This window comes from Spinacia oleracea, chromosome 1 (genome assembly GCF_020520425.1).
Source record: "Spinacia oleracea cultivar Varoflay chromosome 1, BTI_SOV_V1, whole genome shotgun sequence".
NCBI classification, from domain to species: domain Eukaryota; kingdom Viridiplantae; phylum Streptophyta; class Magnoliopsida; order Caryophyllales; family Amaranthaceae; genus Spinacia; species Spinacia oleracea.
The window spans coordinates 59715151-59787239 of NC_079487.1; the positions used below are offsets into that span (position 1 = coordinate 59715151).

General features: G+C 39.9%; 1 protein-coding gene and 2 pseudogenes across 1 annotated transcript; 2 read left to right on the forward strand and 1 right to left on the reverse strand.

Moving 5' to 3' along the window:
- The first annotated feature begins 6270 nt into the window (after positions 1–6270).
- Positions 6271–20065, forward strand: LOC110804703 (asparagine--tRNA ligase, cytoplasmic 1). Its single transcript, XM_022010317.2, has 6 exons — positions 6271–6919; positions 14828–15418; positions 18204–18454; positions 18531–18660; positions 19390–19448; positions 19606–20065. Exons 1-6 carry the CDS (start codon positions 6419–6421, stop codon positions 19787–19789), a joined length of 1716 nt encoding a protein of 571 aa, XP_021866009.1. The 5' UTR covers positions 6271–6418; the 3' UTR covers positions 19790–20065.
- Positions 20066–34001: 13936 nt separating this feature from the next.
- Positions 34002–34101, reverse strand: LOC130466606 (uncharacterized; annotated as a pseudogene).
- Positions 34102–62637: 28536 nt separating this feature from the next.
- LOC130466564 (uncharacterized) lies at positions 62638–62738 on the forward strand (annotated as a pseudogene).
- The last annotated feature ends 9351 nt before the right edge of the window (positions 62739–72089 follow it).

Here is a 72089-nt window from a genome sequence, read left to right on the forward strand (position 1 = left end):
ATGTGAAATGTCTAATGCTCGCCACCATGAGTGCGGATCTGCAGAAAACGTTCATCAACTCAGATGCTTTCACAATCATCAGTGAGTTGAAGAACATGTTCCAAGATCTGGCTCGAGTCGAAAGATTCGAGACTCATAGGCAAATTCTTGAGACCAAGCTTAAGAAAGGCGAGCCCGTAAGTCCACATGTTCTCAAAATGATTGGACTCATTGAGAATATGAGTCGGCTGGATCAGCAATTTTCTCAGGAAATGGCTATAGACACCATCCTCCATTCTCTTCATAGCGGGTATGATCAATTCAAACTGAACTACAGTATGAATAGTCTGGACAAAACGCTCACTGAGCTTCACGATATGCTGAAGACCGCTGAAAAGACGCTCAAAAGTGATAAGCAGGATGTGCTTATGGTGCGTGGGGGCAAGTTCAAGAAATCTGGAAAGAAGAGGAATGCTAAGAAAGGTGGCAACAAGGCCAGCCCAACTAAGCAAACTGGCGCCAAATCTGTAAAGAGGAAGGTCAGTCAACCCACTTCTGAATCCGAATGCTTCTACTGCAAGAAGAAGGGGCATTGGAAGAGAGATTGCTTGAAGCTAAAGGAAGATCAGAAGAACGGAACAGTCGTTCCATCTTCAGGTATTTTCGTTATAGATTGTATACTTGCTAATTCAACTTCTTGGGTATTAGATACAGGTTGTAGCTCACACTTATGTTCCAATCCACAGGGACTAAGAAGAAGTAGAAAGTTAAGCAAGGGTGAAGTCGACCTACGAGTGGGAAATGGAGCACGGATTGCTGCATTAGCTGTAGGAACTTATTATTTGTCGTTGCCCTCCGGGCTAGTTTTGAAACTAGAAGAGTGTTTCCATGTTCCAAGTCTTACTAAAAACATCATTTCAGTTTCTTGCTTAGATGCTAAGGGATTTTCCTTTTTAATAAAAGACAATAGTTGTTCGTTTTATTTTAAAGAGATGTTTTATGGATCTGCTAGATTAGTCAATGGACTTTATTTATTAGATCACGACAAACAAGTATATAACATAAATACCAAAAAGGCCAAAAAGGATGATTCAGATCTCACCTATCTGTGGCATTGTCGATTAGGCCATATAAACTTGAAACGCTTAGAAAGACTTCAAAAGGAAGGAATTGTAGAACCATTTGACTTAGAGGATTATGGTAAATACGAATCATGTTTACTTGGAAAAATGACAAAGCAACCTTTCTCTAAAGTTGGAGAAAGAGCAAATGAACTATTGGGTTTAATCCATACAGATGTATGTGGACCAATGAGTACAAATGCTAGAGGTGGTTTCAGCTACTTTATCACTTTCACTGATGACTTCAGTAGATATGGTTTTGTCTACCTAATGAAGCATAAGTCTGAATCCTTTGACAAATTCAAGGAATTTCAGAGTGAAGTAGAGAATCAATTAGGCAAGAAGATTAAGGCACTGCGGTCTGATAGAGGCGGTGAATATCTGAGCTATGAATTTGATGACCATCTGAAAGAATGTGGAATTCTATCAGAATTGACTCCTCCTGGAACACCACAATGGAACGGTGTGTCGGAACGGAGGAACAGAACCTTGCTAGACATGGTCAGGTCAATGATGGGTCAGGCCAAACTTCCATTAGAATTTTGGGGACATGCACTAAATACAGCTGCACTCACTATAAATAGAGCTCCGTCTAAAGCTGTCGAAAAGACTCCATATGAGTTATGGTTTGGAAAGCCTCCAAATGTGTCTTTTCTTAAGATTTGGGGATGTGAAGTATACGTCAAACGATTAATTTCAGACAAACTTCATCCAAAATCTGACAAATGTATCCTTGTGGGCTATCCAAAGGAAACAAAGGGGTATTACTTCTACAATACATCTGAGAACAAGGTGTTTGTTGCTCGAGATGGTGTCTTTTTGGAGAAAGATCACATTTCCAAAATGACAAGTGGGAGAAAAGTAGACCTCGAAGAAATTCGAGTCGAACAACAAACTCTAGAGAATGCTCAAGATGACATTCAGGATGAAACTCAGAGATCTTTAGAAGAATCTGGTGAGAATCATGGTCAATCTAGAAATGTTACCCTGCGTAGATCGCAAAGATATAGATCTCAACCGGAAAGGTACTTAGGTATTTTGACGAACGAGAGCTATGACGTTCTATTACTTGAAAGTGATGAACCTGCGACTTACAAACAAGCTATGACGAGCCCTAGCTCCAAGCAATGGCAAGAAGCCATGCAATCTGAATTAGACTCCATGTCTGAAAACCAAGTATGGGATTTGGTCGATTTGCCAGATGGCTACCAAGCCATTGGAAGCAAATGGGTTTTCAAACGGAAAAAGGACAAGGATGGGAAACTTGATGTTTTCAAAGCTAGATTGGTTGCAAAAGGTTACAGGCAAGTCCACGGTGTGGATTACGATGAAACCTTTTCACCAGTTGCAATGCTAAAGTCTATTCGGATAATGTTAGCAATCGCTGCATATTACGATTACGAAATATGGCAGATGGATGTCAAAACTGCTTTCTTAAACGGCGTTTTAACAGAAACTGTGTTTATGACACAGCCTGAAAGGTTTGAGGATCCAAAGAATGCTAAAAAGGTATGCAAGCTAAAGAAGTCAATCTACGGATTGAAGCAGGCATCCAGGAGCTGGAATATATGTTTTGATGAAGCAGTCAGTGACTTTGGTTTCATCAAGAACGCAGACGAATCTTGTGTATACAAGAAGGTCAGTGGGAGCAAAATTGCTTTCCTAGTATTATATGTCGACGACATATTACTTATCGGAAATGACATTCCTATGTTGAACTCTGTCAAGATTTGGCTTGGGAAAAGTTTTTCGATGAAAGATCTAGGAGAAGCACGGTACATATTGGGCATCAAGATTTACAGAGATAGATCTAAAAAGATGATTGGACTTAGTCAAAGCACTTATATCAATAAGGTGCTTGATAGGTTCAAGTTGGCGGACTCCAAGCGAGGCTACCTACCCATGTCTCATGGAATGACTCTAAGGAAGAATCAGTGCCCAAAAACACTTGATGAGCGTAGACGAATGAATGGGATTCCATATGCATCATTGATTGGTTCAATAATGTATGCTATGATATGTACACGCCCGGATGTTGCGTACGCACTCAGTGCTACGAGCAGATACCAGTCAGACCCAGGAGAGGCGCATTGGACTGCTGCCAAGAATATTCTGAAGTACCTGAAAAGGCACAAAGATGACTTCCTGGTCTATGGTGGAGATGATGAATTAATTGTTAAAGGCTATACGGACGTAAGTTTCCAAACCGACAAAGATGATTTCAGATCACAATCTGGGTTTGTCTTCTGCCTCAACGGAGGAGCAGTAAGCTGGAAAAGTGCTAAGCAAAGCACCATTGCGGATTCTACAACTGAAGCGGAGTACATTGCTGCACATGAAGCAGCAAAGGAAGCTATATGGCTAAGGAAGTTCATAGGTGAACTTGGTGTAGTCCCCTCCATTAAAGGACCAATAGCCCTGTATTGTGATAATAACGGAGCTATTGCACAGGCAAAGGAGCCTAGACACCACCAGAGAGTCAAGCATGTACTTCGTAGATTTCACCTTCTACGAGAGTTCGTTGAAAGAAAAGAAGTCGAGATAAGCAAAATTGGAACTGATGACAACATATCAGATCCATTGACTAAACCTCAGCCGCAGGCGAAGCACAACTCGCACACTGCAGCTATGGGAATCAAGCATATTGGAGAATGTCTTTGATGACCCTGTTTAATGTTTTAAAGTTTTAGAGTTTAAATCTTTGTAAAACATTATTGGTTAATCATTCACAATAAATGAAAAGAATTCATTTTTCCATTTAATTTGTGGTTTATTAAATGATGAGTCCCTTCAATTTGACGATATATTCAAGATAGACTGTCAGGACCAGTCCTGTGACTAAGAAATGTCTATCAAGTGAACTTGAATGTCAAAGGTTGAAAATGGTCCCTAATCGGAGTTTTCTATAAAATTGGACGCATAGAAAACGTTAGACGATTAGAATGCAAGATGACTAGTAGTTCTGTTTCTTGAACTATGTGGACATGGCAATGTCATAATCATTTGCATAGATACTTACTTTGGGAAGACTAGTATCGGACAAGACCTATGAAACTTTACTGTAAGAGATGAAAATCTGTCATAAGTAAATTTCATTAAAATTATTAGACACTAAATCCTCAATACCTGAGTGATTTGAGATTACTTGTTTGAGAACTGGTTGCTTTCACGTTGACCAACCGTCGCACCGTAAAAGGAGGCTATAAAGGCAACGCTCAGGTAATCACCTATCAAACGAAGTCTAATCGCAAGATTAGGATTGTCCTCCCATAAATCGGGATGAGATGCTTAAAAGTTGTACAAGGCCACTCGGAGAGCTAGAAACTGTGAAATGCATGGCCGTGCTCGGATGAATCATAGGCTATGATTATCTGTTTATTTGATCAGTTGAACTCTGAAACCGAGGAACACCTCTGGACATAATAAGGATGACAACTCTTACCTTATGTTCAAGAGCAAGCATCGAGCGACAAAGGAATTAGGAAATGCACACTTGTCCCTAAGGACAAGTGGGAGACTGAAGGAAATAATGCCCTTGATCCAAGTATGCATTCAATGTTAAGTCTAATAAATGCGGTTCAGTATTAATTAACAAGTTAATAATTCAGTGAGATCAAGTGAGCTGAATGCCTAGCTAGAGGCCGCTTCAGTTCAAGTGGAATTAATGATATTAATCCACAGCTTACTCTTGACTGAACCCGTAGGGTCACACAAATAGTACGTAAACGGATCAAGTATTTAATGGCATTAAATACTCTAACTATGGATATTCGGAATCGACGGATCTTGGTTTCAGTGGGAGCTGAGATCGTCACAGGCAAGAAATGAATACTCCGGAAACGATGATATTGCCGGAAACGGAAATATGGATCGTATCGGAAATATAAATATTATCCAAGTCGTAGATGTTGCCGGAAACAGAAACATGGTACGTATCGGAAATATTGCCGGAAACGGAAATATTGTCAGAATCGGAAATATTATCGGAATCGGAAAATAATTCCGGAAACGGAAATATTAAATATTTGTTCGAAACGGAAATTAATTCCGGAATCGGAAATATTAAATATTGTTCGTATCGGAAATGAATTCTGGAATCGAGAATTTAATCGGAAGCGTATCGTACGAATTAGCATCGGACGAGGCCTGCCAGACGAAGGACCAGCACGAAGCCGGGCCATCGCCCAGCAAGCCAAGCGCAACGACCACACGCCAAGCATACGACCAGGCCCAGCGCAAAAGCCAGGCCCAGCCGAAGCTTGGGCGCGCGCGCGGGGCTGCGACGAGTGGGCTGGCGCTGTGCGTGGGCCGCAAGGCCTGCGTGCGGTGCTAGCGTATTACTCGAAGTGTGTTACTCGAATCCTAAGGCTACCGGGATTCGTCATATGATTAAATCTAATCCTAAAAGATTTAGTTTATTTAATTAGAGTCCTAGTAGGATTATAATTAAATAAATTAGTATCCTAATAGGATTCCAAATCCTTTTCCATAACTCTATAAATAGGTGCCTAGGGTCACATATTTACAACGAGTTTTTTTTAAGTATTAAAAAGTGAGTTTTTGAGAGAAAAATTCAGTCACACATTTGCCTAAAAGTGCCGAAAATAATAGTACCTTAAGGGCGATTCTAGTTGGTCAATCTTAAGGCGGATCCGGACGTGCTGTGGACTATCTACGGAGGGACGACACTTGGAGTCCTAAAGACTTGTTCTTGTTCGGTTCGGGCGCAGCTAGGGAAGGCACGCAACAAAGAGTATACATCTAAACTATGCTAAATGATTATGTGTAAATAATATGTTTTCCTGGCTTTATGGTTTTTCCGCATGATTTATGAATTGTCATATGTATCATAACCTAACAGTACGGTGGTGTTGGGTGGTGGTACGGTGGTTTGGTGGTGCTGGTGGTGGTTCAACGGATTTTTGGGGGTTTTGGTGAGGTGGTTGGGACCATGAATAGGTGGTGGTGTGGTGGTCAAGGATGGTCAAAGTGGTAGTTAAGTTGGTTGGGTGAAGAGGAGTTTGGGGGTAAGGGTGATTCCTTAGGGGAGGTGGGGAATCATGGTAGAGGGATATTGGGTAATCAAGTGGGTAAAGGGAATGATTGAATTGGTCCAAACAACAAGAAAGGGAATAAAGGTAGTTGATTACCTTTCCCTTTCCTGAATACCCCAACCAAACGTCCCCTTATTCTAGCTATAGGAAAACGTCATCTCAAACAAAAAAAAACAAAAAAAAAGAGGGGAGTAGGGGTTTACACTTTTAGCAGAGGGCACAGTGAGCCACTGAGGGCATTCCACACAAGAATCCACATTCTCCATGGCGGAACACTTGACACTACCGCCGCCAACAACAGAAATGTCCAACGCCACTCTTACCGACACACCACCATCCACCCTACCACTAGCCCGCTTCTCAAAGCGCGTCCCAATCGCCTCCATCCTCAACCGCCCCGACGGCGGCGCCTCCCTCGCTGGACAAACTGTCGTCATCGGAGGGTGGGTTCGTACCGGCAGAGAACAAGGAAAAGGTGCGTTCGCCTTCCTTGAACTCACCGATGGTTCGTGCGCCGCCAATCTCCAAGTCATGGTCGACGCTGCGGTTTACGATTTGAGCCAAATTATTCACACTGGTACATCTGTTTCTCTCTCCGGCACCCTTAAGACGCCGCCTGAAGGTACCAGGCAGAAGATTGAACTTAGGGTTGATAAAGTCTTGGAATTGGGTCCTGCTGATCCTTCTACTTATCCTTTGCCTAAAACTCGGCTTACACTTGAGTTTCTGCGCGATCGTTTGCATCTCCGACCTCGAACTAACCTGGTAATTCTATTGCTTTGATTGTTTTTTTTCTTTTCATTATTATGCTTTGTGGAATTTGTGTAGTTTATATGGGAATATTGTGCACATTTTTTCACCAGCATTTTGATGCGTTCTTCTTACTTACGTAATTCAATCTATGTTAAGGCTCTGTTTGGCAAAACTAGCAATAGCGGGTAGCTTTAGCATTTGCGGTTAGCGGTTAACGGTTAGCCGTAGAAGGAGATGTTCATGGTTCATAGTACGAGTGTTTGGCAAAACTGGCGTTGAACTTGTTATATATATACGATAAATGTTATTAGTTTAAATAAAAAAATAACCATTATTTTAAATAAAAAAATAACCATTTGACGAATTAATGATCATATTCAATGCGGCATTTTAATAATAAATAATAACTATTTATTACTCAAAAGGTATAAAAAACATTATACTTATACAAGCATAAAATATCACTCCTTGAAAAACAAAAATACGTACGTTGCTTCTTACTATAGATAATGTTAAATTAAAGTATCTTGTTAAAATGACTAAATGTGTTGTCTTTCATTCCTTGCGTTCCATAAAGCAACAATTGTACGGTCAAGAATAGCCTTCATTTCGTTACAACTCTCTTCCCCATTTCCACCATGTGAAGGAACACGAACTTCAGGTAGCTCAAATGAAGGTATGAAATTAGGATATTCCTCTAATACTCGAAAAAGGGGATCATCTGGAGAATTTATTCAAATATAGTTATGAAGTGCAAATGTAGCAACTATAATATGTAGTTGTTTCTCGATGCTATATTGTGGCATTTTGGTTAATATCTTCCACCTTTGATTCAAAACTCCAAAACATTTCTCTATGCAACTTCGAAAAGACGAGTGCCAATGGTTAAAAGTTTCACGATCATTTTTTTTTGAGGCAGGGAGGCACGTATTCAAATTGTGACTTATGATACCGTATCTTGGGATATGGTACTGAATAACCTTTTCGATTTGGAATACTTACCTAATAGAATATAAGATTAAACAATGTCAAATATATCATCATAAAATGCATATTTAGCACCTAAACTATTATTTTTATATACTTTTTTATAAAATAAAAACAATACACACGTACCTTCTGGCGGTTTAGGAAACTTATATGCTGGAGTTTGAATAACATTAAGAAACACACGGGTATCATGGGCAGAACCTTCTCACCCTGCTGACACAAACGTAAAACATTGAACATTGAATGTAGGAATTCCTTCCCTTCCTCTATAAGGCATATGAAGGCCTCTAGTATGCATGCTTCTACATATGTACCATCAATACATCCAATATATATATGTACCATCAATACATCCAATAGAATCCTGAAATAGAATATATCGTCTTTAAGTATAGATAATTTACATAACAACAACATTGATAATTAATTATTACATACCTCTAAATAAGGCATATATCTTGTATCCATAGCAAATTTAGCCGGCACGCATGTGAAATTTTGATCATATGGTCTTATAATATCACGTGCAAGACCCTTGATTGCTCGACAAGAAATTGAATTGAGGACATCATGAATTGCCCTACTAATAGTATCACCAAAACGTTGAAAACGCTCACCAAGAAGTCTAATTGAGATATAGTATCACCAGAACGTTGAAAACGCTCACCAAGAAGTCTATTTGAAACACCTTGTGATATAAAAATATGTAACTTTCTCGAGAATAGACATGTTACAACTTACAACTAGCTTTCAATCCATATTTCGTTGATAAATCATTGCATAATCTTAAAAATAATTTTGGCTCCATTCTAAATGCATTAACGCATCGAATAGGATTACCAATCAACACTTCTTTCACCCACATTTCTCGTGTTAGAATTGAAGTCATGCATGGTTCCTTGTAAATATACTTGTAAAAATATGCAGATATCAAATACATTGTAAATGCGGATATCAAATACATTGTAAATGCGGTTGCAATCCAAATTTTACGCTTTCTATCCTCATCTATTTATAACCAAACCTACTGGGTATAAAGTAAGATTATATAAATAAAGATATCATAATTTAAGTACTAACAAAAACCATCTCTAGAAAAAATAAATTAAGAATGTAACATAAATAATCTCGTAATTTCAAAACTACAAAACATGAACAATTACCACTACAACAAACAAAACAATAATTCCTAAACTAGTTGACCCATTCTACATATGTTCCTTATTAAATAAATATTCTAACCATTTAGCTCTGCTAACATTGTCCTCCATACTAAAAAAAAAACCTCCCTCTTAGTTGCACCTTCTATGACAGTAGTAGCATATAACCACAACTCATTATGTTTCTCCAAACACTCTTTATCCATCATACGACTAATAATCTGCATTGATAAAGAAACTTTGGATATGGATGAAGGTATACTATCATTTGATGTACTACTTTGACTCATGAGCTTAACACATTCTATCAAATCGACAATTCCCTTAGATAACATTGCAGATTCTCCAAATTTTCTTCTTGTACGTTTTATTTTGGCCACTATTAGATTTTGTTGGAGGCTGCTTTTGGATCTTACTGGAAGCACGAATGTCATTGTTTGCGGCTTCATGAGTCACTTGTGACCTACTTGCCGAACTACCTATATGTGTATCATTACGTGCTTGTTCCACAAAATTGTGCAAAAAGTTGGCATTGTTAAGTATATCATCATTAATTTGGTTACTTGAGAAATAGGGGTTGCCTCCGTCATTTTCTATATTCCCATCCTCCATACATTCATTTTGTATAATAAGGTCTTCAATGGAGTCCATTGAGGGCACATAGACATTTTCCCCTGTTGCATAAAAATTTTCCAAATAACTTTTACCAATTTTGATTTAGCTCCAAGATTACACCCCGTAGTCGAAACTTTTGGTATTCTGGATTCTCCTACAATATATCAAAGGTTAAAGTTATTATTTAAACTAATATCCTCTTATAATTGTTTGTTTTAAGACAACATTATGAAGTTATAAAATATACACACCTTGCTTTTTCTTTGCCACCATTTGGAGCCTCAATTTTTCCCGTGTATGGATTCCATCCTAAACCCGTTTCTGATGACTTTTAAGATTTCCAAGTACGCCAGTTTTTTCTCATTGTATCATACTTCCTCCATCTTTTAATACTCGCAACGTTTGGACTTTTGCCACTATTCATATAATCTACTTTGATTATTCTTAGTGCTTTTTATATAAGATAAAACATAGTCATGTAGGATCTTGTTAGATTTGTCTCAATGTGTATTTTCAAAATATCAACTTTTTATAATTTTGGCATAAAGAGAATTTAAGATATAAATGATCAAAGTTGTGCATTGGCATGCGTGAAACTAACAAACGTTGCGAGTATTAAAAGACGGAGGAAGTATTTGTTCTTGCAAGTATTTGGATTACTAAGTTTACATCCAACTTTTTTTTTTCGCGCTTGAATTTCTTTCCACCTAAAAAACTGTACCTTCCCATTGTCCTTAATGAATGCAAGACAAATTTCACATAACGCGACTGAATCCTCGATCACTACACTTAAAGACAGTTCCTTTTTTGTTGCTCGATGCAGCCATCTAACACAACCACCAAGCACAATAATTGCGGGTTAGGTCCTTACTACCTCAATACATATTTGTATGGAATAGTAGTGCACAATTAATTAAGACTAGCTAGTACAACTCCTGTGAATACATTAGTCCCAAATACAAAGTCAAGATAATTAAGGATGTAAAGTGCCAAAGAATAGGAACATCCATTTATACGGAGCACACTATATCATTACAATAGCATACTCATGTTTTTTTACTGACCTAAATCTTGCACTGCAGGTCAGATATGCATCTAAATCAACCGACTCCAATCTTAGATAAATCAACTTTCTTAGTTCAATTTGATTACTAGATATATCTATTGACAAATAATATTCAACTTACAACAAACTCCTAATAACATCAGTAGTAATATAACTCTAATAATAACCTATAACGGACTCCTAAATAGACCAACATTATAAGTCGAGTCTAGCTAGTCAAGATTATAATACGCAAAAATTAATTGTACCAATCAAGATTATCATGTTGTCTTCTTTCAAAAAAAGATTATCATATTGTCAGGTGTGTTTGCATGAAACATTAACGAGTATGCACAAATCATTGGCTAGTAAACATAAATATCAATTAGTTGATTTGCAAATTAATAATAATGACCCCCCAATTTTGTTCATATATCGGACCATCATGCAAACACAAATCATTCAAAAACCTAATTCATGAAATATCACATATGATTAAGATGAGAAATACAAAAAAAAAAAACATATAGGTAGATAACATACCTGAATAATGTTAGCCGACCTGCTTCTCGGAGAGTCGATGATCAGAAACCAATGATGGAGTATAGGAGAGGAAGGAGAAGCTTGGAAGTGGTAGAAGAGTTCTTTTTTTTACCAGTAAACGTGGGAGAAGAGGTGGGAATGGATAAATACCTACACCGCTACTTTTATGGATGAGACATTACTTTTTTTAACGTTTGTTAAAATGTACTCAACCACTACCTCACCCGCTACTCAAATCGCTAATTTGCCAAACACTACTAAATTACCCAACTAGCGTTTTAGAAAACGCTACACGCTACCTAGACCACTACCGCCGAAAAGGGCCTAATTTGAGTTTTTTAAATTCTTCAATTTAAGAGCTGGAAATGACGGCCCTTCGTTTGTGTTAATGGTAGTTGTAACTTGCTGTGGCAAAAAAACATGGATGGTGGTGATCACTAGTTATGCTAAATTGAAATTCCTAAGCAATATTGATATAAAAGTTGTATGTATCGATGGCAAACGTGTAAATAATTGCAAATTTTTTTATAAAAAAAGTTGAATTTTTCTTTTACACGTATGCCATTTGTAGGATTTAACATTTATCTCGACTATACAACATAAAAGGAATAACATTTGTGTTCAAAAGTACAACATGTGTTCCTCGTAAACTCTTTGCAAACTCTTTGTAAATTATTGCTAATTTTTTTATTAAAAAAGTTGAATTTTGCTTTTACACGTATGCCATTTGTAGTATTTAACATTTATCTTGACTATACACCATAAAAGGAATATTATTTGTGTTCAAAAGTACAACATGTGTTCCTCGTAAACTCTTTTAGCAACTTGAAAGCGAAGTTACTAAGGGGTCGTTTGGTTCACTAAGCTGGAATGGATAGGTATGGAATCTCATACCTGGATGGTATGAGTTCTATTTCCTACCAATCTGAAACTGTTTGGTATAATCGTGGAATGGATTCTCTAACCCATTCATGCTGTTTGGTTCATTTTTGGAATGGATTTTGTATCCAGTTTCTAGTTTTACTAATTACTAATCATCAAATTCAAAGACTACAATTCCAATTAAATAACATAAAAAATCATCAAAAATAAAAATAAAAACATGAAATAAAGCTTTACTGTATAATTTATTTTATACAATATGCATTTCGAATAATCAAAATTCTAAACATTAAGAATGGATTAGCCATAAAAGCGTAACGACAGTGTTGTGTTCATGCAGAAATCGATCTCATATCAATCGCAATTCCAAAATAAAATCTTCCCACTAACAACAATTGAGCCTCAAATCCAAAGTTAACCCAACAGGAAATTCATAACAAAGGCAAGATTATTTAAAAAAAAAAAAAATCAACAATTGGAATCTATTAACCTCGAGAAGCGGAAGGTTGTCGGAGATTGGTTGCCCAATTCGGAGATTGTAGGCACCATTAACCTCCATTATTGTTGCTTCCTAGTTCCCAATTACACTTTGACAATTTGAAATAAAACCATAGCTTCTGGCCTTCTTGATACGAGCATACTTATCTGAATTTCGTTAGAAAGCATATCACCTCATCAGAACTTGGGCGGTGTTGGAGGTGGTTACCGAGTTAAACAAGTGGACGTTGGAGAAAATGGATGGTCCTTGATGATTGCATGTCGAAGGTCACCGGTGAAGATTGCCGATGATGGTCACTAGTCAAAGATGGTGGGCGTCTTCAGCACCTCTCTCTCATATCTCCTCTCTCTTCACTATTGTATGAGTCAGGTGTAGCAACTTGGTGGAATGGATTGTGAATCTTGGGGTAAGAGGTGGGTGTGAGATTCCAGGGGTTTGGATTGGAGATAGAACCCCTTGGTATGAAGCTCCATTCCAAAACGGCCCAACCAAACAATAAAATGGATGGAATGGATTCTAACTCCATTCCCATCCATTCCAAAATGGCCAAACAAACGACCCCTAAAATACTCTTTTTGTGTGAGTCCTCCAAAATACCGCTCAATATACACCAACTTGTATATATCAAATAGAAGTATGTATTTTGTGAAGCTCAAGAAAAGATGTACTATTCCAATTTTGTTGGGGTCAAGGGATAATTAACAATTCTTAGAATTAATGGTCACGAGAGATTAAGATCATTAAAGAATTTTGTAGATGGGTTTTCTAATAAACATAAAACCAAAACCAAAAATAGTTTCCAGTTTTCACAAAACAGAAAATACGTAAGGTTTTTATATATATATATATATATATATATTATATATATATATATATATATATATATATATATATATATATATATATATATATATATATATATTTTGTTTTATAATCATTTTGCCTTCCAAATGTAGCTTGTAGGAAGTTTGAGGAAAACATTGATTCCATGGTAAATTTATTTAGTTTTCAACAAGTTGGTTATTGAACTTTGTGTTCCTAGAAATGGCTGGCTTTAGTCTCTTCTAGATGCAAATTTGTCGGTAAATATTATTTAATGTATTGATTAGGTAGGGAGGAAAGAGTAAAGATTGAGGGATTTGAAAGAAAAGGGAGGGGAGGGAGAGTGAGGGCTAGCCAGCTAGGGGCGCCACTTTATTGGATATGAAATGAAGATAGGGAAATGGAGGGAGTTGTAGGGATCAACTTTTATTCTCATTTATATAACACAGTGAGAAAGATTTGAAGGAAATGATAGCTCACTCCTCTTGCTCCTCACCTTCCTCTCTCTTTTTCTATTGGGTATGAAACGAAATGGAGATAGGGAAATAAAGAGAATTGTAAGGATCCACTTTCTTTCTCTTCAATGTAAACACTTACGGTAAAGACTTGCCAAGGTACTAGTTTGACGTTAATTATTTGCAATTATATATTAGTGAAAACTATTAAAAAAAATTGATTTTTGAAAATATACACTAAGATTATTCCAAAAACATATTAAATGTAACATTTGATTTATATATTAGTAAGAAAACGTGATCAATGTTAGTGTATGAATAGTGCAAAAGTCAAATCGTTGCAAGTATTTAGCAACGACAGAGGGAGTATACGAAGTAAAATTGTTTCTCCAATCTCCTTCCCGCTAGTAGTTCTAAGTTCTTCAATATTATGAGTCTATCATTATGTTGTTACCTACTCAATTCAAAGTGGACATAGTAAGGTAGCCTTGTAACATTTTCTCATCATCATTGTTGGCTTGTTGCCCAACGGGCCCTGACCCATTCATTCAGGGAAGCATCGTTATATCTTTTTGTTCTGTTCTTTTCTCCTATCTCCTTGCCTTCTTTATAGCAGATCCTCATCATCTCAGTCTCATAATGGTGATGCTGTATTAGGCAGATCTCGTCGTGTAGATTTCTTTTTATATAATTATTTCTTTTCAATTCTATAGTACTGATCTTGAGATGTTAACTGCATTTAACTCTATTAGATTAAAGCAAAGTAAAATTGAAGGAGCATTGCATTTTATAGTAGCGTTATTGTTTGAGATTTGCACAATGTAATTTTCTCATCAAATTTTTGTTTTAAGGTTTGATGCTAATTGGGTACCTAGTATGTCTAGTGACATGACTATTTCTTTGTAACAGATATCTGCTGTTAGCCGAATTCGGAATGAACTTGCATATGCAACTCATGTATTTTTCCAAGAGCATGGTTTTCTGTACTTGCATACACCCATCATCACCACTAGTGATTGTGAGGGTGCAGGTGAGATGTTTCAAGTCACAACGTTGATAAACGAGACAGAAAAGGTGGAGAAAGAGTTGAAGGAAAACCCAGCTCCATCAGAAGCTGACATTGAAGCAGCAAAGCTTGTTGTTCAGGAAAAAGGGGAAGCTGTTAAGAAACTTAAGGAAGATAAGGCAAGCAAAGAGGAAATTAAGGCTGCTGTTACACTATTAACTAAAGCTAAAGAGGATCTTGCCAAGTTGGAAGAGAGAGCTAAGCTTAAACCTGGGCTTCCCAAAAAGGATGGGAAAATAGATTATTCGCAAGACTTCTTTGCTCGTCAGGCATTCTTGACGGTTTCAGGACAACTGCAAGCTGAATCTTTTGCATGTGCCCTTGGTAGCGTTTACACATTTGGGCCGACATTTCGTGCTGAGAACTCCCATACTTCCAGGCATCTTGCTGAGTTTTGGATGCTGGAGCCAGAAATGGCATTTGCAGATCTTGAGGTTCTTTCTTTTCTAGTTTTTTGTATATCGAACTTTTTATTTACTCAACTTATCAAGTGCATGCCCATGAATCTTTTATGGTCATACAAAGACTTTTTTGCTCAATTAGACTTCCAGAACCTTAGGTTAATTGACATTTACATGGCGATATTTTGCAATAGACATGGCTGCCACAATTTTTTCTACCGGCCACATGAATTTCCTTGTGTCTAAGCTTGCATTTATGAAGTGCTGGTTTCTTGTAGTTGTTCTGGCTTTGTGAATGTGTATAGCATGATATAGAATACTGGGATAGTGGGATTAGTTTTCATTTTGAATTTGACTCCTCAAGTCATAGAGATGGCTACAATGTTTTTTGAACTTTTTATTTATTATAGGGAATTTTGTCAAAAGCCACCTTTTAAAAGAGAGATTTTTCGAGAAACCACCTTTTAAAAATAATCTTGTGAAAAGAAACCCGATTTACAAAATATTTTCCGAGAGACCACCTTTAACCGGATTTTGATGGTTGACTCGATATTCCGGCGTTGACAACCCTACGTGGGACTCTCGTGAGCCACTTCCCTCCCTTTTCTTTCTAATTTCCCCTTGTTTTCCTTCCATTCAATAATTTTCCCTTTGTAACCCATCTTCTCCTCTTCATTAGCTTCTACAATGACTAACATTTACTTGTCACTGACACTAAACCCTCCCATCTCCCGTAACTAATCCCCTATTCCCTTGCTTCAGTAATATAATCCCTTTTCCATGAAACTATTAACTTATCTTCTCCTTCTTTAACTACTGCCAACATCCCAAATTAAAATTTCTTCACTAGTCGAGCTCTATTGTATACCAAACCAGCATCAAAACACAAAATTCGTTAACCATTAATTACCAAAATTTCATAAAACAAAAAATATATGAATCAATTATATTCTTCTATTTTCATCTTATTTCCAAAAACAATGATGCTTCCATTGACAATAATAAGTTAGGTGGATAGATCACAAATTACTATTAGATGCAAACAATCTATAATTAGTTAATAATTGCAAATTTCATTTTTCACAATTACAAATCCTAGTTTAATAATAAAAACAATTACAAATCAACAATTACCTTACAAAAAAAGGAAATCAAAGAAATTATCCCATGGAATGTGTGTATATTGCAGCTTAGTGAAATAATTTTGAGTTTTATTGAAGAAAATAAGTGCAGCACGTGTAATCGTGGAAGAGACGAGGAACAGTAAGGAGAAAAAGAAAAAAAATAATAATAATGTGAGAGTGGGTTCCACGTGGGTGGTCAACGCTGGAAAACCAAGTCAATAATCAGAATCCGGTTAAGGTTGTCTCTAGCAAAATATTTTGTAAATCGGGTTTCTTCTCGCAAGATTTTTTTTAAAAGTTGGTTTCTCGCAAAATCTCTATTTTAAGTTTCTGATAAAATTCCCTTTATTATATTGAGTTACATTAATTTGTAGTATTAAACCTATTCTGCAACTGCTTTATTGTTCTTTTTCTATTTAAATTACACTACTTTTGAGGAAGTAAGAAACTAAGAAGGGTATGTGCATTGTTTCTCTTAGTTCTTATGGTCTGTAAATTGTATAAATCATGAAAGGCTAAATGACAAGGAGATCTAGCAGACAATTATATAGATATTCTTTCAGATAATAAGTGTAAGACGGACAATATGGGGTGGTTATGTCATCTGAACTTGCCAAGTCTTAGCAGAGGAGCTTATCGCCATTTGGCCCCATACACATAGATTTGTTTCAGAATCTGAGGTCCATTTCTTACAAACTATTGTGTGTTTGTGTTTACGTGGTGTTATATGACTGACCAAATTATTGGACGGTTTCTGTGTCGTTGATGGAACACGCGAGGATTGGTAGCGTGGTAGTGGTACTCTTCCCTTGTCACAATATCCTTTGGTAAGGCACATACACCTTGTAGAGCTGACACGGTAACAATGAAACCAATTCCTAGTACATGAACAAAAAGGTGGAGTGTATGGGGTGAAGTTAAAGGAGCTGGTAGATTTGGAGTTGATTGCCTATCATCATAATGTTTGGTGTGAATGGACTAACTACTAAGGAATACAATTGTACACTCAGATGAGTTGCATGCTATTGTTTCGCCTTCAGAATTGGATTAACTGATTCAGACTTGTAGATACTGTGAATACTGAGTACTTGAGTAGTGTCCTCATCCCCAACAGAATTTCCTAAAGATGTGATTGGGACATGAAGATGCGAACTTCAGTTCAGCCGGCATGTTATTTTTAGATAATGAACAGCCTGAATAATACAGTGCTTGACCTGTTTTGGGTTCGTCAGAAGTTGGTTTGTGGGTTTTGATCATGAAATAAATGTTTATTTAGAATTTAAACACAAGTAGGCTTTCTTTCAGTTTCGATCACAATCTCTGAATGTCTTTACCAGCCTTACAACTTCTTGCATCAAAAGTAAACAAGTAAAATATAGTCTTGATAAAAGATTCCACGGGCTGCCTGATATCCTGCAACTATATCCAGAGTTCCAGACTGGATCAGATCTTTTTGCCAACCCAAATCCGTAGTTTTCTTATCGAAGTGGGAACTATATGGTATTTCTTTGAGCACATGAATTTCTCTTAAAGCGTTTGTTTGGCTTTAGGTAGATCGACATACCTGAAGGGGCTAGGTGCGCAGCTTTCTCGTTTAGTTTTTATCAAGAATTCTGTGCATGCAAGATTATATGTAAGATTTATTAACAATTTTAGATAACATTGAACTGATAAATTTTATATTCTCTTCCCAGGATGATATGAACCTCGCAGAGGCATATGTACAATTTGTTTCTCAGCGGTTACTTGACAGGTGCCTTGATGATATGGAATTGATGGTCAAATTCGTTGACAAGACCGCAATTGATCGTTTGAAAATGGTTGCTTCAACTCCTTTTGTGAGAATTACTTATACAGAAGCAGTGAAGAAGCTCCAGGAAGCTACAGATAAAAAATTTGAGAATAAAGTTGAATGGGGGATTGATTTAGCAACTGAGCATGAAAGGTATGTAAATCTGTGTTTGTACCAAAATTCACTTGATGGCGCCCATGCTGATGTCATAGTTCACTTTACCCCGCAGATACTTGAGTGAGGTCTTATTCAAGAAGCCAGTCATAGTGTATGACTACCCGAAAGATATTAAAGCATTTTATATGAGGCTCAATGATGATGGAAAAACCGTTGCTGCAATGGATGTGCTTGTGCCCAAGGTAGGCTTCTTATCTTCGATATAAGTGCATGCTTCCCTGCCAAGGTGAAATCCTGAGCTGAAACAAAAAAGCACTATCCTTCTATTTACTCATTTTGTTTGGTGTTTGTAGTCACAAAGTCCCAAGCTCCCAACACTCTATAATCAGGAATTCATCAGGATTTCGCTGAAATATCCATAATATATCTTCTTCCCATCTTTTATCACTTAGTCAGTTAGGCCCTCTCTTCAACGACAAAATATACTTCCTCCATTTGTTTTTACTCGCAACATTGGTTAGTTTAACGCATGTCAATGCACAACAATGATCATTAATAACATTTAATTCTCTTTAAGCAAAAATCCACATTGAGATAAATCTAACAAGATATAGTTTATCTTACGTATAAATCACCAACTATGATAAAAGTAGAATATGTGAATAATGTAAAAAGTCCAAACGTTGCGAGTATTAAAAAACGGAGGAAGTGTTCAGTAAAAGTAAGTTTAAAAGTGTACTTTTTTTTAATGAACAAAAGCACGTTTAATCAGTAAAATTTAGTTTAAATCAGCAGAAGTTAATTACTATACATGACTGTTATTTCCAGAAGGAGGGGGTGCTTCATTTGTTATAACATTGGTGGTGATATTTGCGATAGCCGATTCACTGAAAGGCCAGTATATGAGGGCAATGTGTGTAATCATGGTTTTAGGTGTTCATATGATCATATCTGTTGGTCTGTATTTGCAGGTTGGTGAACTGGTTGGGGGAAGCCAGAGAGAAGAGCGTTACGATGTTATATGCAAAAGGTAGGAAGGATAAACCTTTTTTGGGTTGTGCTGTTTATTTCTGGGCCATTGTTTGTGATTACTGTAATGTCTTTGGTTTATTTTCAGTCTTTTTAAATGGTTAATGTTGAAAAAAGATAACTAGGAGATCCTCAGAAATGTTCTATTTACAATGCAGGATTGTTGATATGGGATTGCCTTTGGAGACATACGAGTGGTACCTCGACCTCAGGCGCTACGGCACTGTGAAGCATTGTGGATTTGGTTTGGGATTCGAGAGGTTGATTCTTTTTGCCACTGGCATTGACAACATCAGGGATGTCATTCCTTTCCCACGGTACCCAGGGAGGGCAGATTTATAAGGATGGATAGCTTTGAGACTAATGATATCGGTAATACTTACATTTGCCTATTTGCCAAAACGGCTTGTTGTCCTTGCATAATTACAAGGAAAATTACAAAAGCAAAACTCCTTGATGTCTTAGTTATGGATTTCACTTATGGGATTGGTGATGACCTTGAAGCCCATTTTTTGTACTCTTTTTACGTTGTTACATCTGCTTACGGTAATTGTGATCAAACTGAAAAATTGCTGACCATATTTTCTTATTTATACATATACTTCCTCCGTTTCACAATATTTGCATCATTTCTTTTTTCACAAATTTCAACACGCTTCTTTTAACATCAATATCTCTAATTGCGTATAAGTAAAAATTATAAAAACTTGATATTTGGATTTTTCGCATTGATATGAATTTAAAAAGATCTTACTTGACTATTTTTATTCTTATATAATGGTGAAAGAATGATTGTCAAAATTGGTTGATGAATAGTGTCAAAATGAGAAACGATGCATGTATTGTGGAACGAAGCTAGTATATATATACAAGACAACAAAAAAAATGTTTGGTCTTGATACAGGGGTTTAAGATTTTGTCAGGGCGGGGAAAACGGATTGGATTTTGCTTGTACAGGGGTGTTCAAGAATTGGTCTGTGCCGGGAAAATAAACTGGAATTAGTTATTTAGATAGAAAAATATATTTAGTACTCGTATCCTTCGAAACTAGGGCTGTCAATTTTTAACCCAAGCCATTGAACCCACGGGTTAGTCCGGTCTTTTAGAACCCGAACTCGCGAAATCCGCTCCGATCCAAAAATATTAACTCGGTTAAGATCAAAAACCCGATAACAAACAATTCTACAACAACCCGATTCGTTTCCCGCGCTTAAAAGAAAGAATGAAACAAAGTTTTGTATCATTTAAGGAGTACAAGTTTTCCGGCAAGACTCCCCCCATTGTTCATACTCAAGGTATATACGTTCCAAGAGTTTTGAAGCTCGTCCTGGTTGCAATTTACGTTAATTAATATTTTATGCACAAGGTGAACTCAAGACACAACAACAAGTCATAAAATACAAGCAACCAAACATTGACATTTTATTTTAATCATTTAGGACTTGTGATCAAACATATAACTTAAGTGATATTACTCCCATTGTTCCTTCTCAATATACTATTGAGATAACCCAACATTGACAGTTAACAAGCGGGGTGTGCACATGGCACGAATAGTCTTTAGTTCAATTCACATAAACTTCCCAAATCATACCCTACTTCGGGGTAGAATAAACAGTGCAACATGGCACGAAAACTTGGCTCAAAGTAGGCTAGACTTCCCGTACAATAGCATAAACATAATCCTTGCATGTGAAACACTCATACATGCATATAAATTTGAACAACATGCTTGACATAATTCAGCGATTATAAAAGATCACAATATGACTGTTCACATAGGTTTTATAATTCAACAATAAACCAGGACATGCTTGTTCACCATATCAAACATGAATTCAATAATACTTCAAGTCACATGATTCACAATTAATAATCATCACATATTTCTCATGAATTTGGTGGTCACCCTAGGCATGTATGTACCTCGAATATCTAAGTACGGGGCCACTTTGTGAATCACGGCTTTAGATTAGAAATCACCTCCTATCGTTAAAATAATGAAATTTAATTATTATTCATGTTCATTAAGTTTCCAACAATTTTTTTTTAGTTTTAAAACACTTGAATTAGTTAGAAATTAATCATTCATTAATCAAATAATAGTCCTAATTTATCGTTTAAAACCCTAGCATGAAATTTAATTAATTTCATGCTTAAAACCATTAAAAATCGACGATTTAAGTCTTTAAAACGAATCTGAAAATTATAATCGATTATCATAATTAAAATCGTCATCTAATTATGCTAATCAATTAGTCATTAGGTTCACATTAAAACCCTAATCATAGTTTGTAATTAAAACCATTAAAACTAATAAAATTTGAAGCTTTAATATATATTTCAAATCTGAAAATTATAATATTTCAATTCAAAACGTTCTTCAATAATTCAAACATACTCCCTCTGTATTTATTTAAGGGATACACTTGCCTTTTTCGGCCGTATTTATTTAAGAGATACACTTGCCATTTTTAGTAACTTATCAACCCCACCATCTAATTAAATAATCTATCTAATATATCATATATCCCACCACCCTATTAAACAAATAATTTCATAACTACACCCCACCCCCACCCCCTAAAATGACATGGTCCCCACTTGTTTTACTTATTAAAATATCTACCCAACCTCACTTGTTTTATTACTTTATTTCATTCAATTCTTCTTCTTAATACCCGTGCCCGACCAAGTGTATCTCTTAAATAAATACGGAGGGAGTACAAATCATCAAAATTCGGTGTTCATAACCGATCCCAACATTTTAATTAATCAAAACCAATAATAATAATATAATTTTAAATACGGAATTGAAATAGAATAGGCAAGGAAGAAGAGAATTATACCAAACCGACCTATACCACGGTACAATCACGATTTGAATGTGATTGGGCGCAAAAATATCAAAGGAATATGGAGTATAACACACGACAACACACACGACTTGTGTGTGCGCGTGTGGTGCGACGGGACAGCAACGAAGGCAGGGGCAAGGCTCGCGGCTGGGCGTCGAGCAAGAGAGAGAACAGAGTGTGCGAGTGTGGGTTGGCGTCTAGGACAACAAAGCAAGGCAGCAGCAACATCACTCGCAAGGGTGCGGTGCTGTGTGGGTGTGTTGCGTCGAGGGAGCGAGAGAGAGAGGGAGTGAGGGCACGAGTGTTGTGCGGGGCCAACATCAGCGTGCAACAATGAGGGGCGAGGGAGTATGGGTGCACGAGGCATGAGCATGAGCATCAGCGACGAGGCACGATGGTGTGCTCGGCTGGCTGTGCGCGGGCAAGCTAAGAGAGTGAGAGAGAGGAAAAGAAGAATTACTACTGTAGGATTTCAGAACGCTCATAACTTCTAATCTATGACTTGGAATCAATTGATTCTTGAGAAAAAGTTCAAGAACTTTTCGAGATCTACAACTTCAAAGAAGAAGTTTTTGTCTTAAAACGAACAGAACTAGGAGAAAAACGGCCAAACAGAAGTTTGACGAAAGAAAAAGGGATTTAGGGTTAGGGTTTTACTTTTAGGTTTTATGAATACTAGTTGTTGGACCGTGCGCTAGCGCACGGTCCTTCAAGATATAAAAAACTATCTCCATAAACGCTAAGCAAATCACGAGCCTAGCTAATTACTCTATGAAAATTGTTAAAAATATGTATATATATAGTAGCTAGATGATAATAAACATGATTAATTAATTAATTAGATTACATATAATACATACTTCCTATGTTCTTTTTTAAATGACACAATTATTTATGCACGTTTGTCAATGCACGATTTCGAACATTAATATCTTCTATTATAGATAAGAAAAAATTATAAAAAGTTGATATTTAAAAAGTATTTATTGAGACGAATCTAATAAGACCCCACACGACTATATTTTTTCTTATGTATAAATCACAAAATGAAGTCAAATGAGATTGTGTGAATAGTGTCAAAACCTCAATTGTGTCATGTAAATAAGAACGGAGGAAGTAAGTCATAATGATCCAAAACGTGTAATATAAATGAGTATTTCTTAAGAACATAAATCACAAGGATTACATGTTGCTTTGATATACACCATCACACAAGGTAGTAATGTAGTATATATACTAAAGTCACGCAACATAAACAATAGTTTCTTGCAAAAGTCGAACATGGGTTTGGTACTACTTAGCTTTCACACATACACAATATTAATTACAACAGAGCGCACAAATACAAAAGGGAGGCATTTCTCAATGCGTTACACTTCGCCGCAACCTCCAAAGCTAGCCTCCTCTACATTATCCTCTAACGCCACTTCTTCTAATGCCACTTGCTTAATTAAGACTCTACTGGAGCTCATTGCTCTTGGATAGGCCACAAGGTTGCTATCGATCTTACCTCGACTGACATCACCTCGACCGACATGTTCAGTACAAAGCATATTCTTCACAGCTGCGTTTGCTTTTTATATCAACCGAAAATAAAGAAGGTATGCATAAGTCATTAGCTAGTAATAAAAGATTGTATTCTACTGTCTTCATGCTTTAAGTAGACCAAATGTTGTTCATGAGGCATTAATTCGATCATGCAATTCTGGTCATTCTCACACATGAAAATCACCAAAAATGGGAATGGGTTACAAGTTAATCAACGAAATAGACAAATGATTGTCTTTGTTCAAAAATATAACTAAAAATGATCGTTATAGAAGTTGCAGACAACAACTCCAGCAACAAACATGGTCAATCAACAGTCATATTCAAAGTTGCATAAAATCAAAACAGGGAATTTTGCTTATTCAGTTCCCTAGTTAGAATAAAAAGGTTCAACAGTATAGGTCTTAATGTGGCCTAAAAGAACGCCACCTGAATGTACCATGAAAGCCCAGAAAGAAGGCCCAAAGGCCCATCAGCAGGCAAATCTCAAATTGTCTCATAAACCCGCATGCACACGCAGGGTCAAGTCCCATCAGTGGGTCATGAGACCCACTTGCTCAAGAGGAGCCCATTCCGCTATTTCCCAAAAAGAAAGGCCCAAATGCTTAAGAGGCCCACCAGGTCTAAATCAGGCCCCAAAAACTTAGCAGGACACATGTCCTGATCTTGCAGAGCATCCAATCATACAGGACCAGTTCCCAAGAAACCCTAGCACTATAAATAGTGCAGATTCCTAGGTAAAAGGGGGCAATCAATTCATTCCCACCAACCTAAAACTATCTTTGCTCTGCCTTCTCTCTACAAATTACTTCTCTCTCTAGCTTATACTTACTTAAGCATCGGAGGGAATATTCCTACGGGAATATTCTTGTTTTGCAGGTTGCCAGAGGTTCGTGCCAGCTCATACTTGATACCTCCGAGGAACGCGTGACATGTCATCACCGTAAAAGATCCCACAACATTTGGCGCCGTCTGTGGGGAGGTATAGTATCATGGCCGAACCGCACTCTGACAGAGAGTATACTGGTGAGGAAGAAGAGAGACGGCCTCTCGAGAGGAGTCAACGTCATATAGAAGAAGCCAATCGAATCGCAAATGCAGGAAGCACACCACGTCGGGTGCAGGAAGCTGAGGTGGTCGTAGAAGAAGAACCAATTGTGGAATTGTCTCCGCCGGGTGGCCACCTAAGCCCCAGCGTCCGAGACGCCGTGCTGGATGAGAATTTGGACTTGCCAGTCTCGGTGGGGTCGCTGCGCGAGATCTTAGCAGGATTCCAACAGCAAATGAATCAAACCTTTCGATAGCAGATGAGCACCACATTGCAAGATGAAATTCGGGAAAACATGCTAATCTACAGCACTGAGAGGACGGCTCCACAGAGGCCCCTCAGCCTGGGCGTCAATCGGATAAACAGAATGCCACTTAGATCCAATGATGGAGAGCTGGAGAAAGCTCCCGTCCGCAGGCTAGCCGTGGAATCAGCCTTGTGCCTGAGCGCTTGGGGATTGACCGCGGCCTCCCAACTTCTCTACTTCGAAGGGACCAAGTCATACGACCACCATCTAGGGGAAACCCACCAACCGTCTTACGGCCCGCCTCGAGGCGTCAAGAATATTATGAAGCTGAGTCTGAACTATCAGACACTGGGTCCACCCCTGTGATGGAAGATCCACCGTTTTACCCCTCTACTCGAGGACAGACCCAGATGATGCCCAACAGGGTAAGCCTGCGTCCCCGCCTGCTCTCCAGCCGCCGTGAACCAACTTACCACTTCAGCAAGGGTTTAATAATCTGACGCTAAGGCACATGAGTACTCCCTTCTCTGAGGATATCATGAACGCCCCGAAAGAGCCCAAGGTAAAAACTCCTACCATTGAAGCCTATGACGGTACCACAGATCCCGACATGCACTTAGTTGCATACCGTCATCATATGTATTTTCAAGGAACCAATGAAGCCACTTGGTGCAAATATTTCCCCACTCTCAAAGGAGTAGCGTCTAAGTGGTTTGAGCGATTGCCCCCAGGGTCAATTGCCTCTTTCAACGAACTGCAGACTCTGTTCTCCACTAGGTTCATGGCACACAAGGAAGAAAGGAAAATAAGTATGCACTTGGGACGAATTCAACAGGGGAAAGATGAGTCACTAAGAAGCTATGTGAAACGTTTCAACCTAGAGGCCGGGAAGATCCCAGATTTGCTTGACGACGTCTCCTTCGATAATTTTATCAGGGGACTGAAGAAGGGATCCTTTAAGTTTGACCTAGTCAAGAAAAGTGTGCGGACTATGGCCGAAGTTTTGGACGAGGCCGAAGCATTTATCCATGCAACAGAGATATGCAGCGCGTCTAAAGATGGAAGGACTGGAGAAGCAACAGATTCCTCAGGGAAGAAAGACAAGATAGACAGAAAAGCCCCACGAGTAAATGGTACTTGGGCACTCTCAAAAGAGCATGATACCAATTCTCCTGGACACAATAGAGAACGTCCACAAGAAAGGGAATACTTCGAGTATAACACATATCTCCTCACAATACTGAAAGACGTCGGAACCAGGTTTGACCTTGAACGACCTTTCCCCATGAAGTCTCATGCTGAGAGTCGAGACCCTAAGTTGTATTGCCAGTTCCATGAAGACATAGGGCATGAAACCAAGAACTGTAGAAGCTTGAAGAGAGCTCTAGATGGCCTAGCCTCTAAAGGACACCTCAAGAACTACTTACAGAGGAATGCTCACGGCTCTGGGAAAAACCAGTATAAAAAGCACAAGTCACCTGTCTCACCTACGGAGGGAAATCACAGCGAAGGGGGGTTTGTAGCCGTCATATCTGGGGGACCGGCCGCTGGAGGACCCACCATGAGGGGGAAGAAAGATTATGCTCGCCGCCTGGGGCAGGTAATGCTGTCAGGAAAGTCACCTCTGGACCCATTCCCACGGATCGAGATATGTGAGTCAGATGGTGGACGAATAGCCACTCCGCATGATGATCCTCTTGTGGTCGAGTTCAAAATATCCAATATGAGGGTGAAGCGCATCCTAATAGACACGGGGAGCTCATCTGGCATAATGAGCGTGGAATGCCTCAACCGCCTAGCACATGACCCCAAAACCATGGATAGCATACACTATCCCATCATTGGTTTTGGAGGAAGCATTATACATCCTGTAGGCGTCATCACTTTGCCGGTTAGGGTTGGGCATAGAAAAAACGGACGGAAGATGGAAGTGAACTTCCTAATTGTTAAGGACTTGACAGCATACAACGTCATCTTGGGACGACCCACCTTGAACAATATTAAAGCAGTAGTCGTCACCCATCTGATGCTTTTGAAGTTTGTATGTGATGATGGGGCAATAGGAACCATACATGGAGACCAACAACAAGCAAGAGACTGTTACCTCACCACCCTCAACCCGTCAGCATGGAAGAAAGATTCGACCGAAGCCAGAAGCAAAAGAAAGCATGAAGAAGAACTGCCAGCCGCCAATGAGAGTAAACCAGCCAAAGCAGAACCAGTCAAGATAGAGAAAAGTGGCTGAAAATAGAATGTCATTAGGATAACTCATGTAACTTAAGCCTACAAAACGGCCTAACTATCGTACTAGAGCCTACAAAACGGCCTGTAAATACCCGCCTACGAAGCGGTGAATTTAGTTTTGCTACTTAGTAAATTAACGAATGTTTTCTTATCTGACGAATACAAGGCTCAATAAAAGCCCCTTAAGACGCCAAGAGGTGGAGAAATCCACAAAAAACAAACGGTGGCGTCACTATTTACCAAATGACTGACGACCCTAAAAGTACCATGTACTAACAAAAACGCAAAAGACTCAACAAGAACAGACACTCAATATGACGCCTCCTCCTTGGAAGGCGTCTCAAAAAGACTAATCGGTTGACGGCCTGAGAAGTGGCCTAGATTAGCGCCTCAAATTAGGCTGATCACCTAAAACACTAGGGTACCCGTCCATCAAATGGACCAAAAAGAAAGTTCCTAAGAAATCACTAATAAACTGAAATGGAATAAAAAACAAGTGCACAGGAGGCACAAAATATTCATACATGCGCACAAGGCGCAAACAAACCAAAACAAATAAATGCCAAAAGGCACCAAAGTTATTACAACCGCCTACGGCGCCATCCAAACTGATTAAACAAAGGCCACCTAGGGATGAGGGGCGGTGGAGCTCCCGTCCTGAACGTCTTGGCCTTCGGGGGAATTCACTTCTTCCTCCTCCACGTCCTCATCTTCCCCCTCGCTGAAAAACTCAGGGGGATCCAGGCCAAGACGTCTAGCTGTCGAGACGACCATCTGGTAGGAGATACGACGTTTAAACCAGGAGAAGTCCTTCCCATCCATAGACTGATCCCACGCCCGCTGAGCAATCTCCAAAATGGATTCTTCGCCAGACTTGAAAGAGCCAGCGGCCTCTCTGCGCACGACCTCAATCTCGTCTTGGGTAGCCTTAAGCTTACCCTCCAAGGCGTCCACTTTGGAAGAGAAATTGGTCACCCGCTCCGAGACGGAGGAATACTCCTTTCTCAGCATGGCCAACCTCTCCTTATGCTCCAGCAATTTCTTTTCATAGTTCTGGGCGTCCTCCTCAGCCTTCTTCAGAGCGTCTGTCTCGGACTTAATCTTCTTGTCCGCGTCCACATTGATCAATCTGGCTGTCCTCTCAGCATACTTCACATGATTCTCAATCTGGTCCTTATGCTTGAGCATCTCTTTATGCATATCAAAGCGGTAGTGCCTACTCTCGGCACAACGGATGAAGAGCTGTCGAGACCAAAATAGACTTAGTAAAAAAAAATAAAAAATAATAATAATATAATAAAGTATCTCACATCAAGTACGAGGGACTGAATAGACCCAAAGTACCCCAGGTCAATCTCGGGAAGTGACCTCACATATTCCTCAGGGATGGCAGCATAGACGTCCGAAAGGATCTTATCCTTTTCCTCTGAGCTGAAACCGCCTGACGGGGGGATGTTCGCCACTTCAGCACGTCGCATCCGTTTGAACATATCAACTGAATCAATGTCAAAACGTCAAATACCATACAACAATACCAAGTTGTCATGACAACCTAAAAGTATAGAAACACTAACCACTTGACGGAGCCGGAGGAGGCCAGCCTGGGAGCGTCACCAGCAGGAGAATCTTCGGCCTCCTTGCCCTTACCCTTACTCTCCCTAGACGAAGTAGCAGCTCCAGCAGCATCAGCCTGGTCGGCCGCTACCTCATCAACGGTAGCCCGGGCCGCGGTATCCCCTTCGGTGCCCACCTGGGGAGAGGCTTCCCTGTGCTCAGGAAGAGGAGTGGACGCCTGAGAAAGGGGAACTTCTCCCCCAGTCGGAGGAGTAGACGGTTTCACCAGCGACGGCTTCGTTGCAGCGTCGGTGGTACTCAACTTCTTGAAAAAGGGCCGTTTAGGCTTGGGAGCCACCGTCGAAGACGCAAGACGCTTCTTCGTAGCTGACGAAGTGGGCTCCTGAACAATGCAACAAATAAACAACTAAGCCTAGACCTTGGAAGAATACAGAAGCCTATTAAAAGTAAACAAGAGCATACCTTGGCAACATCACCAGCGGCACCCTCGTCGGACTTTTTGGAGGAGTCCTTCTTCTTGGCCTCCACGGCCTTGAGAATGTCCTCAGTGTACACCTCGGACAACCAAGTAGGTACATCCACCAAACCCTTGTCTTCGGGGGATAAACGATCCATGGCAGAATCTTCACAAAACCGAGAGAGTTAGTAGAAGAAAAAGAACAAGGCTTTGATAAAAGTCTATGAGAAACTACCTCTACTCAAATAGGGGCAAAGACCGACGGCCGCGAGGAAAACTATGTTGGTGAACTGACCCACATGGGGAAGCCAAACATTAGGCACCCATGCATGACTCTTTGAAGACAACCGATACATCTCGGCCTGAAACAAGGGCTTTATGAGCCTCCAATCTCTTGACAAAGGGCAGGGGAAGGCGTCACCCCTAGACAAATAGCGGGGACGCTGGTTCCACCTAGAAAGACGCCTTGAAAGCGAGAGGTCCTCCATTCGGATAACAGACCACTTCTTCCTCCACCAAACCCAGCTAGAGGTCTTACCAACAACCGTCTTATATCCCCGACGGCTATAGAGGGTGAACCATCCCTGGGGAGAGCGAGAGGAAGGGGAAATATGTACGAGTTTGAGGAAAGCAGGAAAAGAAGGAGTAATGCCGCTCAAAGCACACTTGGCAATAAACCCAAAGACGTTTGTCCAAGAGTTAGGGGTCAGCTGAGCAAGGCCAATATCATACCCCTCTAGGACGTCCATCACAAAGGGATGCAAAGGAAATCTAAGACCCAATCTAAAAGCAGCCGTGTAGACAACGACTTCTCCCAAAGAGAGTTGGTCTACAGAATTATGGGGTCGAGGGCTCCTAAAACTAAAGCCTTGAGGCAGGAGTAAAAAACGCTCAAAGTCACGTCCCTGCTCCCTCAGATACCTCAGCCATTTCATGCTGGGAAAGATGTCAGAAGGAAGCAAATCGACATCCTCTCTCCCCCGAAACATAGGAGGAAGGTTTCTTGCGAACTCCTCGTCAGAAGAAGTAGAGGAGTCATCCTCAAAATCCTCACGCGGAACGCGAGGACGGCAAGCCACGCTTTTTCTTCTCCTTGAAGAACGTGCCGCCCTTACAGCCCCGTCTCCTGAATGACGAGAGGAGCTGACTCCACCCTATTTCCCTGGGACGGGCTCAAAAAGGGAACCCTGTTGTCCCTCTCTCGTTGCGCTGCCCATGCACCCACATTGGCTGTTTTCCTAATTCGAGCCATGCCGTCCTGCATAGGGAACAGGACGTCTGACTTTAGCAAAAAGAAAGAAAGAGCATCGCAACTAACAAGACGCCTCCCTAAGATACTATAACAACAAGAAAAGAAAATCCATAAGCATGCAGAAAACAAGAGTTTGATAAAGAACTTACCAAAAAATGATCAAACTGATGGGAAGTCTAGGCAAATAGTCCAAAGCCTCAATAACACTGAACAAGAATCCAAGAACACCCAAATGCAAGCACAGACAGATCTTTGACAAACAAAATTCGCTTTCTCTCTCTATAAAAAATTGCTTTGAAACAACAAAAGGAAAATGAGAGATCTTCTGAAGGTTTTAAAGGGGATAACCAAGGTCTGGAAGGCAACCCCACGTGGCACTCCCTCCGATCAAGCAGCCTACCCCACAGGGGCGAAGGGCATCCTCCTTGAGGGGCAAATGATGTGGCCTAAAAGAACGCCACCTGGCTGTACCATGAAAGCCCAGAAAGAAGGCCCAAAGGCCCATCAGCAGGCAAATCTCAAATTGTTTTATAAACCCGCATGCACACGCAGGGTCAAGACCCATCAGTGGGTCATGAGACCCACTTGCTCAAAAGGAGCCCATTCCGCTATTTCCCAAAAAGAAAGGCCCAAACGCTTAAGAGGCCCACCAGGTCTAAATCAGGCCCCCAAAACTTAGCAGGACACGTGTCCTGATCTTGCAGAGCATCCAATCATGCAGGACCAGTTCCCAAGAAACCCTAGCACTATAAATAGTGCAGATCCCTAGGTAAAAGGGGGCAATCAATTCATTTCCACCAACCTAAAACTATCTTTGCTCTGCCTTCTCTCTACAAATTACTTCTCTCTCTAGCTTATACTTACTTAAGCATCGGAGGGAATATTCCTACGGGAATATTCTTGTTTTGCAGGTTGCCAGAGGTTCGTGCCAGCTCATACTTGATACCTCCGAGGAACGCGTGACACTTCATCACCGTAAAAGATCCCACAACAGGTCTAGCTACGCAAAAATAAAGGCAAGTTTATCCAAGTACAGCTTCGTAGTGTGCTATTTCCTTACTAATGCCAAGAATAACTTTCAAACCCATTTTCACAAAAGGTTTTCTGAAGAGTGCAAAAGGTTTCTCTAACAAGATTAACTCACAAAATTGCTTTGCCCAATTAACAAGTGAGGTTTTATCCCTGTATTCTTGAGAGAATTACACTAACCAAGCCAAGCATGCATAGTACTCTGATATGTGTGTTTTATATAGAATTTTACCCCTCGTCCCTTAGTACTTTTATGCATCAAATGATCTCTTAGGAGCCGTTTTAGTACTAATCTGTGTTATTGAGTGTACCTTGAGTTTCAGGATTTCTTAGTGAGAAATTGGTCTTTTTAGACCCACTTCATGGTGATTTAGGCCACTACACGAGCCCGAGGAAGTTCGGGACAACTAGCGTCGACTTTCGGGAGCCTTAGATGCTTACGGTTGAGCCCCGGGAGTTAGACTCGGTGATATGGGCGAAGGATGATGACTTTTTCAAATCTCCCTTTGAGCTGAGGGCGAAATGAGAAGATCGGGCGAAATAAAAGGGAATTGAAGTCGTCAACGCGCGCCAGATCGGGCGGCTTCGCCCGGTCCGGATCGGGCGGTCATCCTGGGCATTTATCTGGGCGTTTCACAAACGCCCGATTTGGCGGAATTTGGCCGATCGGGCCGACTATCGAGCGCTTCGCCCGATCGGGCGACGCCAACCCCTGCTGCTTATGCGCGTGTTTTATTTCCGGTTTTGGGCTTTATTTTGGGAAAAATATATATACTAGCCCTTATTATTTTTGGAGACATCTTTCATTCTAGTATTAGCACTTAGTTTTATTTTAGTTTTCTCTCTAAATTGCTCCAAACAGTTATATTTAATTTCAATCAAAGCTTTAATTTTTAGTTCATCCTTTCGTTCTTCATTTAGGTATTGATTTCTATCTTGCTTTATTAATTGCTTTTGATCATGTTTTCTATTATATTAATTGCTTTGTTATTTGTTATCATGAGTGAGTAGTTTAATTTCTAGGGTTTAGGGGATCCATGAATGCATGATTGGGATTAAGTGTGGACTTGATTATTGATTAATTGATTGAAATTTCTATAGCTTATTATAATTGCTCGTCAATTCTGTTCGGCCGGACTATTTTGATTTGAATTTGATTAACCTTAGATTATGCGCCGAGAGGTATAAATCTGATATTTTTGGTATGTGGCTATTAGATAGGAATTGTTTCTAGTACATAGCGAGAGCCTGCTAGTTATATTATCCTAAGGAATTCATAAGATTCGAGAGATGCATGTTTTCCTAGTTATGATTGTTAATTGATTGTTGTTGTCCGTTGTCCAATCCCGGTCTGCATTCGTGGTGAACCGTTGCCCTAGATTCCCTTAACATTGATATTTTCCATTTTGATTATTGCTTTAGTTTAATCTATAAACCAATCCAAACCTTTTGTTACCAATAGTCTAGACTAGTTAATTAATAGTAGGAAGAATGCTTGTTTCCCTGTGGATACGATCCCTACTTCTCTTACTATTTTGTTAGTGGACTTAGGTTTATTTTTGATTAGGCGATACGACTTTAGCCTGTCAAATTTTGGCGCCGTTGCCGTGGAAACGGTTTTATTTTCTGTTATTAATTGTTTATTATAGATTATTGTTTGTTACTTCTCAAGGAACCCCCGTTCCTTGAGACCGGATCTCACACCTGTTTGTAGTTTCTTTGTCTATGCCCAGGACCGTAGGTACTAGTAATCTTACTCCATTCGATCCTGAGCCCGAAAGAACCTTTCGTAGACGAAGAAATTTCATTGCACAGTGTGGGAATTACTCTGATTCTGAACATAATATTGGCGGTCTTTTTCCTTCAGATACAGATTCAGTTTCAGAGATAGAGATGGGTGATGAAACACCACCACCACCTGAGCCAAGGTTTACAGACTATTCTAAGCCAAGTTTGTCTGTGCTACCAAAGGAAATCATGCCTTCTATTGCAGTTGAGACCTTCAAGATCGAGCCTGTATTGATTAACATGATTGAGAGACGCCAGTTCGGTGGGGAAGTAGGTGAAGATCCAAATCTTCACATTCAGTCCTTCATCCAATACTGCTCTACCATTAAGCAAAAGGGATTGACTCCGGAGCAGACTATGGAGATGCTTTTCCCGTTCTCTCTGAGTGGGAAAGCAAAGTTGTGGATCAATGGGTTGAATCGGGCAGCCATGAAAATCACTAATTGGGAGTCTTTGGCCCTTGCGTTCTATGTGAAATATTTCCCACCTGAGAAGAAAACTCGTCTGAGGGGTCAGATAATTTCTATTACTCAACAAGCAGATGAGAGTTTCTTCGAGGTCTGGGAGAGATTCAAGGATTTGCAGCGAGAGTGCCCGCACCATGGTTTGAGTGACTGGTTCTTGATTCAGCAGTTTTATAATGGTCTGGCTAATGAGTCTAGACTTATTTTGGATTCAGCTGCTCGTGGGAGATTCATGCAACTTGCTGTGACTAGAGCTATGGAGGTGATTGAGGAGATGACCATTCATAATTCCCAGTATGGGAATCCTAGAGGCCTATCTAACAAGGGTGGTAAGCATGATTTGAATTCCATAGAACAATTAACTGCCCAATTGACTGCTTTACATTATAAGTTTGATAATATGCAAGCAGCAAATACTCAATCTGCTCAACCTGTTAGTGTAGCTGCAATGAATGCTCAAACTGTCAATGTCTGTGATAGTTGTGGGATGTCTGGTCATTATGCACAGGAATGTAGAAGCTCTATTGAACAATGTAATGCATTCTAGGCCTACAAACAGAATAACCCGTACTCCAACTCTTACAATGAGGGGGTATAAAAACAATCCCCTACTATCCTACAGGAGTACTAATATTCAGAACCCCCATCAAGTCCAACACCCACCACCACAACAACCATACCAACCCCCACCACAACAATCATACCAACCACGGAGCAACTACAACCAATAGTCTAGTGGACCACCTGGGTTCCCTAGACAACACACATCACCTCCACCACCACAACCTCAACCCACACAGTCTGACCCTATGCTAGTAGAGATGAGGAATATGATTTTACAGATGCAGAAATCTCTAAGTGAAAAGGATGCTAAAATTGATGCTCTTACTGCTCACAATAAGATCATTGATACACAGTTAGCACAGATGGCTACTACTCTTGCAGGGAGACTCCCGGGCCAACTCCCTTCACAACCTGAAAATAGGGAAACTGCAAATGCTATTACATTGAGGAGTGGTAGGGGTTATGACGGTCCTTCTATGCCCGTTGAGGTTGATTCTGGGGTGTCTACTAGTGGTCTAGTTAGTGAGGAAATCCCAAAGATAGTCATGGATGGTAAGGAAGCTGAGAAAGTAGTCTGTGAAAATGAGACTACAACTGAGGTTAAGAAGGGGACAAATATTCAAGTACCACCTATTATACTCCCCTTCCCAAACCGGCAACTCAAGAATAAGCTAGACAAACAGTTTGGCAAATTCTTGGAAGTGGTCAAAAACTTGCAGGTAACGGTTCCTTTTACTGAATTAATTTTACAGGTTCCTGCATATGCTAAGTTTATGAAAGATATTTTTACCAGGAAACGTGATTTTTGTGAGGTAGAGACTGTAGCTTTTACTGAGGAATGTAGTGCTTATTTGCAGAACAAGTCTCCACCTAAACTTAAAGACCCCGGGAGTTTTTCCATCCCATGTAACATTGGCACTGTATTTATTGATAAGGCTTTATGTGATTTAGGTGCTAGTGTGTCTGTTATGCCATTGTTTGTCTGTACTAAACTGAATATGGGTGAGCTTAAGGTTACCAATATCACTCTACAAATGGCCGACCGTTCTGTTAAATACCCCTTAGGTGTTTTAGAGGACGTCCCTGTTAGAGTAGGTAAATTTTATATACCTGTAGACTTTGTAGTACTAGACATGCAAGAGGACTTCCAAATTCCCATTATCTTAGGTAGACCCTTCCTTCACACGGCAGGGGAGGTCATTGATGTAAAAAGTGGGAAATTGACTTTGTCTGTTGGGGATGATAAGGTGACTTTTAACCTGAATAGTGCCTTAAAGAGTCCCATGCTAGAGGAAGAACAATGCTATAGAATTGATGTAGTTGATTTTATTATGCGTGATAACGTCTCCCAAGTTCTCGAAAGAGATCCTTTGGAGGCAGTGCTTTGTTGTGAATCTTCTGCAGGCGATAGCAGTTCTTGGAGTGCTAAAGTGGATGCTATAGAGTTGGCTCTTGATGGTGGAGAGTCTGAACCCGAGGAGAGCACCAAATTGAGGAGGTTAGTTCGGTCGGTCTGTTTTGTAAAAAAGGTAAAGAAACCCGAACATAAACCTCTTCCTGCTAATCTCAAATATGCATTTTTGGATGATGAACAACTTTCCCTGTAATTGTCAGTACTGCACTTGATGCAGACCAGTTGTCCCAACTTCTTACTGTGTTGAAAAAGCACAAAAAGGCCATTAGGTACAGTATTGATGATTTAAAGGGTATTAGCCCTGATTTTTGCATGCATAGGATACATCTAGATGATAATCAAAAACCATGCATTCAACCCCAGCGTCGTTTGAACCCCATCATGCAAGATGTTGTGAAAGCTGAAGTTATGAAATTGCTTGATGCGGGTATTGTTTATGCTGTGTCTGATTCTAAGTGAGTAAGCCCTGTTCAGGTAGTGCCAAAGAAAGGGGGGACGACTGTGGTCAGGAATGAGAAAAATGAGTTTATCCCAACTAGGGTAGTTACAGGTTGGCGCATGTGCATTGATTATAGGCGTCTAAATGTTGCTACTAAAAAGGACCACTTTCCCCTTCCCTTTATTGATCAAATGTTAGAAAGGCTAGCCTGTCACAAGTTTTTCTGTTATCTGGATGGTTATTCTGGCTTTTTCCAAATTCCCATACATCTAGACGACCAGGAAAAGACCACTTTTACCTGTCCCTATGGTACTTTTGCGTATCGTAGGATGCCCTTTGGTCTGTGTAATGCACCTGCTACTTTTCAACGTTGCATGATGAGCATTTTTTCTGAGTTTATTGAGTCTATCATGGAAGTGTTTATGGATGACTTTAGTGTCTATGGTACTTCTTTTGGTTCCTGCTTGCTTTACTTGACTAAAGTTTTGAAAAGATGTGAAGAATGTAACCTGGTCTTAAATTGGGAAAAGTGTCATTTCATGGTTACTGAAGGGGCGGTCTTGGGGCATTTAATATCTGATAAGGGCATTCAGGTGGATCGATCTAAGGTCCAAGTGATTGAACAATTGCCCCCTCCAGTTAATGTGAAGGGTGTTAGAAGTTTTCTTGGTCATGCGGGGTTTTATCACCGCTTTATCAAGGATTTTTCTAAGATTGTTAAACCACTGACCCAGCTCCTCCTCAAGGATACCCCATTTGTGTTTACTGATGCTTGTCTTGAGGCTTTTGACAGGATTAAACAGGCACTGATTTCAGCTCCTATCATCCGTTCTCCCGAATGGGATCTTCCGTTCGAGATAATGTGTGATGCAAGTGACTACGCAGTTGGGGCAGTTTTGGGTCAGAGAAAAGAGAAGGTTTTTCACGCCATTTACTATGCTAGTAAGACCTTAGATGAAGCTCAAGTAAATTATGCTACTACTGAGAAGGAGCTTCTATCCATAGTCTATGCCTTGGACATGCGGCCCTTAAGTACCTGCTCTCTAAAAACGAAGCCAAGCCTAGGCTTATTTGATGGATACTACTGCTGCAGAAGTTTGATCTAGAGAATCGCGACAAGAAAGGGGCTGAGAATGTGGTTGCAGACCACTTGTCTAGATTGAGATATGATGATGGTACAATGTCTACACCGATCGATGATTCATTTTCGGATGATCACTTACTTGCACTTGCCAGTCAGTCACCATGGCTCGCAGACTATGCGAACTACATTGTAGGGGGTATTCTTCCGGCCGATCTTACATATCAACAGAAGAAGAAGAAGTTCCTACATGATGTTCGGTTCTACTTTTGGGATGATCCTTATTTGTTCCGGGAAACTGCTGAAGGGTTGTACAAGCGATGTGTTCCAGAATGGGAAGTTCATGGTATTATCAGTAGGTGTCACTCTTCACCTTATGGTGGTCACCATGGACCTTCAAAGACCAATGCTAAGTTGTCGCAGTGTAGTTTCTACTGGCCTACTATGTTCAAGGATGCACATGCTTTTATTATGGCTTGTGATGCGTGCCAGAGGGCCGGCACTATCTCGCAGAGGTATGAGATGCCACAGAACGGGATTCTGGAGGTCGAGGTTTTGATGTGTGGGGGATTGACTACATGGGACCATTCCCATCGTCCAAGGGTAATCTGTATATCCTTGTTGCTGTAGATTATGTGTCCAAGTGGGTGGAAGCTGTTGCCTCGCCTACTAACGATGCTAAGACAGTCATTTCTCTGTTTAAGAAAATTATTTTCCCTAGATTTGGAGTTCCGCGTGCTTTGATCAGTGATGGAGGATCACACTTGCATGAGAGGCATCTGGATGCACTCCTGCGCAAGTAGGAGGTCTATCATCGCACAGGACTAGCCTACCACCCTCGACGAGTGGGCAAGTTGAGGTCTCCAACCGAGAGATCAAATCTATACTTGAGAAGGTGGTGGCAAAGTCTAGGAAGGAATGGAGAGATAAGCTTGATGATACTCCGTGGGCATATAGAACTTTCATCAAGACACCTATTGGTACCTCCCCGTATCGGTTGGTGTATGGCAAGGCATGCCATTTGCCGGTAGAAACGGAGTATAAAGCTTATTGGGCAATCAAACAACTCAACATGGATGCTAAGTTAGCCGGTGAGAAGCGGCTACTTCAGGTAAGTGAGCTAGATGAGTTCCGGTTACAAGCCTATGATAGTGCTCGAATCTACAAAGAAAAGACTAAGCGGTGGAAGGGTAGTAAAAGTAAAGTTAAATTCGAGTGTTCTCTCTTCTCTCTCATGGTGTGGTGCATGTTAAGGTTACTTTGCTAACGTACGCCACCCTTGTTAATGGCGAGGAAGAAGAAAACGCAGAAGCTTGAGATTTCTCAAGTTAATGAGGAAGCTTCTTCTCTTCTTCATCAAGAAGTTTCGAGGCCTAAGAACCAGAACCAACTCAGAAAACAAGTACCCATTCCTGATGAACCTCGGGTTAGTGAAGGTCTGGTGACACCAGTGCCGCCGCCTCATTCTGGTTATTTGCCGCCGTTGATGGACCGTATGGACAACTTTCAAGCTTATCAGGACTCGACTGGTGGGTCGCAGTCAGTGCGCACTGATGTAAATCGACCGCCATCGCTGGTTGAAGCTTTGGAAGAGTTTTATGAGGATAGCCATCGAATGGTGGTGGGAAAGCATAGGGTGGACTTGCAGGTGAGAAGTGTTAATGCTGCTCTCAAGGAGATGCAACATCGGAGTGCGTTGAAGGAGAACTCAGGTGTAGATCCAGCCCAGAAAACAGGGGATGTCCGTACAGAAACAGAGTATGGAGTGAGTGGTGTGCAGCCAGCTCAAAGGCGACTGGATATGGAGCCAAAACCATGGGTGAATCTGTTTAAAGGTAGTACACTCCCTTCTAAAGGTTTTGCGTTGAATTTTATTGCTCCCACAGTTTGTGATGGCACACCCATAGCTGTACTTGATAAGAATGAGATTCAAAAAATGAATGATCTGTGGGGAAATGCAATTGTCATGTATGTGGTTGGGGAAAAGCCTTCGATAGGTGCTATATTGAGATTCATTGAAAAAGAATGGCATCAAGTTAGTAAACCTCAGATTTTCCTCCATGATGAGGGCTATTTTGTGATTAGATTTCAGTCGAAGAAGGACAAGGAATCAGTTCTGGTGGCTGGTCCTCATATGTTCTTTGGCAAACCTATGATTGTTAAACCTTGGACAACAAGTTTTAATTTCCAGGAGGAAATATTGAGGGTTGTTCCAGTGTGGGTTAGATTGCCTAACTTACCATTAAGCTGTTGGGGGGGGGGGGTGATTCATTGAGCAGAATAGGGAGCTTGCTTGGAGATCCACTATTTGCTGATGAATGTACTTCTAAGCAGCAAAGAATATCCTTTGCTAGAATTCTCATTGAGGTGGATGTAACCGGTGACTTGCCTAAATCTATGCAGATTCAGGATCCTATGGGTAACATTGTTAAACAGGTGGTTGAGTATGAATGGCTGCCACCATATTGCCAGAAATATAAGATTGTGGGACATGACTGTACTCAGACAGAAGTCAATACTACAAGATTTAGACTAGCTGATGTTCAGAGAAAAAAGGTTGTGAAGGTGTGGAACCTAAAGCTGTGCAGCCAGTTCTTGAACCAGAAGCTACTGATGATTTGAATACTAATAATGCTGTACAAGAGGATGATGGGGAGAATAGAGAGTTATCTGTTAATGATAAACCTTTTACTCCAATTGCTCCAGTTCTTGATGAAGGGTGGAGAGTTGTTTCAAGGAGAAGAAGAGATATCAGAACTCCAGCTCAGACTGTGGGGCTTGCTGAGGTCCATTTGAATGGGGAGGATTTGGTTGTTGGTAGTGATGGAGTGGACTTCTCAACTGATCCACCATGAACATCAGTACCTGGAATGTGAGGGGATTGAATGATCCCATTAAAGTAGTTGAAATAAAGAAGTTTTTAGCTAGTAATAACATTAGTGTTGTAGCTTTGTTAGAAACTAAAGTTCAGGAGAAGAATAGTAGTAAAATTCAGAAGAAAATAGGGATTGGGTGGCAGTGGATTATGAATTATGAGCACTCTCCTAGGGGAAGGATTTGGATTGGCTGGAAGCATGCTTTGGTTTCAGTTCAGCTTCTTCACAAAACTGAATTCTGTGTTCATTGTAATGTTGCTACAAAGAATGGCATGTTTAGTGCTACCTTTTAAGCTGTGTATGGTTTACACTCTGTTGATACTGGAAGACCTATGTGGAGAGAGATTACTACCTTCAGTAGTACTGTTACTTGTCCTTGGCTAGTCATGGGGGATTTCAATGCAGTTTTATTAGTTGCTGATAGGGTAAATGGAAATGCAGTTACTGAGGGAGAAACTAAAGACTTTGATAGCTGTATGGATGCTGCAGGGTTGGCTGAGCTTAAAAGTTGTGGGAGTTACTACTCTTGGAGCAATAAGGGACAAGGTAATTTGAGAATTTGTTCCAGAATAGATAGAGCTATTGCCAATGCATTGTGGCATTCTAAGTTTGTTGATGCTGTGGTGGATTACTTGCCTCCAGGAATCTCTGATCACTCCCCTCTAGTTATGTCTTGTAATATTCACCTGGGAGGAGGGAGTAGACCCTTTAAATTTTTTAACTATATGGCAGACCATGCTCAATTTCTTGATGTGGTTAAAAAGGGATGGGATGTGTCCTGTCCAAGGAGTGGTTCCATGTTGAAGGTATGGACTAAGCTTAAAGCAGTAAAGCAAGGATTGAAGGAGCTTCATCACAAAGATTTTGCTACGCTTGATGAGAGAATTGAGGGGTTAAGGGCTGATTTGGGTCAAATTCAGACTCAGTTAGCAGCTTGCCCTACTGATAGTAATGTGCAACAAAGTGAGAGGGAGTGTAGTGAGACTCTTAAGAAGTTCTTGCATATTCAGGAAAGTGCATATAGTCAGAAAGCAAGAATTCAGTGGCTGCAAGTAGGAGATTCTAATTCTAAATTCTTTTTTAGTGCAATGAAGGAGAGGATAGCTAGGAATAGCATTGATATCTTGTATGATGATTCTGGAAAGAAGCTAAGCACTACTCAGGAAATTCAGGAGGAAGTTAGCTCCTTCTATAAGCAATTGATTGGTACTGCAGCTAGCTCCTTGATGGGTGTGGATGTTGGGGTGGTTAGGAAAGGGAAACAACTTTCTGCTGCTGATGCAGAAATGTTGGTGGTTCCTATCTCAGATGCAGAAATTGATGCAGCTACCAAAGGTATTGATATTAATAAAGCTCCTGGGCTTGATGGTTTCAATAGTCTGTTTTTTCTTAAAGCTTGGGGGATTGTGAAAGCAGATGTTTATGAAGCAGTGAGAGAGTTTTTCAGAACTGGAGTGATGTTGAAGCAAGTGAACACCACTTCAGTTACTCTTGTGCCTAAGATACAGAATGCTTCATGTGTGAAGGATTTTAGGCCAATTTCTTGCTGTTCAGTTGTTTACAAAATTATTTCCAAAATACTTACTGCTAGAATGCAAAGTGTTATTGGCACAGTTGTAAGTTGTTCTCAATCTGGCTTCATCCCTGGTAGATCTATTTCTGATAATATTTTGCTAGCTTGTGAGTTGGTGAAGTGCTATTCTAGAAAACATATTTCTCCTAGGTGTATGATTAAGGTGGATCTGAAAAAAGCTTATGATTCCTTGGAGTGGCCTTTCTTAAAAACCATGCTGTCAGAGCTAGGATTCCCTGTGAAGTTTGTGAATTGGGTGATGCAGTGTCTTTATTCTGTTTCTTATTCTATTCTGATAAATGGTTGTCCCACAAAACCAATTCCTGCAAAGAAGGGGTTGAGACAAGGTGATCCTATCTCACCTTACTTGTTTGCTTTGGGTATGGAATATCTGTCAAGGTGTCTTGCTGCATTTGCTGATAATGCTGACTTCTCTTATCACCCTAGATGCAAAAAGTTGGATCTCACCGATATGATGTTTGCTGATGATTTATTGATGTTCTCCAGAGCTGATGAGAGTGCTGTGAAAGCTCTTTTTGATGCTTTTACAAAGTTTTCCTTGGCTTCTGGACTGGAGGCTAATTTGCATAAAAGTGAAGTTTACTTGGCTGGAGTTTCTGACCATGTTGCTTCCAATATTTTTAGCTCAATTGGGGTTCCTTAGGGGTCTTTTCCATTCAGATACTTGGGTGTACCTCTCACAACTAGGAAGCTTTCTTTTACAGACTGCAAGCCTCTCATTGATAGAACTGTTGCTAGAATCAAGAGCTGGACTTCTAAATTTCTATCCTATGCAGGCAAGTTACAACTGGTGAAATCTGTTCTTTTTGGTATCCAACTTTACTGGTGCCAGATTTTTGTTATGCCTAAAAAGGTGATGAAAGAAATTCAGAGAATTTGTAGATGTTTCTTGTGGTCTGGTACTGATGCAGAATCTAGGAAAGCTTCAATCTCTTGGGAGCAATTATGTTTTCCTAAGAGTTATGGAGGGTGGAATCTTAAAGACCTAACTGTGTGGAATAAAGCAGCAGTTTTGAAGCACTGTTGGGCTTTAGCTTTGAAGCAGGATAGGCTATGGGTGAGGTGGATTCATGCTTATTACATTCAGCAAAGAGACTTCTGGACTATGCCAATTCCTAATGGCTTAACTTGGTCTTTGAGGAAAATATTGCATAATAGAGAAGTGTTTCTGCAGGCCAATGGAGTTGATCAGTTTGTGCAGGCTGGAAAATTTAGAATTCAGAAAATGTATAAGTTTCTTCATCCAGTTGGAGCTCAGGTGGGATGGAAGAGATTGATCTGTAATAGCCATGCTAGTCCAAAGAGTACTTTCATTATGTGGCTAGCAGTGCAGAACAGGCTAGCTACAAAAGACAGATTGATAAGATGGCAGCTGAATATTGATGGTACTTGTGGCCTGTGTCAGTTGGAAAGTGAAAGCTTGGAGCACTTGTTCTTCTCTTGTTCTTATTCTAAGGAGATTTGGAGACAGGTTCTGCTTTATCTAGGTGTGACTAGAACTGTGTTGCCTTGGCATGATGAAGTACATATTGCAGTGAAGAAAAGCAGAAGTAAACAGAAGAAGGCTTGCAAGTATAGTATAGCTTTCATTGAGTCAGTTTACTGTATCTGGTTGCAAAGAAACTCTAAGGTGTTTAGAGATCATGTTGATCCAGTCAAAACTGTTGTTAGCAACATTATGTTTAATGTTGAGTGTAGATGTCAGTAGTGGCTTCTGTTTGCCTTAGCTAGCTTGTGTTGGTTAGCTTGTTGCTTCTGTTGTTTCTGGTGGACAGTTGGTGTTTTCAGAGTTTGTTAATGCTCTGATTACTTGGTAAATAAAGCTTATTATTATTTGCCAAAAAAAAAGACTAAGCGGTGGCACGATAGTCGCATTCTGCATAGAGAGTTCGCGGTGGGCGACAAGGTACTATTATTCAATTCTAGACTTAAGTTGTTTCCTAGAAAACTCAACTCTAGATGGTCTGGGCCGTTCACCGTGACTATGGTAAGAAAGTTTGGGTCAGTTGAAGTAGAAAACAACAATGGTGAGCGCTTTAAAGTAAATGGGCAACGTCCGAAGTTGTATCATGAAGGGGCTACTTTAGGAGTGGTTGAGGTTCAACACCTCAATCCTTCCGCCCCATGAACTGCATATTTGAGGTAATGAGGTCGAGCGGGACCTAGAAATAAACCAACGCTTTGCGAGAGGCAACCCGTATTTTATCGCTTTTAGTAGTATAATTTTTGGGTTTTTGCTTTCTTTTGTGTGTTGTAGTGTATTTCTCTTCTTAAGTGTGTTTTAGTGTAGTTTTTTGTTTTTGGAGAGGTGAGAAGAGGTATTTTACTGTTTGGGTGTTTAGTAGTGTGCAGGCCTAAGGCTCCAAGTTCGTAAAAGTGAAATTATAGCTGAAACGAAGTACCTTGCGAATCGCCCGGTGGAGACCGGGCGAGGTGTGCCCGACCGGGCGCGTATCGAAGCTTGCAAAACATTCAATTTTCACCAGACCGGCCGAATGTTGCCCGACCGGGCCGGTTGTCGAGTAGAATGCCCGATTGGGCACGTGCTGAAAGAAGAAAGGGAGCCAAATTTTTCCCGACCGGGCGATTTTTGCCCGATCGACTCGAATGGCGAGTAGAATGCCCGATCGGGCGAAATTCCGCCCGATCGGGCGGTTGGCGATGATGTCACATTGAAGTCAGCAGTTGAAATCTGGGTTGGAAGAGCAGGCAGAAGGCGATTTCGCACTCGCCCGATCCAGATCGGGCGAGCTCCGCCCGATCGGGCGCGCGTCGACACAATCTGAGTTTTATTTTTTCGCCTAATCGGGCGAATTGCTGCCTGATCGGGCGCGATGAGATTTTGCGGGTAAAAGGCACAGATGCTCACTTCTCCTTCATTCTAATCTTCTTCTTCAACCTAAATTCTCTCTCTTCCTCCATTAAACCCCAACTTCACAAAACTTCAAACCCTCACATCTCCTTTATCTCTCCACCAAATTCAACATAACTTACATCAAAATCTTCTTCTCATCATCCTCTACAACATCCACCTAATTAATTTCATATTTTTCCACTCTCCACAAAATCCCCAATTTCACCCAAAACCCCAAAAACTACAAAAAACTCAGATTTTTAACCATGGCTAGTCGACCTAAGAGAAATTGCACCATCTCAGGAAGAAATCAACGAGAGGCTTCCACAAGCCGGGCCCGTGAGCCGACACCACCACCGCCGCCGCCCCAGTTCGAATCGGACCCGGATTTTAGGAGATTATCATTGCTACGGATTGGCAGCAGGAACGACTCGCCCACCTCAAAAAGAGGGAGGTAATTCCTTCCCGTTTTATTTGTCAAAAATCATTACACGAGATGGGTATTGAACAGGATGTCAAACGCGTGTTTTATGGTATTGGTATGAAAAGCATGTATAGTATGGTGCGTCTTACGTTTAGGCGATTAACACTAGAGTTATTGAGTTCTTTGTATTTGCATAAGAATGGTTATAGGGATGTTTCTTCGGTTCATTTTCGTTTGATGAACCGTGATGGCATTTGAGCATTAGTGACTTTGGTAGGATTTTTGGTTTGTCAACTGCCCCCAGTAGGAAGGCTGGAAGTGCTCATTATAATAATGAAATGTGGGGAAAGCTGTCCGAAAATAGTGATCCCGGTAGTATGCAACACTTGCATGCTTCCCGGATTCAACACCCTGTCCCCATTGTGTTCTACAGATTCTTGGGGTTCACCATCTTTGGAAGGGAGGAGAACCAAAATATTAGGAGCACGGAGTTGGAGATTTTGGGTGGTTATGTGCTGGAGGGGGAGGATAAGTATACAATGAATTTGGCCCATCATATGGCTTCCCACCTCTACTTGGTGGTCACTAGCACACACACCACCCGCATCAGCATTGGTGGGTTGATCACCCACATTGCTATGGCCATAGTGGGGTTTGTGGAGGCCAACCAAATACCGGTATTGGGTAACAACTTTCTAGATTTGGCCTATTTTGCTGGGCTTCGCCGCTTGCAGGGCGAGCATGGGTTATTTCGACCGGGTGCCATGTATTGGATGTTCGATGGGAACATGCTTTTCACCTTGCCTGACCCTCAAGGCCGCACCCGTTTTAGACCCGGTCAGGCTCACTATTTGTTTGTTGGGGTTGAGCAAGAGCAGGAGCCCGAGCCCCAACCCGACCCACAGCCAGAGCCCCACCAGTTTCAGCCCGAGCCTCGCACCTACTTTAGGAGGGGGCGTCATGAGGATGAGGGGAGGCCACAGGGTGGCCCGACTCCAGATGAGGAGCAGCGCTCTATTCAGGAGCGGTTGGACAGGCTCGAGATCAGATTTGATCACTTTGAGAGTGATCACCAGCGAGTCATGTTCCCCATTTATGTTCAGTACGCCAGGCAGGGCTATATTCCTCAGGATGCCCATCACCCTTCCTGGTTTACCTATCCCGCGGAGGGATATGGAGTTCCCGGTGCCATGGGAACTTTCACACCCACCCACTACTACGGTGGGTATGGAGAGGGCCCTAGCGGTCATGGTGATGGTCAAGGCCATCAATGATGCTGAGGTTGATAGAGATGGTTCGGTACCCCTTGAGCCAATGAGGACATTGTCTGATTTAGCTTGGGGAGGTGTTCACTTACCTGTACATATTAGGTATGTTCTCTTTTCATTTTTGCATTTACTTATTTTGGTGTGTTTATTTTGGTGTGTTATTGTTTTCTAGATTAGGTTATCGCTTTGAAAAAAAAAAACAAAAATACGTTCCGATGAATGCAAAATCATGCTTCCCTGTGCCCCTTTGATTGAAAATTATTTCGATTCTTGGTATTTGATGACGAGCAATGTGAATGTGTTAGCCATGATTTGATATTCGATTACTTTGATGCCATAACATGAGTCAACTCTGACTAACTATTTGTGGACTTGGTGCTTGGATAGTTGACTTGATTAGGAATGTGTTATAGTTTCCTGGTGTGTCGTTGATTTTGAGTATTGGTTTGCAACTATTAGTAATGTTTTAAGACTCATATACATGCACATTGAGGAGGACGAAGGCATTTTTCAATTTAGGTAGCCTTCAGATGAAATTAGATACATTTGTTCCCTCTTTTTTCTACCCATGTTGTTGCTTGTGCCTTTTATTCGATGACTAACCATATTACAAGCCCGTGAAAGCCCCATTGGTTACTAGTCCCAAGCCTAACTTGGGGGAGCTAATAGTAGTGAGGTGAGGGAGTTGTAGTGTGGTACATTTCGAGCATAGTGAGTAGTGAAAAAAGGGAGTTCTTCTTATCATGTTGGTTGTTTGAAAAAGAAAAAAAAATGAGTTGAAAAATAAAAGAGATGAGAAGAATAGAATGTGAAGGTTTCTAAAAGAAAAAAAAAGAGAGATTGAAAAAAAAAAAAAAACTGTTAGTCTCAGAAAAATTTCAAAGTATTGTTTCACTCAAGTTTTGTAAGTTTATATCCTTATGAGTAGTTGGTTGTAATTGTGAAAAAAGGCAAGAAAGTATGGTGTGATTTATTTGTTGTTTTATCATGTATTGAGTGGGAGAGTGTGGCCATTATTTTTGGTTGATCATGGTTTTATTTAGGATTTATGCTCCCCAAAGCCAACGCTTTAAGCTCACACTTACCCAAATTTACCGCACCCTTACCTAAGCCTATCATTACAAGCTTTGAAGACCTTCCGACCTTTGTGCATAGAGTCGTATTAATATGAAAGTAGTTGTTTATCAATGTAAGTTATGACATGACACATTTCGAGTCGACTACTAGGTTGAGTGTATGTTTTTCTAGACACACCAGTGTTGTGAGTTTGGGAGGGCATTGTTCACTTATATGTTGGGAGGAGAGAGAACGGGTACATCTTTTACCTGTCACATAAATGAGTGACGAGTGTGTGAGCACTAGTCTTGAATTCCATTGTGCACTTGTGGTTCGCTTTGCGTGACGATTGTTAGGGAGGATTTGTGGTTGGGTGAATTTGATTGGTTGACATTGATGCATGCTCGTTGAATTTTGCCTTGAATCACGTCTTTCGTTTTGAAATATGTTAGGGGTGAAGTTGATCTTGTATTCATCGATGATTTCCTTGCTTAGGGACAAGCAAGGATCTAGCTTTGGGGAGTTTGATATATGTGTTTTATATAGAGTTTTACCCCCCGTCCCTTAGTACGTTTGTGCATCAAATGAGCTCTTATGCGCCATTTTTAGTACTAATCTGTGTTATTGAGTGTGCCTTGAGTTTCAGGATTGCTTAGTGAGAAATTGGTCTTTTTAGACCCGTTTCATGGTGATTTAGGCCACTACACGAGCCCGAGGAAGTTCGGGACAACTAGTGTCGACTTTCGGGAGCCTTAGATGCTTACGGTTGAGCCCCGGGAGTTAGACTCGGTGATATGGGCGAAGGATGATGACTTTTGCAAATCGCCCTTTGAGCTGAGGGCGAAATGAGAAGATAGGGTGAAATAAAAGGGAATTGAAGTCGTCAACGCGCACTCGATCGGGCGGGCTTCGCCCGGTCCGGATCGGGCGGTCATCCTGGGCTTTTATCTGGGCGTTTCACAACCGCCCGATCGGGCGGAATTTGGCCCGATCGGGCCGACTATCGAGCACTTCGCCCGATTGGGCGACGCCAACCCCTGCTGCTTATGCGCGTGTTTTATTTCCGGTTTTTGGGCTTTATTTTGGGCAAACTATATATACTAGCCCTTATTATTGTTAGAGACATCTTTCATTCTAGTATTAGCAGTTAGTTTTATTTTAGTTTTCTCTCTAAATTGCTCCAAACACTTATCTTTAATTTCAATCAAAGCTTTAATTTTTAGTTCATCCTTTCGTTCTTCATTTAGGTATTGATTTCTATCTTGCTTTATCAATTGCTTTTAATCATGTTTTCTATTATATTAATTGCTTTGTTATTTGTTATCATGAGTGAGTAGTTTAATTTCTAGGGTTTAGGGGATCCATGAATGCATGATTGGGATTAAGTGTGGACTTGATTATTGATTAATTGATTGTAATTTCTATAGCTTATTATAATTGCTCGTCAATTCTGTTCGGCCGGACTATTTTGATTTGAGTTTGATTAACCTTAGATTATGCGCCGAGAGGTATAAATATGATATTTTTGGTCTGTGGCTATTAGATAGGAATTGTTTCTAGTACATAGCGAGAGCCTGCTAGTTATATTATCCTAAGGAATTAATAAGATTCGAGAGATGCATGTTTTCCTAGTTATGATTGTTAATTGATTGTTGTTGTCCGTTGTCCAATCCCGGTCTGCATTCGTGGTGAACCGCTGTCCTTCCCTTAACATTGATATTTTCCATTTTGATTATTGCTTTAGTTTAATCTATAAACCAATCCAAACCTTTTGTTACCAATAGTCTAGACTAGTTAATTAATAGTAGAAAGAACTCTTGTTTCCTTGTGGATACGATCCCTACTTCCCTTACTATTTTGTTAGTGGACTTAGGTTTATTTTTTATTAGGCGATACGACTTTAGCCTGTCATACTCATCTAGTCATCTTCACTATACCCGCCGTAAAATACATTATATATATCATTCAATCACATATAGCACAACATTTGTAAAAATAAAAAGAGCAATTTTCTAATTCCCGAAACTTTTTTTTTGCAATTTCAAAAAACCTATATTACTCAAAGCTACTCCATTCCTAGTGTTCTCATATAGGCGTTCAATCTTTCCAATAACGACACTGAAACAATTAGGAGAAGGGTTCACAACTATGATTTGATTTATAATTTTTAGTAAAAATTACAATGATACAGGTATCATTCACTTTGCCTCATGAAGTGAAAAAGGTTTTAACTCAAAAAGAAAATAACAGAGAACATATATGCACCGCCTATGCAAGATTTATAAATTTTCGATTCCCAAAAGGACAAGACGGGGAAAACGATACCTCATGTACCCACAAAAATAGATTTGTAAACTTACCATAAAAAATCCTAGATGTTGGTTGAATGTGCTTCCAAATCAAAGTCGGGGGGATACTATAATGTTGAGTAGTGGTACTGGTCGACTTGTCCTTTTGGGAATGACGAGTAACAAAATACATTTTCTTGGAATTTGGCAAAATGTAGCATAAGCATGTTCGGTTAAACAGAAAATTGAAAACATGAATATATAACAAAAGAATAAAATTAATATACTTTCTTACCCGAAGTTCAAGCATCACCAATATCAACTCGTTCAACTTCAACCTGAAACGTTTATAGAGAGAGAAGAGACACGAAAAAGATGAAGTCAGGAACACTCACGGAAATTAATTCAAACTATTGGGCTCTCTAAAGGCATCCATAAATATAGTTATTTAAACTAACCATTTCAATAAATAGAATGGTAAAGTAGACAATAAAATTAGCATAAACTAATCCATGACACAGAGATTACATCATATTAAAGTCAGCTTATCGAACGAATTAGCATATAAATTAAAAAGAATGGGCCTCTTTCTTTCTCATAAAGCACAACTGAATGCCTTTTTTTTTTTTTTTTTTTCTTGTGGTGAGGGGATTGGACTGAGAATGATGAGTAAATATGCTCTTTTATGTTAAGGCATTTATTCTTTTGTCCTAAATATGATTGTTATAGTAGTGGATAATTAGTGGTTAGTCACGTGCCAAGAAAAGGGTCGCAGCCAAGGAGGGTTGTCAAAGGCAAGAGCTGCAAGATAACTGCACACTCTTATTTGGATCGCATACTAAGCTTGAAGACGGGTATGTGCCCAGGTGTTCATAATTACCTATATTTTCAACAAAAATCCATATTTTAGGTCAAAACTTGAGTGTTAAGTGTCAAGTGTAGTTCATACTGTACCTATACCTATGTAGGAGTGGAGTGTTGTCCTAAAGGAAAAAGAAAAACCCATGTAGGAGTGTCAAGAATGTCATTCGAGTATCTAAAGTGAAATAAAGAGCCTAAACAACATAGCATCTCTACAGAGAAACTGAAAAGAGGTTATGAAAAACTTGCTACAAAGTTTCCAAAATCTATACACAGGGCATTCATTCAAAAGAAGAAACTCACAGACTATAGTATGGAAAAAATACCTTCTAGAAGATATTCGTATTTCAATATGCATGAATGCTCTAGAACTCGAAACTATAAACTGATGAGAGTTGTAGTGGCAAACATCAATCATGACTGGTTTGAAGCATGATTGTAGGCAGAAGTAAATGTAGCTTTTGTAATTAATACTACTATTAAAGCTCAAACTAATTCTCAAATGAAAACGTTGAAGAATGCAAGGTTTTAGATGATTGGTTAAATTACGTACTTAGTACTACGTAATATATATCGAAGTCATTGGAGTTTAAACTAGAGGAAGACTAAGTGGAGGGTAGATCATAAATATTAGCAGTGAGGCTAGTCACAGTAGTCAGTCTTGTGGGAAGTTCGTGTTGTTGCTAGCCGAGTTCTACTCTAGCATTTTTAGTCTGACCAAACCAATATTACTGCCCTGACGTAATTGGCAATTGCAGGATAGAAAAATGGAAGAGTAAAAATTTGCCCACTTCAGACTTTAGAGCAAACATGGCTCAACTACTTCATTCCTTAATGTAAAAATAAAATATACTTCTACTACAAATCATGAACTCTTGGTAAAAATCCTTAAGCTAAACCAGTCTTTACAGAGAGAGCCCATGACCCTAGAGACAACAATAAGTAGTCACATAGTCAGTTTCTTATGGCTACAACAACAATAGACCCTTTCTGATAATGCAGCGGGGCAGTCAGTTCAGTGGGGCATTATAGATGATTAAATAGGCTTTTATGGGATGTCATGATTGTAAAAACAAACTTGCCATAGTTGATTAAGGTATCTGAATCTGGTAAAAGTCTAGGCTACCTTGTCAGAAATACATGTTCTTGTCCAAGTATTTGACAACTAATTTTTGTGAAAGTTTCATGTTCTTGTTCCAAAATAAAGTGTAAAATGTGCATACCCTCATCTAAATGTCAAGGATCCATTAAAAATAGGCGGGGTGAAATGAAGAGTACCCAAGTAACATAGGGTAAGGTAGACCTCACTGAATGTGGTAAAGCCGGTCTATAACAATTTTGGTGCTTCTAAATGGCTAGTTGCATAGAAATACACATGGAGTGACAAAAATAAGAGTTTACCCAATATCATATAACCCACCCTCTCCTATCCCTTCCTCTCATTAAATCTACCAAAACAAATAAAAGGAAACGATCACCACTCTTCGAACAATGTCAGATTAGAAAATTAAACGAATAAAGAACTTCAACTGAATCCAAACTACGACAATATAACCACTATACAACCCTCAAACAATGTCACATTTGGCAATCACATTAAAATTTTTTAAAAAAATTTCAATCTCACAAGTATAAAATCGATAAAATGCATAAGAAAATTCTGAAAAAATGACAAAAATCATTAAGAAAAACTGTATATGGTATCGAAAGGACCCTAGGGGTAGTTAATCTCCAGAATATGTTTCCCTAATAAACACAATCACTTCAAATAAAATGAGAAATTTTATCATCTCCGGCCGAAAAATTGCAGCGTTTATTTAACATAAACTAAACAATAAAAAAGCAATTAGAAAGAAAAAGAAAAAGGACGAGAAACCTGAAGCTCAGCTTCAAGCTTCTACGCGAATACCAATAGCAAATAACAATGGCATTACATCTTTAACCTTCATCTGCAACTTGGAAACTTATATTCCCCCAATAACATTAAATCAATAAAAAAAATAATGGATCTAAATCGAAAACCTAGAAAGAGGGCTTACCGGCAGAGAAAAGTAGCGGGAGAGGAAGACGGAGGAGGGGATGACAAAGGTGGCAGGAAGACGACGAACGAGAGGAGAAAACAAAACTAATTCAAAAGACTCTTAAACCTAAAACTAAGAAAACTTGACATAAACGGTTGATGGAGAGGACAAGATTTAATATATCTCACCATTCTTGTCGCGATGTAGCCCTGGACAGAAGAGAGAGAGCAGTAGCAGAGAGGAGATGGGAAGCATTCTTAGAGAAGGACTGAGAAGGTGAGAGAATGAAGGAGAAAGAAAATGGGGGCGATGAGCAGAGCTGTAATACCTCGTATTTTTCTATAAAGCATTTCGTTGTATTTTTTATAAATTAATTTCATTTAATGAGAATTAAATGCGGTTTTATTTTTAATTAATTTAAATATTAATTATTTCGAAAACCGGATTTTATTAAATAAATTCAACGGATTTATTTAATCGGGAATTGTTGGGTCGTATTTCAAAAACGAATTTAATAAACTTAAAGCCCGGTCGTTTTGTCTTAATCAAACCCAACAAAGCCTGCAAGGAGTAAACTTAAATGAGCCCGGTAATGAGCCCAACTCAAAATTACCCTAACCTAGCCCATAAGGGAGAGAAAACCTATAAATAGACCTCATATCAAACCCCCAAAATCAAAAATTCAGAAATCTCTCTCTCTCTCTCTCTCCTCTTTTCCTCTCCTTGCGGCACACTCCACCCACGCCCCTCTCTTCTTCGTGCGCCGTTGCTTGCGGCGCAAGGCATCCCGTCTCGCCGTCTCGCCCAGCTCGCCCGCCTCACAGCCGCAGCGTAGCACGAGTGTGCCTGCGCGCTGTGTGTGGTCGTGCTCGCCAGCGCCCACTCGTCCCTCGCCTCACCTCGCGTCGCGTCGCAGCACAACAACAATGTTGTGTGTGCGCGCGCTGTGCCCCGCTGATAAGGCATTTTTCCGTCGTTGAAAGATCAACGCCTCAATCAAACAAAATTTATAGAACCACTAGACTAACCAACTATATGAACTATAGTGGCAAGTAAAGGGATCGTCCCAAAGAAACGATGGTTCTCGACTTTAAATGTCAAGCTAATTCGAACAAGAGGTTTGATTTGAATTATCACTTAGATGCTAAACTAACAATTAAACTAGATTGAATCAAGGAAGCTAAACGTTAGGGAGTTGGGGATAGTCTAGGGAAATCAGGGGAAATGAACTACCATATAGTAATCATGAATGATGCAATGAAATAGCACATAGGGGAATGAAAACTAATGACGTACTCGCCACCTCTCGGATAGAGCATGCGAAGCAACCTAGCCTATAGAAAAGCTTTCGCATAGTCCTAAGCTAGATTAGCTAGCATATAATAGGTGCTATCATTCACTTGCATGAACTAGGCTCACAATGTCTTGCCAAACCTAAATCATACATTCCAATCTAACTCAATCAACTAGCATTTGCAACTACTACTCAATTGATCATGGAAAATCCTAGCACTAAATTAATTTAATCACATCAATCATTAATCAATTAAATCATCAAATTCCCCTAATTAGGCCCCTAGATTCTCCCCTTTCCCTAACCTAAATCTACTCACTAGCCATTCTAGAAATCAAGAAATCCATTAATGTCTACACTAGCAAGCATGAAATTGAAGGATTAGGAAGAGAGAATCAAAGACTAGAATAATCAATTGAACAGTTAACAAGAGAATTAAAGATCAAAGTAACTAAAGTAAAATCAAGAAGAATTCAAGAATTGAAGGAATTATAGAACAATCAACAATCACAACAAAAGCAAGAATTAAGAAATTGAATTAAATTGCACAAAATTAGAAGAAGAGTTTAGAGAATTACAAATTGTTGTTTCAATGGAGGAGAGTTTCTCTCTCTAGAAAATGCTGAAAAACTCACTTTGAGAATCTAAAATTATCAACTAAAATTCTACCCTTAACAAAATAATCGAAAAATCTATTTATAAGTTTCCCCAAATAGAAGCCAAAATTCGAATAAGAGCAGCCCGCGCAACCATTCGGTCGCACAGACCTTTTGTGCGAGCGAACGTAAAAGAGTCATTCGAGCACATACTGGGTCTTGTGCGAGCGAAGGCAGCGAAGAACATTTCCTTCGTCATGTGCGACCGAACAAAGAACCCTGTTCGCTCAAATGGAGTTTCTTTGGCTCACAATTCCTCTGCAGCATGATTCGCTCGAACGAAAATCCTTGTGTGGGCGCACAACTCTTGTACGGTCGAGTTGATGACCTTGTGCGGTCGCATCCCAAATTAGGGACAATCTGCCTCCATAAACCAAACCTGTGCGACCGAACAACAGAGCACGGTCGCACAAAACCTGTGCTGTCGAATAGTAGGCTCTGCTATCGCATCCCAAATTAGAGACCTTCTGACTCAAAAAATCAATCCTGTGCGACCGAACAACAGAGCACGTTCCATCGCACAGAACTGGATATTCCTTGTACTCATTTGCACTCCTCTGTTCGGGCGCACAAACCATCACTCGATCGCACAAGCCCTGTTTTGGCTTGATTCTACTTGTTTTCCATCACTTTTCATCATAATCACCTATAAAGCATAAGATGGAACGAAACTAATAAAATTCACACAAAAGCTACAAAAACTATAAAAAAGTATAAAAACTAACATAAAATCCTAAGCTAAGAGCGACATAAATGTCGCTCATCAAACTCCCCCAAGCTAAGCGTTTGCTAGTCTCTAGCAAACTAAACACAACTAGGAAAGAATGAGAAACTATTAGAATCCTAAAAACTGACAAACACAAAAAACCAGCAAATGTAATCAAGGCAAGACTAAAATTGAAAAGCACAAACCAAGAAAAGAAAGAAAGAAAAGAAGAAGAAAAGAGAAGAAAAGAAATTAAACTACAAAATCCAAGATAGGGCCTTTATTATGGAACGAGTATAAAAGAACACTAACATTACCAATCAAATAAATGAGTACACGCTAACTAATGTCCTAAATCGAGTGAAAGATTCAAGTGCCAAGCAAAGCGAACTAAGGGTGAACACTAATCAATTCCCCTTCAACCGAGTATACCACGTCAAATCTCTAGATCTTTTCCACCCTTGAGAGTAGCGTCTCGAGACACCGCGAAGGCGCCGGAGAAAATAAGATAGGCTACCCGACATCTTAGCATGACAATCCCATTCCATAAACTTGACCAAATCCTCCCTCCACCGACAATGACTCAACTCAAAAAGGTCAAGAGGACTTTTTAGGGTGTAACGTAGGCTAGGGGTAAGGTGTGGAACAAATTTGGTAATTTGGTGCTCATACCTGAAGTGAAGCGCAATAAGAACTCAACTCAAGCAAAACGAACCAGATACAAACTCATACCACTTATTTGGGGTACCCCCAAGCTTATTCAACAACAATTCTAAACTACAACTCTTTTTGCACTTTTCTTGATTTGATTTTTTTTTTTTTTTTTGCGTTTCAGTTGAAACTTTTCTCATGCCTTGTTTTTCTCTATTTTTTGGCTTTTTCAAAACTTTTATTTCTCATTTTTGCTTTTGCATCACTTATTCACTATATACAACACATTTCCCAAATTTTGCCATTCATACCAATAAACATCATTCCTCAAATATGCATAATCATTCCAAAACCAACAAGCATCATAACTCTAAGCTTCACTATCACTTCTAAGGGTGAAAACAAAACAAAGGCTATTAGACTTGTAATGTGCTCATAAGAAATGAAGGGTCAAGGCTCAAATGGCTAGCAAGGGGGAAAATGCAAACAAAAACATATGAGAAAAAAAAAAAAAAGTCCTAAACTAAAAAGAAAAATAGTCACCGAAAGAAATGCCTCTATCGTCCCCTAAAGTAGTTCGGTCGCGGTCTCGGGAAGGAAATAGTCAAATTCGGGAAGTAGGAAAGTCAATGCCAAGGATACATGCCACTCAAAATATATGAATATGTGTTTGGGCTAATTTGAACATGAACCTCACAAGGGAGAAAATACCACTCTCTCCGGTTTCAAATCACTAGAGAGATCGACACCATCTTACCACAAGCCAAGGCTTCAAGAGGCATGCTACCCAAAGTTCTAACCAACTTCCTTAACACCAAATCCTAAATTCGACCCAAGACATTAAAAACCGTGTAAACATTTACCAATTGGGAATAAAAGCATTCTAGTCTACAAGTTCCAATTTTATTTGCTCAAATCAAGAATATTGCCTAAGAAAACCTAGAAAAACTTGCCTTGACAATAGGAAAGGAAAAAGAAGAAAAAGAAAGAAAATAAGAAAACACACCAAAAAGGAAAATAAAAAGAAACAAACAAAACAAACGAAAAGAAAAGAAACTAAAATCAAACTAAAAACAAAGAACTAACATATACAAGTGCACAAAATGGTATGGTTTCCAAGACATGAGCACCACAAATAGGCAACTATACAACAAAACTCCCCCCAAGCTAGAAATAGGCCGTGTCCTCAAGGCCTAAAACTAAGCAAGAAGGGGCACATCTACCCATCCAACGAAATGCCCCATATGCAAGATGCCCGTCCCAAAGAATGCATGTGAGATAGAAGGATATTACCGGAAATGTCGTGGGAGCAAGTCCCGCAAAGAACCGGTAAAAACCGAACAAACTCACCAAAGAATCGACGAACAAGGCATAGGTGGAAAGTGGGAACCCACATCAACGAAACCAAACCAAAAGCATGCAAAGAAGCCACGGGGTGCCTCCCGGAAGCGCTTGTTTAACGTCATTAGCTTGACGGATCCCCCCAAATTCATGGGGGGTCCTTGAGGTCCAAGGTAGAAAAAGATCCAATAGAGTCTCCCAAGTAATAGTGTTTGAGCCGATGCCCATTCACTTTGAAGGACCCGGAATCATCATTCCGAATCTTGATAGCACCATGGGGGAAAACCCGAACAACATCGAACGGACTGCTCCACCGGGATTTTAGTTTTCCCGGGAACAACTTCAAGCGAGAGTTATAAAGGAGGACCTTCTCCCCCTCCTTGAACTCTCTCTTCTCAATCTTGGCGTCATGATATTGTTTATAACGCGCCTTGTAGATGCTCGCCGAGTCATAGGCATTCATGCGGAGCTCTTCTAACTCATGGAGATCGAGCAAGCGCCGCTCACCCGCACTAGTGAGCTCGAAATTCAAAGTTTTGATGGCCCACATGGCCTTGTGCTCAAGATCTACCGGCAAGTGGCAATTCTTGCCATAAACAAGTTTGTAGGGAGTCATCCCAATTGGCGTCTTGAAAGCCGTTCTATACGCCCATAAGGCGTCATCAAGTTTGATTGACCAATCATTGCGGTTCTTGGCAACCGACTTCTCCAAAATAGACTTGATTTCCTTATTGGTGACTTCCACTTGGCCGCTAGTTTGAGGGTGATAGCCCACACCAACTTTGTGACGAACACCATACTTCCGCAAGAGAGCCTTGAACTTACCATGGGCAAAATGGGAACCTCCATCACTAATCAAAGCCCTAGGAACCCCAAATCTCGGAAAGATGATCTTCTTGAAGAGGTTGACTACCACTTTATGATCATTAGTGGGAGATGCAATAGCTTTCGCCCACTTGGAAACATAGTCAACCGCTACAAGAATGTAGAGGTTGCCATAAGAAGAAGGGAAGGGACCCATGAAGTCAATTCCCCACACATCGAACACCTCCAACTCTAGGATAGGATTTTGTGGCATTTCATGTCTTTTGGAAATATTACCCGTTCTTTGACAACGATCACAAGACTTGACAAATGCCCAAGCATCCCGAAAAAGGGTAGGCCACCATAACATGCTTTGAAGAATCTTGGAAGCGGTTCTATCACCTCCCATATTCCCATCACAAGGGGAGGAGTGGCACATACGAAGAACACTATGGAACTCCTCATCCGGAACACACCTCCTTAAAAGGCCATCCGGGTACCGTCTCAACAATGTGGGCTCATCCCAAATATAGCGCCTAGAATCATACTTCAACTTGCGGCGCTCTTGAGTGGTGAGATCTTCGGGGATCGCCCCACAAGCCAAGTAATTCACTATGTCAACAAACTAAGGGAGTTGGGAACTCCCAACCATGTACAAAGTATCATCTCTCAAAGCATCCTCGATTGGGACATCATCCGGAGGCACACTCCCAAGTTCTAGCCTAGATAGGTGGTCGGCCACCACATTCTCGGCTCCTTTCTTATCTCTAATCTCAATATCGAATTCTTGAAGGAGTAGAACCCAACGAATGAGTCTCGGTTTGGCCTCCTTTTTCGCCATAAGATAGCGAATAGCCGCATGATCCGTGTACACAATTATCTTTGACCCTATCAAATAGGTCCTAAACTTCTCAAATGCATGCAAAATGGCGAGAAATTCTTTCTTGGTCGTGGTGTAGTTGGCTTGAGCTTGATTAAGAGTCTTTGACATATAATAGATCACATGGAGCTTTTTGTCCTTTTGTTGACCAAGAACTCCCCCAACCGAGAAGTCACTTGCGTCGCACATCAACTCGAAAGGTAGAGACCAATCCGGAGCTTGAACTATGGGAGTAGAAATAAGGGCACTCTTGATTGTGTTAAAGGCCTTGAGACATGCGGAATCAAAGTGAAAGTCACACTCCTTTTGGAGGAGGTTAGTGAGAGGTCGAGCAATTGAGGAAAGTCTTTAATGAATCGCCTATAGAATCCGGCATGCCCAAGAAAGGACCGGATCCCCTTAACATTCACCGGGGGAGGCAACTTCTCTATGACTTCGATTTTCGCTCTATCTACCTCGATCCCATGGTGAGAGACCTTGTGCCCTAGAAAAATTCCTTCCTCCACCATGAAGTGGCATTTTTCCCAATTGAGCACCAAGTTGACTTTCTCACACCTCGCAAGGCACTTCCCAAGATTGATGAGGCATTCATCATAGGTGGATCCTCCCACCGAAAAGTCATCCATGAACACCTCCATTTCTTCTTCGAGCATATCACCAAAAATACTCATCATACACCTTTGGAACATCCCGGGGGAATTGCAAAGCCCAAATGGCATCCTCCTATAGGCAAAAGTCCCATAAGGGCAAGTAAATGTAGTTTTCTCTTGGTCTTCTGGGTTTATGGGGATTTGAAAGAACCCGGAATAACCATCAAGAAAGCTAAAATACTTGTGTTTGGTTAGACGTTCAAGCATTTGATCAATAAATGGTAGAGGAAAGTGGTCCTTCTTAGTGGAAAGATTGAGTTGGCGATAGTCAATACACATGCGCCACCCGGTTACCGTCCGGGTGGAAATGAGCTCTCCATGTGAATTCTTGACTACCGTCATCCCACCCTTTTTGGGAACCACATGGACCGGGGATACCCATCGACTATTAGAAATAGGATAGATAATCCCGGCCGCCAAAAGCTTCATTATTTCCTTCTTAACCACCTCTCCCATAGGTGGATTAAGTTTTCTTTGCCTCTCACGATGTGGGACGGCATTTTCCTCAAGCTCTATATGATGCATGCAAAGGGTTGGGCTAACACCTTTCAAATCACCAATAGTGTATCCCAAAGCCCTTTGATGACGTTTCAAGACATGAGTGAGCTTGAGCACTTGCTCGTCATCTAAAGAGGAATTGATAATCACGGGGTAAGAAGCGTTTGGTCCGAGAAATGCGTACCTCAAGCTCAAAGGTAGAGGTTTTAGCTCTACCTTGGGAGCTTCCTTACCAATTCGGGCTTCATCCAAAGCTTCTTTCCCATCCAACACAAGCATGCATTGCTCGGGTTGAGCGCAAGGTGGTGGTGCATCCAAGAGCTTCTCGTAGTTAGCCACTTCGATCCCTAAAGTACCTAAGCTATGTCTATTCAAAAGAACAAGCTCAAGTGGATCATTAGTGGTGAGCAAGTGCTCATGCATGTCATTCACAATGGGATCAAAAGAGTCAACCAAGAAACATTTCTCATTAGTGGAACTAGGATAACGCATGGCTTTATTCAAGTCAAAAAACAAACTATCCTTCCCAACTTTCAAAGTAATGTTCCCTTGCTTGACATCAATAATTGCCCCCGCTGTAGCCAAGAATGGGCGGCCTAGAATAATAGGGACACGCACGTCCTTATCTATGTCTAGGACTACAAAATTGACGGGGATCACTAATCCACCAACCCTCAAGGGTACATCCTCAACCTTGCCAATAGGGTACTTGACCGAACGGTCGGCAAGTTGCAAGGTGATGTTAGTTGGGACAAGATCACCAACTTCAAGCTTGGCGAACACCGAATAAGGCATTAGACTAACGCTAGCACCCAAATCACACAAGGCATTGCTTATTTCAAGATCCTTAATAGCAAAAGGGATAGAAAAACTACCCAGGTCTTTGAGTTTGGGTGGCATTTGGTTGAGAATGATAGCACTACAATTCTCGGTGAGGTTCACCGTCTCCTTTACGTCGCAATCCCGGTTCCCACTCAAGATTTCCTTGAGAAACCTTGAGTAGGTAGGAATTTGTTTCAATGCTTCCGTAAAGGGGAGAGTGATGTGCAAATTTCGAAGAACATCAAGGAATTTTGAGAATTGCACATCCAACTTGTGCCTTATGAATCTTTGGGGATAGGGAAGTTTAGGAGTGGGGAGAGGTAGGAGAGTTGCCTCCTTTAGTATAGGAGTTTCACCTTCATCATTAATGGGAGGCTCCTCTTCTACCACATCATTGTCACTAGGCTCAATGACTCCCTTTTGATCCTTCCCATTGGGCTTAGAAACCTTATTAGCTCTTGGAACATCATCTAAAATCCTCCCACTCCTTGTCACTATGGCATTCATTTGCTTTGGAGCATGACTTTAGGGTGGGAGACTAGCATGCGCATGATGTTCCTTAACGGTATTTGCAAGTTGAGCTAGTTGGGTCTCAATCATCTTCAAGTGAGTGTTAGATTGCTTGAATCCACCCTCAAACTCGACATTCTTCTTGGCTTGCGCCCCCACAAACGACTCCATGAGAGCCTCAAGATTAGACTTGAGAGGTGGGAGTGGTGGAGGTGCAACGCCATAACCACTAAGGTTTGCTTGATATTGGTTTCCAAAGGTCCTCGGTCCATTGAATCCGGGAGGTGGCAATTGAGATGCACCATAAGGACCTCCCGAGTTCAAAGGATAACCCCCACTTGAAGCACCCCTAAATTGACCATAAGAGTAGTTATAACCCCCTCCACCTTGATGGTTGGGATTATAACTCCCTTGGTTGTATTGGCCTTGATTGCCCAAACCTTGAGATTGACCACAGGGCGCTTGGCTTTGATAGCCTTGTGCTCTATAGCCACCTCGATTTTGGCTATCATACCCACTTCCTTGGCCATAGCCTTGGTGGGAACCATACATGGGGCCTCTAGGTTGCCTAGCAAAATTTGGATTGTTAGGGTTATCATTCCTAGACCTCTCATTTACGGCATTAGCATACTCTACATCAAAATCGCCTTCATACGAAGGGCCATAATCAACAAATGACAAGTTATGAACTAAGGGGCATGCATCGGGGGAGTGACTAAAGTCTTGGAAATTTTCGCAAAAGGAGGTGCCGGAGGCATTGAGCCATAAGAACTAACCTCGCCCTTCCCCTTAGAGAGAAGAGTGGCCGAGGGAGGAAGGATTATAGACGGTGATGGCGGTTGGTTTGGTGTGTTTTCGAGCTTCTCCAATCGCAAGGTAAGCTTCTCTATCATCCGTGCTTGCTCTATGGCGTACACCGAACCCTTACCATCTTCACTCCTACCTTTCCCATCATAATTCCTTGTGCCTACATGCAAAGATTGGTAGTTTTGAACTACATCCTCAATGATTTCCTCTATTTGATCCTCAGTTTTATTCATGATGGGGCCTCCCGCGCCTGCATCAAGACTTGTCTTCGAACTTGGACTCAACCCCAAATAGAATGTTTGAAGCAACAACCATTTAGGGATCCCATGGTGAGGGAATTCCGTTTGGTACTCCTTAAAACGATCCCAAGCTTCGAAGAGTGACTCATCTCGCTTTTGCTCAAAGGATTGAATCTTGTGGCGACACTCCGCCGTCTTCCCATGCGAATAGAACTTGTTTAAGAATGCACTCGTCACTTTGGTCCAAGTGCGAAGTGAGTTGGGCTTGACCTCCTTGTCAAGCCAATCACTTGCTCGCCCAAGTAGAGAGAATCGAAACAATGTCAACCTCACGTAATCCGATGTGACACCATTGTGCTTGATTGTGTCACAATAGTGCTCGAATTGTTTGAGATGTTCGTGAGGTGATTCATTACTCTTCCCACAAAAGGGGTAGCTTTGGACCAAATTGATCAAGGAACCCGTTATTGGCACCCGTTGTTGGGGCTTGAATACCACATGTAGCTTCGAATGCTCCCGGTATTCCTAAGTTCTTAACCGGGAGCGCCATGTTCTCAAAAACTTGCTCACTTTCTTGTTGTTCCTCACCAACACTCAACAATGCGAATCTGTTATTGCTTGATGAGCTAGACCGTACACGCCTTAGTCTCCTAAGTGTCCTCTCCAATTCGAGGTCAAGAGGATGGAGGGTCCTTTGACGAGCACGTCCCCTAACAAGCATACAAACTCAAGAAAAACCGTGAGCAATGCCAAGGAAAAATAAAGCTAAGCTAAATTGCAATGTTTTTGTATTTTCTAATGATGAACTAGTCTCAACTTAAATTCAAAAAAAACAACCGTTCCCCGGCAACGGCGCCATTTTGATAAGGCATTTTTCCGTCGTTGAAAGATCAACGCCTAAATCAAACAAAATTTATAAAACCACTAGACTAACCAACTATATGAACTATAGTGGCAAGTAAAGGGATCGTCCCAAAGAAACGATGGTTCTTGAGTTTAAATGTCAAGCTAATTCGAACAAGAGTTTGATTTGAATTATCAATAAGATGCTAACCTAACAATTAAACTAGATTGAATCAAGGAAGCTAAACGTTAGGGAGTTGGGGATAGTCTAGGGAAATCGGGGGAAATGAACTACCATATAGTAATCATGAATGATGCAATGAAATAGCACATAGGGGAATGAAAACTAATGACGTACTCGCCACCTCTCGGATAGAGCACGCGAAGCAACCTAGCCTATAGAAAAGCTTTCGCATAGTCCTAAGCTAGATTAGATAGCATATAATAGGTGCTATCATTCACTTGCATGAACTAGGCTCACAATGTCTTGCCAAACCTAAATCATACATTCCAATCTAACTCAATCAACTAGCACACTAGTAGAAAAAACACATGTTGAAGCCCCTTTGTTGGGGCGGGCATATAATATTACGCCTCAACAACACTTAGTCAACGCGGGTCAAACTATTTGGTGATAGAATTGGACGGGCTTTTTTAAAGTTCGGATCAACAGCAACTGTAGGGGCGGGCTTCCGCATGCGAGCCTCAATAGATACATGGCTGTAAGGGCGGGCCTTTTGTTGTTCGCTTCAACATGCCTGCCCATATTTCTTCGAATACAATTGCAGGTAGGGTTTCTAAATTATCTCGCTGTGCTTCCTGCTCCCTCCCTCTCCCTCCTCCATGTTTTGTCCGACTTTCCTTTATCTCTTCTCAATCGCCATTAATTTTAATTTCTTTTTCTTCAAATACTGATTGCACTCTTTATCGGTGAACGATGGATTGGGGTGGGATAACATTACCCCATTTCTTGAGCTTTGCAACGATCGCGTCGCCAACACTGGTTGGTTAGTGTTTAATTTCTATTTTGATTTTGATTTTAACTTTAATAATTAGTAATTGGTATCATTAGGGTTGAGTTTTTAGTTTTCTTGGGTTGGGAATTGTAGTGCGAAGCGTTTGCTTGTTGTTCAACAGATTCAGTTTCCTCATTGCACTTGGATAGTTGGATTGAGTTTCTTTGTCGAGATTATTAGGTTGTTCAAAATTTAGATTTGTTTTTTTCACTCTTTTATCCTCTTGATTTCGCATTCTTAGTTTTGTTCTTTATTTTTGTTTTTAGATACTTTATTTTATTTTCTTCAAATCATTTACTCAGTGATAGATTTTTTTTTTGATGTTAGATCTGTGTTCTTATTGCTCGAATTTGTTCGTTTTTCCAATTTATTTTTTACTTTAATTAGATATCTTATCTTATAATTTTGAATCTTAGCAGGTTTTCTTTTAGAAGAAATTGAATTAGACGGTGAAGACAACCATAACTTCGAAGATCTTAGCCTTGACCCTCTCCTTCCTCGAGCTCTTATGCCCACCCCTATTCAGCTATTCGCCATCCTTTAAATTATGGTAATTTCTTCTTCTTTTGCATATTAAATTCTTTAATTTTTACCCCTTTTTAAGGATTTTATATTAAGTTGCTCAATAATATGAATTTTACACGAAGGGAAGGATGTGGTATCTCTGGATTTTATTTTAAGTTGCTCAATAATATGAATTTGCTTATCTTGTTTATATCTCCAGAAATTGTTTTTGGATTCCAGTTCAAATAACTTCTTATCTCCTTCCTCATTTGTTATTCTTCCCACCCGCGAGTTATGCCACCATATTTATAATTGATTAATCGGGTTATATTTCAAAACATTATCATGTTGGATCTTGTTAGATCGGTCTCATTTTCTTTTTCTTCAAAATATTAACTTTTTATAATTTGTTATCACATGAAATTGGACATATCAACGGGTTAAATATCGTATTAGAGTTCGTGCAAATAGTGAGTGTCAAGAACAGAAAGGAATAGAGCTAGTAATAATTAATAGTCTTACTAATATTATAACTTAATGTGTTGGCAATTAACAGCATTGGTTTATTTCAATGGATCTTTATTTTAATTATGGTAGTTGGATGTTGAAAGTAACTTTTGGAACCCAAAATTGGGGCCTTTTCTGGTGAGAGATATAGTTCATCCAATGGATTGGGACATTCTATTGAGCGCAAAGTCTTAGCTTTTCATTGTGATTTTGTTTCTGTTCCGTATTCATTTAGATCGAATATACCTTCGTTCTACTGTACTGAAGCGTGTATTATGCTGAGGCTTTGTTTCTCTTGGTTCGTTGAATTTGGATTCGAAAGCCATAATTGAATTGTAGTTGGTGATATTATTGTGGTGCCTTTCGATCTAGCTTATTTTTTGTTGTGTATCCTTTTGAGAGTGAGTATGATTCTCTTAGAATATTAATGGAAGAAATTAAGAATATATTTTTTACAGATAGGAATTTGAAATATTCTTGTTGTATGCTTCTGGACATTCTGTTACCTTTTTGCGGTGAAGTGATCTAACTCATAGCTTCTGTATTGTTGAAGTAAAAATGATTAGTTTAATACTGACGTGGCACTCCTTTATTGTACTAGGTACCTGACAGGTTAGGGAATTATCATAAGTAGGATTTAGCTTTCAGTTCTGCTTCGTCTCAGTTGAGCTATGCTTCTACAGAGACTGGGGGTCAGTGGTTCACGAGGTTGTATCCATAGTTTACATCATTGGACAACCCAAAGGAACCTGAAAGACCTCTTGTTGTTGGATATGTTTCCCCTGATTTTTTCACACTCTCTATTGTACTTTGTGGAAGCACCACTAGCACAACATCACTACACGAGCTACAAAGTGATCATATATTCAGCAGTAGTGAAGGTATGCCTTTAAACTGTTGAAAATTTAGTTTTGATTCCAAACACTCTACTTGGTATCTTTTCTTGTTCCAATGCCAAACAGATGACTTCGTGACACTAGTTGAAGTAAATTCATTGCAATCGTCCGAGTGTGATGAAAATTTAAATAAATTTGCATTCTGTTGGGTTTAATAACCAGGCTTCCAAATGGAAGGCATGACATATTCACTGGTATAGAAGTAGCGTGCATCTTAGCGGAGTTAATAATAATTCTGAACCTTAGATTCCCGCTTGGAGCATTGTTTGTGTTCCAATATTACCCTGTAGTTTCGGCTCAGGGACGCCCAGTTACTCAGAGATAATGAAAAATATAGCCAGAAACAGTACAACACAAACTTAAATTATGCAAGCTAAATCAATGTTTACTAATAACTAATAAGAAATAGAGGAAATACAACGCTAGCTAGCTTGTTCACTTACCGAGGCTACTTCACCTCCTAAGAGAGTGGTTTGACCACCTTGGTAGATGACTGTGATTGCCAAATAGTTTGGATATTTGCTGTACTTTTCCACCCTGATACCCAACTTTTGACCTTTGTAAATACAGGGCACCCTGATTCATATGGATCAATATCATATTATCAATTAATGTAATGGTCACATTGATAATGCATGTAATTTTAATTAGTAGTGTGACAACTACATATCTTAATAGATTAATATGGTATTGCACAAGACCTATATCTGGTTTTGGGTCGGGTAATTGGACATGTACCCGTATATCACATCAGTGCTCGAGTCTGAATAAGACAACACAAGGCATATAAATTTTAAAAATTTACTTTATGTTATATCTATTATGTAATGGTTTTTCATGTTTATGATTCATGACCTAAGTGCCTGCATAATGAAGATTGAAGAATCTTTTTCTTTTGTTTAAGTGACGGCTAATGTATGTACCTGAAAATTCTTTTAATCGTCAAAGACTTAGGTAGTGCTTTTCCCATAAAAAATAGGAAACATGAGCTTTGAATTTTCTTCCTTAGACTACTTTACGCATGATAATTAGTTTTCAATCATAGGATTAGGCAGTACTGCATACTGCAGACAGTGCAGGGGAACTTGAGAAAAGTAGAAAGCACGAACTTAACTAATTATGAACGCGTAATGATGGGTTTACTTGTAATGACTTCAACCTATGCTAAGTATGTGTCTATTAGTCATTAGAAAAATAATACTTAAGAGATTGTAAGATTCTTCAAAATGGTTCCTAGACTGACTTCAAAATGGTTAAGGTAAATCACCAATCATTCAGAATCAGGAAGCAAGACTCAAAACTTTATCATATTAGGGGTGTTATGAGTAATAATTGTGATTACTCTTGGTGCACTAAAAGATGCTTAGCTTGCTTTAGCCGGCGTATTAATACTCTAGAAATGATTCCTGATTATAATAAACTTAAACTTTGCTTGCTTTAAGGGTTTAATCATTTTGGAAAGTGTAAACCCTGGTTGGCAACTTAGCATATGAATGAACCTGAACTATTATTCCATTCTGAGATTTCTGACTTTGATGTTTAGCTTGTGATTTGTTCTGCAGTTGTCAATTTTGCATATGATTCAATAAAACTAGATGATAAATGTCTAAATATAATGTCGTTAGAGTAATTTTGCATATGATTCAATGTCTTGTTTTTGTTGCCTTAACAGGGAGGAATTCTGCTTTCTGCTTTTGGTCGCAACAAGGCATTCCCGCATACAATATTTCCTCCCAAGAGTTTGACAGTAGTAGACAAAAAATGTTGCTGCTGAAGTGTTGTCACTCCCTTGTGTAGCAGCTAATTTTGTAGATTCAAAAATTATTTTTGTGTGAATTTATATTGTAAAATTACATTGAACAATATTATTTCAATATTAATGTGAATGAAGTATTTATTGTTTACAATTGTTTATTTTATGAGTATTATAGATCTTCTATTACCTAACAAAGAAAATTCAAGCAGAATATTAGTGGTGGTAGCCCAGCTTACGTGCTGTTGATTAAGACTGCTAGTTGGGGCGGGCAACACAATGTTTGCCTCAACAGGCTTGTCTGTTGAGGGGGGCAATTTAATGTTCGCCTCAAAAGGCTTGTCTGTTGAGGGGGGCTTTATAAATGTGCGCCTTAACAGGCTTGTCTGTTGAGGGGGGCTTTTAAATGCCCGCCTCAACAGGCTTATCTGTTGAGGGGGGCTTTCAAATGCCCGCCTCAACAGATATCTTTTTGAGGCGGGCTTGGCCCGCCTCAACAGATCTCTGACCTGTTGAAGCCCCCTCTGTCGAAGCGGGCCATGTTCGCCTCAACAAGCCCGAAATGCCCCCCTCAACAGGGGTTTTTTCCACTAGTGGCATTTGCAACTACTACTCAATTGATCATGGAAAATCCTCGCACTAAATCAATTTAATCACATCAATCATTAATCAATTAAATCATCAAATTCCCCTAATTAGTCCCCTAGATTCTCCCCTTTCCCTAACCTAAATCTACTCACTAGCCATTCTAGAAATCATGAAATCCATTAATTTCTACACTAGCAAGCATGAAATTGAAGGATTAGGAAGAGAGAATCAAAGACTAGAACAATCAATTGAACAGTTAACAAGAGAATTAAAGATCAAAGTAACTAAAGTAAAATCAAGAAGAATTCAAGAATTGAAGGAATTATAGAACAATCAACAATCACAACAAAAGCAAGAATTAAGAAATTGAAATGAATTGCACAAAATTAGAAGAAGAGTTTAGAGAATTACAAATTGATGCTTCAATGGAGGAGAGTTCCTCTCTCTAGAAAATGCTGAAAAACTCACTTTGAGAATCTAAAATTATCAACTAAAATTCTACCCTTAACAAAATAATCGAAAAATCTATTTATAAGTTTCCCCAAATAGAAGCCAAAATTCGAATAAGAGCAGCCCGCGCAACCATTCGGTCGCACAGACCTTTTGTGCGACCGAACGTAAAAGAGTCATTCGAGCACATACTGGGTCCTGTGCGAGCGAAGGCAGCGAAGAACATTTCCTTCGTCATGTGCGACCGAACGAAGAACCCTGTTCGGTCGAATGGAGTTTCTTTGGCTCACAATTCCTCTGCAGCATGATTCGCTCGAACAAAAAGCCTTGTGAGGGCGCACAACTCTTGTGCGGTCGATTTGATGACCTTGTGCGGTCGCATCCCAAATTAGGGACATGCTTCCTCTAAAAACCTAACCTGTGCGACCGAACAACAAAGCACGTTCGGTCGCACAAAACCTGTGCTATCGAATAGTAGGCTCTGCGATCGCATCCCAAATTAGAGACATTCTGACTCAAAAAATCAATCATGTGCGACCGAACAACAAAGCACGTTCGATCGCACAGAACTGGATATACCTTGTACTCATTTGCACTCCTCTGTTCGGGCGCACAAACCATCACTCTATCGCACCAGCCCTATTTTGGCTTGATTCTACTTGTTTTCCATCACTTTTCATCATAATCACCTATAAAGCATAAGATGGAACGAAACTTATAAAATTCACACAAAAAGATACAAAAACTATAAAAAAGTATAAAAACTAACATAAAATCCTAAGCTAAGAGCGACATAAATGCCGCTCATCACCCGCCTGTTCCCAGCGCCTCGTCTCGCCTGCCCCTGTCCCTCGCGCGCGCGCGCGCCCTTGCTCGTGCGTTGCGTGCGCTGCTACTATTGTTGTTGGTTGTTGTTGTACGTGGTCGGCACACACACACACGATTAATAAATCGTTGTGTGTGTGTGTGTGTGTGTTGATCAATTGTTTAATCAATTTATGTTTTCAAAAATATTAATTTTCAGTTTTAAATTGATTTATAATTATTGTGATTAGTTTAAATATTTGAGTTGTTTAAATTAATTAAAACGGTTATGAACACCGTATTGGGTTAGTATTATGTTTTTATTAAAGAGATTGGTTTTGATGATTGATTTTATAATTTTCAGATTTAATAAGTTTATAAAGTGTGGATTTTTGAAGTCAAAACATGTTTTCGGATTAAACTATTGTTAGGGTTTTGGTTTCAAATTGATTGAGCGATTGATTCACATATAATAACAATTTAAATTATGGGAATCGACTTAAATTTTCAGATTGTTTATAAGCTTTAAAAAGTTGGTTTTTAAGGGTTTTAAAGCTAAAAAGTCAATGGTTTTATGTTAGGACTTGAGTTGACTATTTGAGACTATTAAATTACCAATTAATGAATGATTTCCAATTAAACTAAGAGTTTTAGAATCTTAAATAGTTGCTGGAAATTTAGTAAACATGGATAATAATTTAGTTCTCTTGTTTTGTTTATAGGAGTTGATTTCTAGTGAGTCGTGATTCGCACAGTGGCCCCCGTACTTAGGTATTCCAGGTACGTACAAGACTAGGGTGACCACCTATCCCTTGAGGACTTTGTGAAGTGTATAGAATGAGAATCATGTGAACTTATATGTTGTTATGAATTCATGTTTGATGATTGGGAATGAATATGTTATTATGAATTCATGTTTAATGTTGAGAACGAGCATGTTGTTATTATTGTTGAATCTATGTGAACGAGCATGTTATGAATTGAAATATGCTTTATAGATTCTATTGAACTATCATGTATGGACTTTTATAATCGTTGAATTATGTCAAGCATGTTGTTCAAGTTGGTTTGCATGTATGAGTAGTGCTCATGCAAGTCGTTATTATTATTATGCTATAGTACAGGATGTCTAGCATAATCATTGAGCCAGTTGAATATTGCCAGTGAGCAATATATATTCTACCAAGGGGTAGAATATGTTGAAGAGTCTATGTGAATTGAATTAAGGACAATTCGTGCTAAGGGCATATCCCGCTTGTTAATAGGCAATGTCGGGTTATCTCAAACAGTGTTTTTGAGAAGGAACAATGGGAGTAATTTCACTTGAGTCTATGTTTGATCACAAGTCCTAAAGAAGTAAAATATTGAAGAGTCATCGTTGAATTGTTGAATTATGTAATTGTTCAAGTGTTTGTATATTATTTCTTGAGTAGAGTCTTGCGAGTCGCCTTGAACATAATATATTAATTAACGTAAAGTGTAACCCAAAAGAGCTTCAAAACTCTTGGAACATATATACCTTGAGTATGAACAATGGGGGGAGTCTTGCCGAAAAACTTGTACTCCTGGAGTGATACAAGACGTTGTTTCATTCTTTCTTTTTAGGCCGTTGTGCATTGGAATTCCGTCGGTAGGATCCGACTGTCGGTAGGAGTCCGACTTATTATTATTTGGTGTATGGTGGGCTCCCATCACCCTCTTATTTCCTTTTGAGGATACTTTACTTTACCCGTTCGAAGCTATCTTTTTATTAATCTGTGAGTCAAGAGTCGTGTCATGTGTCGAGTCTTGTCTCCATGTTTAATTGTTTATTATATGGCTTTTGCATGTGGATTATTTAATTCGTCGAGTGAAGCATGTTAGGATAGAATGTTATTCTAGGTTGTTCATACTCAGCTTTTGCTGACTTCGTGCTTCATGTCTTTGGTCATGGCCTTTGCCTTAATGACCCTATGATGATCCATCAATTGCATTTGCGTTGTTGGGGAGTAGATTTTTAATAAAGCATGTTTGTAGAGATAACTTGCGGGAGAAGTTATCATGGGATTCGAGTTGAGAGTTTATTCTTACGTAATTTACAAACTCTATTTTTTATTTAAAGTCATGACTACTATTTTCAGTTAATGGATTTCAAATGGTTTATTACCTTTGGATTTAGGCCTCAACGGTTCCA

Bases quoted from the DNA above. Each gene is read 5' to 3' on its own strand.
- LOC110804703 (XM_022010317.2), top strand. From the start codon at position 6,419: ATGGCGGAACACTTGACACTACCGCCGCCAACAACAGAAATGTCCAAC. The intron at 6,920-14,827 runs GTAATTCTATTG...TCTTTGTAACAG, and splicing joins TCCGACCTCGAACTAACCTG to ATATCTGCTGTTAGCCGAAT. The intron at 18,661-19,389 runs GTAGGCTTCTTA...CTGTATTTGCAG, and splicing joins TGGATGTGCTTGTGCCCAAG to GTTGGTGAACTGGTTGGGGG.